Consider the following 72,089-nt stretch of genomic DNA (forward strand, 5'->3'; position numbering starts at 1 on the left):
AGCCAATGTGCAACGACATGAAGGCTAACCTGCTGCCAAGTTAGCTCGTCTAAGAAGCAGAGAGAGAGCAGAAGATGTTGACATTTTGGCAGCGGAGGAAAGCTTGCTGTTCCATCTGCATCTGAAAGGTCACTGTGGGTTTTGGAGCATCAACAGAGTGTTGATGTGTGTGTTAATGTGTGTGTGCCCGTGCTCCTGTGCTTGCCAAAAGCAATGTGTTTAATGTGTGTGTCCAGCTCATCAGTTCTGTGTGAAAAGAGCAGAGGAGAGGTATAAACAAAGATGTAGGGAGTGTTGGACACAGTACAAACAGCATAGTAGGGACAGCTTTCTTTTACTCTTTCAAACACATATTGCACACACACACACACACACACACACACACACACACATTGCTAAAATAATGTTAGATAGACATTACTGCTTTCAAGATGTTGATATTAACTATGGCAGAAGAGATGAGGAAAAGCTTAAGATTATCGGTGAGATTCGGTGAGATCGGTGAGATTCAGCAAGGTTCAGCTCGCTTGGCCCTATAGCCAAGTGAGTATCTTGCACAGTGGTGTTGTGATAATGGAGATCATCCCTCACCTCAGCACCCGGCCGGCTGAGTGTCCCTGAGCCAGACATCTAATCCCTACTGGCTCCAAGGTCACTCTCCTGCGGCTGGCCCCGACCTCTGACCTTAGAGCAGCAACTGGAAAGACAAATTTCTCTCACAGAGATCAATAAAGTATCACAAAAATATGATTAGGTCAGCGGAGCAGGCCAAATGCTGCACTATACTGCCAATGAAGCATTGCTATATCGTCAACAGAGCACTGACTGATTGTTTTGGGAGTTACTTCACAACTGTTTCACAACCATGCCATTTACTGATTTAAGTACCTTTTTCGAGTACCTGTACTTGAGTATTTTTTAAGAAATGTATGACTTTTGCTCCACTACATTTCAAAGGCAAATATTGCACTTTTGACTGTGCTACATTTCTATGAATGTTGTCATTACTCCTTACTTTCAAGCATAGCTTTTAAATCAACTGTTGTATTTTTTTTTCTTTACTAAAATGCAATTGGCCATACGGTGCATTGCTTACAGGCAAAAAAGCAATCACAGTACCCGCTCTCAGCTGGATTTGGTGTGAAAATTTAAATATGTCATCCAACTTGGTGAAACAAAGCACAAGCAAGACATCTGCTTTCAAAGTAAAATGCATCTGTTCCATTATGTGTGCAATGCACAAGCAACTAACCCAGCAGTGGTAAGTACGTTTGTGTAGCAAAGTGGTTCTACAAGCAAGTCAGTGTATTCATTAGGTGGTGTCAGAGAATTAAACAGTTCTTTAAATGCACTGTGAAAACAAGACAGCAATGCATTGATATTAAGAAGAAAATGTACTTGAGAAATTTCAAAAGCAAATATTCCAGGACTTGTGTAAAACTTGACTGAGCAAGTTTCACTTGTAGTGCAGTAATATTTGACCAGTATCTACCCTTTGACTCAAGTGATGAGGATGCGTACTTTGCCCTCCACTGTATGCCATTATGTCAGTATAACCACTGTTTGCAGATGATGATGCCCTTTTGGTCTCAGTGGACTGTGTGCAGTGCAGCTATTAGCTCATGAGTGTGGCACAGTCAAGAAGACATATGTGAGACAATGGAGACTCTCCTGGAAAAAGGAGACCTGTCCTGTTCAGGTGGGGAGTGAGCAACGACTCCAAGCAGATGTTTGAGAGAAAACGGGATTGTGAGACTGAACGTGATGTGTGGCATAATTCTGAAGAATGTATGTGTTAGTGAATCATATGATACATGAATTGAATTGTGTGTGTGTGTGGCCTCATGTCCCAGCTCTAACATTTCCATATCTCCAGCTGTACTGCACAGATCCTGCATGTGTGTGTATGCAAACACATGCTTCTGTGAGCATGTGTGTGTTTTTGTGTGTTTTGTGTGTGTATGTTTCAGTGCCTGTGAAGTGCCATCTGGGGAACTTGGGTCTTCAGATGGCGTGGTTGGAAAACATATGTGAGATAATAGGAATTCTTCTTCGATACACTTTACGTCTGACCTAGTCCATATATAAACCTGGATGAAAGGCTGGGGGGCTGCTGCTGCAACCTGCATGCCTGTCTGGCTTTACTTACCAGCAGAGCTCACTTGGCACCAATTTAAATTTTGCTACAGGCTCAGTCTTTGACTAAAATGTTTAAATTTGTTAGTTTTAGTCATTTAAAATAATTTAGTCATTTTTAGTTTTGTTTTATTTTAGTGTCTTTTTAATGTAACCTGTTTTAACAGTGCTCTTGCATACCAAATAGCTAAAAGCTGTGTCTCTAAAAACCATATATAACACCCCCAAAACTGCATCCAACCAGTTTTGTGAAATAATCACCCACAGCATGTCAGCAAACAACCTTCTTCAATATCCCTTTGTTTGACAACTAATCAGTGGTAAATTGTAGTAAAGGCAGCTGCTGTCCTAACTGGGATACACTGTAATTTTAGTTTTCTCTGATGACTGACAAGGTTATGATAATATTTATGGTGTGTAACCATTAGTTAAAAAGTGAGGGCAGTGGAATATAGTAAGACTTTTCTTTTCTTTTTGTTTTTACATGAAAATGACAGCAGGGTTTGTTTCACCTTTATTGTGTGTATATAAAACCTTTGGAACCCATGCAAACTGACTTTATTTCTATATTTATATTTAATGTTAAATAACAAGACAATCACCGTGAAAATTCACATAAAACTAACAAAACACTGAAAATAAATAGTGAGAAAAAAAAAAATCTCAAGAAAATGCAAAATATACCATAAAATTAGAAAAACAAATGACCAGAAAACTATGTGTAAAGCCATCTGAATAGTTGTGTTCAGATGGCACAGATTTACAAGCATTCAAACAAAATGTTTTTTGTGCTCCGTTTTGCTGTTTTGTTCCTTCCCTCCCTCCCTCTCTCTCTCTCTCTCTCTCTCTCTTTCTGGTTCTCTCTCCTCTGTCTGCCTGCTCCTCAGGTGTGGAGCAGCTGAAAGCAATTAGGTAAGCTGACTGAATAAAAGAGGACCTGCAGAGCCGTGAAAGGCAGTGGACACACACTCACCCGACAGCCTGCAACGCGCTTTTCTCATTTTTCTCCCCAACTGTTTTTTCCTGAAGCATGTTTTTGTTCATTAGGGTTTTGTTATTTTAGTTAGTTATTTTAGTTTTGGTTGGAGAATTTGGGTAGTCTAGTTATCATGTTTTGTCTCATCATCAGCATCATTTAAGAGTACACCACGGTAGCAGGATGAATAACTATCCTCAAAGCACTTGTCAACATTACCGTGTCACATCCTCACACCAATTCACACTGGTCCTGTACAAGAAGACAGCATGGCCATACTGTGACATGCAAACTGCCTGTGGTGTTCAAATTCAATATTACATAAAAATTTTAACCACTGTTACAGTCTCAAAGGCCCACAGTTTATAGAAAACAAAATTGCACCTGAACCCTCATACTGGGCATGAAAAAAAAATGCCAAAAAGCTCCAGAAGCCAAAAATGGAGGGAAAAAAATGGATTAAATGTTGGGAAGATATCAGACAGAGGGAAGCCCCTTCCAGGCTGGCCAGGAGTGCAGTGGTTTCTGAGCGGGCAACAATGAGCTTTAATTAAATAGAGTAAAATCATTAAATCAGAACAAATCAATGATAGGTGTCACTTTTTACTCTAAGTAACTAACTAGCTAACTAACTAACTAACCAGGGCACCATAACATATGATAAACATTTTAAATAACGAAAAATCTGAGATGTGATAAGTCTCCCTTATGCCAACAAATGAGTGAATTCAGGAGCCCGGACTTTACTAAAATCTAGGTTAAATCAATCAGTCTCAGCCCTTTTGATTAAACCTGATGTCAGTGCCCCTGCACTGCCATTTTGTCACAGCCAATTTGCATCCCTCTAGGTATGCAGTCAGTTATGCTCAGTGTAAAATGATCCAAGTGTAACCAACCCATTATTTAGAACAAATAAAGTTTTTTTTTTTTTTTTTACTTTTCCTTTCTTCTCTTCTCTCTGCTGTCTGGCTTTTATTTTTTATATTAAAAAAAAAGAGTAGCAACAGTCTGAAACTTTGTTCCTTGCCGTGGTGATTGGTGTCCTTTTGCTCAACTCTGTCTGGCCGTTTGTCAGTCAGTCTGTCTGTGCCTCTGTCTGTTGTCAATAGAATACGCAATACTAGATCAAAGGCATTCCCTGCAAATAACAGCCTGATCTTTTGACATGCAACTGGCATCTGTGTGTGTGTGTGTGCGCACACGCGCGCATGTGTGTGTCTGTATGTGCATATCAGTGTGTTGCATGTTAAACACCACCTATAATGTATGTGTCAAGATGGAATGTCAGCAGTGCTTGCCAAGCTCATTGATGGCATGATAATCAAAAACATATTTGCATGCGGCTGTTTATGCATGTATGCATGTAAGAATGGGAATGTGGGAGCATTTTGTTTGCTGGTGTGCGTGCCACTTTGATCATATGTTCAAGGTGCATGTGCAAATCTGAGTCGCCTGATGTCCAATTTCATGCGAGAGGTTCCCAGATTTGCATGTGAGCCGGGACGAGTGTATGTTTGTGCACCAGCGGTGGCCGAGGCGGGCGAAGGAGGGGTCTTGTGAGCAGAGGGGGGTGTTTTCACATGTTTGCATGTGAGTGTGTAAGAAGAGACGGGAATATACAGTACGTGTTAGTGAATTGGATGCTAAATGAGTAGGGGACGAGGCGGGATGGATGTGTGTGTGTGTGTGTGTGTGTGTGTGTGTGTGTGCCCTGTGTGTGAACTGCAGTACTAATGAAATGTGAAAGCCCTCCAAGTCACCTCTGCCCTCTATCCGTGTTGTTTTGAATCCCTTCTGCCTCTCTCTCTCTCTCACACACACACACATACACACGCACAATATCCATGCCCACTCTCCCTCTCATTCTCTTTTTCACTCACACACACAAACACACACACACACGCACACATATGCATGCATGCACACAGCTCGTGTTAACATGGAAGCGCTAGCGTGGAAAGCAGCGGGTCGTGGCCCCTCTCTGTCTTCTCTCTCCTGCGAGCCGAGGCTATCCCTGGGCATGTTGATAGTACAGCTGGCAGTCCAAGAGCCTCCAGACACACACACACACAAACACAATCACACACACATGCATGCAGACAGAGGCACGCTAGGCAGTAGGTCATGAAGCCGCTGGGGTGAAGGATAGACAGCTTTGACACCAGTAAGCCAGACACTCACACAGCCTCGCTGACACGCACTGAAGAGCATTACCAGGATAACAATGGCGTGTTTGACTGAGGATGTGTGTCTAGTTTGTCTGTGTGTGAGGTTCTCTCTGTGTGTGTGAATGGGTTTAGGGAACATTATCAGGAAACAATGGCATGTTTGAGTATGTGCACATGTGGGTTATGTGCATTTGGGTACCTCTCTCATTTTTTTCCTCCAGAAATGATCTCTCAAAAGTAAAGGGCACAGCAAAATGGTGCTAATTTAAAATCAACACGATGTTAGTGCCTCTTTACAGTAAGTCAGCACCCATCAGAGGTAATCTGACACTTTTCATAGTCTTGAATGCTTGCTCCAGACCTACATCAGCTGTATGAATCTTGTCAATTCAAAGTAAATCAAACCTTAACGCAGCACAAATCAAAATGACCAAAGATCCATTTAAATGAGGACCAGATAGACTTAACTGATAAAAAAAAAAAAAAAATGGAATAACCTTGTACTTATCTATCTGTCTATATGAACTGTCCCATTTTCATAAATGGACATGTATGTATACTATATATACAAATACATGTGAGTCGTCACCAGCTGCCACTGTCTTATTATGGGTGCACATATATGACCACTTAAGGACAATATGTTATTTTTCTATATGCACATATATATAAAACATAAATATGATCACATATCTAGGCTACACATACAGTATCTGACCATACCCAGAAGGTGTGTACATAGTATGTTTGGTTCATAAATAAATAAATGTTGAATATATATTACAGTATCTCTTTGGTATAGTGGCAAATGTTCATATATTAGATTTAGCAGACGAGAATTTCTGTTAAGCGTGTGTGTGTGTGTGTGTGTGTGTGTGTGTGTGTGTGCAAGAATAACTGATGCACTGCCAGACATAAGAGAGCCATTTACAGAGGAATGATGGAGATATTTAGATAGACGATGGGCGAAGTGTGAGTGATTGTGTGTGTGAAGGAGAGGGGGCAATAAACAGATGAGAGAGAGAGAGACAGAGAGCGTGAGGGAGACAGAGAGAGAGGGCGAGAGAGAGTCAAAGCTTGTCTTGAGCACACTTATAAATCGATCAGGATGAGAGGGTTTCCTGGCCCTCACCCGGACATTCCCGGGACATTCTGGGACATTCCCGGAAATTCCTGCGATAACAGCTGGGCTGGTGGTGAGATCCGGGGCCACAGGCCAACTGAGCCAATGGGCAGTGTGTGTGTGTGTGTGTGTTTCTGGATGAGTGTGCTCATGCAGGAAGGTATGGTGGAATAAATCTTTGGTTTTCAATAAAAGAGAATGAAATTTTACACACTCATATGGTTGGTTTTATCTCCCACATGTACATAATACAGAGATGTGCATGTAGACACATATCTAGACACACACACACACACACACACACACACAAACACACACACAGATGTCTGCAGCTGTGTTCCAGATGGGTCAGCAGTCCTCGAACTAGTGAATCATGCAATCTCTCTGACTTAAGTGTTATAGAGAGCCGGTAGCAAACAACACATTTTCCATATTACCACCTCCTCCCTACTGCTCTGCCACCTCCCACTCTCACTCTCTTTCTGTCTCACTGTCTCACTATCTCTCTCTCTCTCTCTCTCTCTCTCTCTGTGTGTGTGTGTGTGTGTGTGTGTTTTGCTCTGTGTCATTATGTCTGCTACTGCCTATGTGGCTATATTTTGTTCTTTTTTACTTTTATAATCTGTACACTTTGTGTGTGTGTGGAGTGGTGATGGTGGTGGTGTCTGTGTGTACGTGTGTGTGTGTGTGTGTGTGTGTGTGCACATGTGGGGGGGTTACTTCCATATGCGTGGAGGTTATAACAGTTAGCAACAGTCCAACTGGTCCACATTAGGCCTCTGAATAATTTCTGGGAACACTGAATACGCACATACCCACAAGTTTAGACTACACTATCTAGGGCACAGTGTGTATGTGTGTGTGTGTGTGTGTGTGTGTGTGTCTGTTTTTCTGCATGCGTGTGAGAAAGAAACAAAGCTTTTGCTCCTTGAGTTTGCAGGAACTGATTCACTCTAACCTCCCTTTTTTTGATACAACCATTTCCCTTTCCCTCTCCCACACAGGCCAGTAGGTGGAGCTGTAGCCTGGCATTTACTCATGTATCTTTTAAGAGCATAAATGGTTTTAAGGTGTGATAGTAATGTAATAGTTCACTGATCCATGAAGGGAAACTGTCCGCTCCACATTAAGATCAGAGGCCAGGATGAGTTAAAGAGCAGCATCCCTGGAGCTGGTAGGGATTCAGTGTCTTGCTCAAGGGCACTTCAGCAGTGAAGGTGCTTGCAAAACAGGTTTTTGAACCTGAGGCTTCCAACTGAAGGACGACTCATTGCTCATCACATCATCCTTACTTGATTTTGTTGTGTTGGACAAGGCTGATCACCTCTCCTCTCCTCCACCTTGTGCCTCCCTCTGCTCCTCTGCCAGGAAGCGAGGTTTTTGACTCCGTTTGTCCCAACACAAAAGCGATTGTTGTCATGGCGTACATCCTGTGGAGAACACACAGAGGATAAAGCTGTGTACCAGCTTCTGTATCCAGTGAGTCAGTTGTCCTGGAACCACACACAAAAAACACAAATGCACGCACATGCATCTATGGACACTGAGGAATCTATGTGCAGTATGTGTGCGTGTGCATAGGTTCACATAAAACACACACACACACACACACACACACACACACACACACATATACACACACACACACACACACAACCCTCTTCCCTACTACAAACCCATTACTGACAGCTCATCTCTGACACTTATTACCCCTTTATTGCATAACTGCTGTGGTTGCCATGCAAGCACCAACACATCAAACAGAACAATGTACAGAACAATGCTTGGTGTGTGTGTGTGTGTGTGTGTGTGTGTGTGTGTGTGTGTGTACTGGTGCCCTTTGGTGCATGCTTAGAAGCAGAGGGGAAGCAATAAATGAATACTCTGTCCCGGCAACAAGCTGTTTTCCTGTCAACATTGCTGTATCTGTGTGTGTGCGTGTGTGTGCGTGTGTGTGAGTGTGTGTGAGTGTGTGTGTGTAGCCAACCATTCTAGCCAACTATTTTTCCAGTCAGGAAATGGTGAAGTGTCATTCTCTCTTTGTCCCTCTCCGTCCCTCCCTCCACCCCTCCATCACCACCACCACTCCTGTCAATATACCTGAAATCTAAACACTAGCCATCCACCCTCCTCTCTCTCCATCTCTCTCTCTGTTTCTCTTTCCATTCCTCTGATGCCTTTGTAGGCCTGTCGCATGGAGTGATGGATGGACAGTGAGGGAGGAGGACAAGGAAACCTAATATGACGGGATTAGCAGAAGAAAGAAGGAGTATCACAGATTGGCAGGAGAGAGAGAAAGAGAGGGAGAAGGGATGGGTGAGAGACAGAGAGGGAGAGAGGGTGTGTGAGGAAATAGAGGAAAGGGAACAGAGAGAGAGGAAATGCAAGAGAAATAGAGAGACATGAAAAAGAAGAAGAAATAAGACATAGGGAGATTTATGAGACATCGTTTTAGGGTTAGGGAGTAAGAAATATTGCAGGATTAGTCAACTGACTACCAGACCGCTGAATGTAATCCTGAGAAATTGCTTGCACTGCTCATTAACATGCCAAACACTGGTGAAGTGCCTTTGCCTATACACAGGCAGGACGTTATAGTGAAACTCCAAAAGCAGCCCTCTCCTTCAGTGTGTATCATATTTAGAGTTTGAGAAGCGGCAAAAAAATGTCAACAAATTGACTCCTCCACAGCTTGTGCAGCAAGACCTGAGTCTTCCAAAGCAAAAGACCTATAGTTTGACATAAAGCCTGAACCTTTGATAGCAAAACAATTCACGCTAAGGCACAGCCAAGCCTCACTTGCAAGAGTTCTGTGGTGATGTCCCTCTTCCGTACTGAAATCCTCTTAGAAGTAACAGGTCAACATTAGGCAGAGCACGACTTGTTAATTTTTAACAGCTGGGATGGCCCAGTGGGTGCAAACATTTATAGTAAAACTTCATCTGTCATCCTGTCTGCCCTAAAATATTTAGTTGTAGAGGTGGCTTGGTCTGGGGTGTATTTTCAGCAGCACAGGCACTACTGAATGATCACAGGAATATTACAGGGATATTATAGGACTACTACAGACAGCAGTGTGTCTCTATGATCCTCTTGCTCTTCCGCGACTGCACATTTATACCTGTCACTTTCATCATGAAGCTGACCCTACTCTATAGAGTATATAGGCTAAAATATAGTGTAGAACTGACTATTTATAGTATATAGTTTAGAGAGTATTTAGTTCAGTTTTGATAGTTTGTAGATCCAAGATGACATTTGATCTATAATACTCTCAATATTCTAATATACTCTCAGCAAGACTGAGAGAAAAAGCACAAATATGTCTGATATTTCAACATCATGGACAACACCATGGATTTCTCAATACACAGCACAGTTAGGCAACTGTTATTTTTCAGAGTCATCGTTGGGGCGATAGATGCTAACTACTACAAATTTAATTTAGATGCCCTTTTCCACTAGTACCTACTCAGCTCGACTCGGCTCGACTCTACTCGGTTTAAGAGCTTTTCCATTAGGTGGTAGTACCTGCTAGCAGGTCCCATTTTAGCACCTACTCAGCCGGGGTTCCAAGCGAGCTGAGTCAAGCTGAGTCGAGCTGAAAATGTGACGTAAACGCCGTGCAGGCAACTGATTGGACAGGGAGTGACGAGAGCGACTCCTGCACGAAAACAAAACCCAACATTTAAAAAAAAAAAAAACGGCAACAGCGGCCGTGCGCATTGATCGTCAGTGAAGTTGTCAAAGTCGGAAAACGGCAAGCACACCGCTACCGTGGTCAAATAAAGACGTGGAGACTTTTCTGAGCTTGGTGGCGTCCCAAAGAATCCAGAGGGAGCTGGACGGTGCGCCGCCTTGCTATGACGACTCCACCCACGGCGAGGTGCTACTCAATTGTAATGGAAAACCACCTAAACCGTGTTGAGGCGAGTCGAGCCGAGCCGAGTAGATACTAATGGAAAAGGGCCATAACATTCAGTCAAACAACCTCTGTGCCCCTGCACTCTCTCTGCATCCCCCCTCTCTGGATGGAGAGGGGGGATAAATTTTGGTCATTTTGCTAACATGGCATCTCCCCTCATCCTCCCTAAAATTGTGCATTCACACATTACATTCCCTGTGTGTTGTATGGACATGGACACATCACCTGTGTGTCAACTGGCACAAAATTGTCATTCTCGGGTGAACTGTTCCTTTAAAATAGCACTGATCATATCTAAGGTATTTCTAAAAAAAAAAAAAAAAAAAAAAAAAGACAAACAAACACACTGAAGAGGAAAGTAAGATGATAGTGACAACAGTATTTAATTTCCTCTTTGTACCCGGGTCTAAAGCATTTATTTCACTGGCTGGTCCGTGGAATTTGGATCCAAACTGTCCGACAGCTAACCAAAAGAAAGCAGATTCCGTGACTTGGTGTGATTACTCCAGTTACTGATTAAAATCGGGTAATGCCTAATCTGTGGCTGATAACATTTTGAAAGCGACCTTCAAAATCCTGGTGCGTCACTGACGACACTTACAGAGATCCTAGCAAGGCGACTGCTCCCACGCCCTGGACAGAAAGATCTTTCATGTCCTCCTCTCTATTTCCTGGGACCTCAATTTCCTGTGGGCTGAAACCTGCAGGCCAGGGGTGCTGCTGGTCACCATGGCAATGACGTTAGCCCTCAGCCAAATTCATTCCCTGGTCAACAGGCGTAACACTGTCTCATACACACCCACACACACTCACACGCACACACACAGACACACACACACAAACACACACACACACAGCACACAACTGACTTCAGTCAAAAAACTTTTAGTCTTTACTTGCGTACTACACACTGACGTTTATCTAGAGGGAAGTCAGTCAGCGTGTCCTCAAACACAGCATACATACTGATACCTATATTTTACCTATTTTGTTGATGCTCTGAACCAGAGCAGCCATCAGTGAGCACAGCGTATGTTTCAGCTGCTCGATCACCAAATTGGAAGCAAGTAATTATACTGTGCAAAGGTCAGAGCAGTGGGAAATTTTTACAGTATTCCTGTGACCTCAGCATGAAGATGTTTGAGGACAGTGCTAGGAGAAGAAAAAAAATAGCCTAAGAAGGTGGATGGAGGAGATTTTTTTTAAAAATATATATAGTTTTATATATATATATAGCTCAGTTGCAGTGAGGAGGAAGGGGATGTGACTCAGTGAGGTGAGGGTGATGTGCGAAGGAACTGTCAACCTGTTATTATTGTTGAATAGTGAAACACTGGGTAGGCTTATTGAACAAAAAAACAATTGAAAATGATAGTGTTAGCTCCAACTCTTGTTCAAGCTCTTACTTGTAAATTAATAATGGCATTTGAAGGATGTAATAATTATAGATAGATGTAGGTTTAGTTTAGCTTAGCGTTCAATACATAGTGCAATATATAAATAACAAGATATATTTCTTCAAATCAATACATATCTCTTTGGTTACCAACTTTACAAGATTTATCTGTATACAGATATAAATATTCATGAAACACAGCACAGTAGTGGTATAACACAAAAGAATATGAAGAGCAGAAGTAGAATATACTAGATATTTTATATGTACAATATATATGTAGAACAAAATACATCTAGAAGAAGGACAGTGCTCTGCTACGGCTTATAAAAGAGAGGAACAAAATATCCTCAGTTTTATTGCTGCTCTCTGTTCAACCCAAGTAGGAAACAGGTACAGACAAGGAACAAAAACCAAAACTAAGCCCCTTCTACAGCCGCCGGTTTACGGCTGTAACAGATGCAAGTGTACTAGAATCCTCTAATCAGCACTGCCAGTAAAGCCATGAAACACAAAGTTGTCCCCCTCTGAGCGGATTGGAAAGAGAGAGAGCGAGAGGGAGACAGAAAGAGAGAGGAAAAGCGGCAGAAAGAGCATGCGTGTATGTGTGTGTGTGTGTGTGTGTGTGTGTGTGTGTGTGTGTGTGAGAGAGAGAGAGAGAGAGAGAGAGCTTCCTGAGTTTTCACTGACAAGTGCTGCCTGACGTGGTCTGACTGAGAAAGGAAAGTAGCAGAGTCCGCTTCTCAGAGAGGATGACAGTAATAAAATACACACACACGCAAGCACACATACAAGGGTCGAAGTTAAACGTGGGACCTCAGCTGAACAAGGAAAGGGAAAGGCAGGGAAAAAACAAGGAGGCCTTGTACTGCTCACTCCACAGTAAACAGAAACTTAAGGAAATCATTAACCAACCATTCTCTCATACCAGATTGGAGCTTATAGCATTGTGTGTGTGAAAACACACAAAAACACATGGGAAACACACAAATACTGTGGGGAAAGTTTTCAACCCATGCAAAGGAATAATTATAATAATATACCACACGATCATATGAGGAAGAAGAGGAACTTATTGTTTTATCCAGCGTCACTCTTAAGCATTAGGCTATTTTCAAGCACACATCAGTGTTGAGCGTAGGGGTGTGGCAGCTGAAATGTGACTGATGCTAGTTAGTATAACGACAATGATTTCTAAGGAAAACAACAGGGGAATGGGAGGGTTGGAGGTTATGGCGAATCAGCCTCTCCAAAGTGAGGAAGAGGAGGAGGAGGAGGAGGAGGAGGGAGGTATCTGTGGCATTCGTCCCTCCAGACCTGCTGGGCTGGTTTCTGCAGGGTCATTAAAATTCCTCCTCTCCTCTCCTCTGCTCTCCTCAATCCCAGTTTTCTGCCCCAGCGACATGTTGGCTCATGTCCACCTGCACTGCCTCACCCCTCCCACCCCTCTTCTCTGCTCCTTTCCTTTCTCCCCACTCCCCCCTTCTCTCACTCTCCCTCGCTGCTGTTATCTCTCTGCTGCAGAGCACACTGCTCTCGCTGCGCCTTTGAGTCAGGAAGACAAATTTCTCCAGAAGTTCTCACTCTGTGTCCTTCTCTGTCTGTATTTTTGTCTCTCTGCCTCTTTCACACTGTCACCCCTATCTGAAAAATGAAAGCTCCCTCTCTCATTTCTCTACTCTTAGATGCGATCACAATAAATTCTTATTAACATTACATATCTACACAGTCATACCTCATATTTGTCGTTTTCATTCCCCTCGTTTTTTGGGTTTTTTTTTTTGTTTGTGTTCCTTGCTTTTTGTTTCTCTCCTTGGTGTCTCCTCTCTCTCCAGCGAGGCGTGTAAAGCAACGCTCTCCGGAGCATCGCTTCTATTCAAATCTGAAATGATGAAGCAAACAAAATAAACGTCACACCTGCCCAAACTCCTTACCACTCATTTTACTATTCACTGCCAGCAACAACAACCATAACAGCCATGACCTGACTAAATTATATACTTGAAACCTGGAATCGAAAGGACTTCAAGCTGTGTGTCATCAGCATAATAGGGGAAAACAAAATCAGCTGCTACTACAAAAATAGTCATAGCGCTACTGAAGACTGCATGGCAAGTTGGCCACATAGCCCACATACCCATCTGCCACCTACATGTCAGCAGAAAAACATCAATAACAGCTGCATTTCACAAAGTGTCCTGACAACCTGGAATCACGATGATTACCATGCATCTGACAACTGTAAACCACACAACGTAATCTAGTGCCTCTGTTACTACAACAGCTCATACAGAAAGGCCCCTGTGCTAACCTGTAATCAAAAAGGTTGCCTTCTGCATCCCAAAACATAACTCTGTCTTATAAACAACAGCAAGCACAGTGTCCATACAGAAGGCGTGCTCTAACCATAGCAACATGCTTCCTACTGGCTGGCGTCATTCTCGAAGTATGAAGATTAACCTTTTTTGTAATCCAGATGTTCACGCTTATAGATTCATCATTTCTGAAATGTCTCCATTATTGCCAATTTCCCTGTCAAACCATCAGAACAACACTTTAGCTGTGTGGCTGTCGCTCCCTGTGTCGACAAAACAAGCTACACTATGTTCATGGTCTTGCAAGTAGAAAGGTCTATTGTTATTGATATCATCTGCTATTTGCAGATGATATCAATAACAACGGCAGTACTGGCTGACTGTACGCTGTCAAACAACTTCAGCTTCAACAACATCCACTAAAGAGACATCCTGCCCTGCTAATTTAATTATCAGTATGCCTGCCAGTTATTTGTGGAGGAGGGAATACTGCAGAGGCTTTGAAAGATGGAAGGCTGTGGGGAAAATCACTCAAGACCCCTGACCTATGCCACACACACACACACACACACACACACACACACACACACACACACACACACAGTCCTATGTTAATCTTCTAGTGGGCCCCCCAAGATTCAGAGCTTGTCTTTGATCAGCTCACATTGTCAAGGCACACTGGGTGACCCATGTGTGTGTGTGTGTGTGGGACAGAGAGAGAAAAGTTGGGTGGGGGTCCTACCTGAAGTGCCGGATATTGTTGCCTTACTTCCTGCCCTCTAAGCCCTGACCCGGGGAAAAGCGGCCAAAGAGTCTTTTGTTTGGCTGACCCTCAACCTCTCCTCTCCCCCGCCTGGCTCTTCTCCCCCTCTTTCTTTCTTCCCTTCCTTTTTTTCTCTCTCTCTCTCTCCTTGAACCTCAAACATACACCAATGCCAAGCTCTTGGAATTGATCATCAAAGAGACCACCAGGGCACACACACACACAAACACAGACACACACACACACACACAGATGCACATTCCTGTTATGTTGCCATAGCAGCAGCGTTTCCTGATACCAGGCTTTGAATTTGTGTGTGAGTAGGTCATTCTCACCTTTAGGGGTCCACTCAGACAGATTGGATGTGACACTGAGACAGTTCCTTCTAAAGGTTAATGTATGGTCAGAAGCCTGCAATCTCTTAGTTAAAGGTAACATGCGCGATACACAGTGACATGTTGGTTAAGAATGAGCTGAGTAAACTATGAACTCTGGTTGGTCATCAGCAGTGGGTGAAAAATGACTGATATGGAAGTAGACGTTCATTCATGACTTTTTTCTAACCCCTTGAACTTTGATTTCTCTCTAAATGTTCCCTTAAGTAGCTTAAAAGTTGGAAAAAAATATTCTCCATGTCACGCATATTCTGCATCTGATGGTTGCCGCATGCATTTGTATTGACGAACCGACCAGTGGGAGCCACAATGTTGAAGAGGTTAGTAAAACATTGCTGTATTAAGGCAATTTACATGAATGTGATAGTGGTGACAGTAACGTATTCTATAAGCAAATAGCCTGCTGTATATTTAAAGAGTCAATGACGAGGTGCCCTCTGTTATCTGATGGGCTGATACATGTGCAGACAACACGCATGCATGCACGTATATGTGCAAGCCCAGCCTCACACCTGCACGCAAACACATGTACACAGAAGATAGACTTGGCTGCCAACCAGCACAGTTATAACAGCATGCTCTCATCACAGCTCTGCTAGTTATTTCAGGTTACACACCAGTGTGTGAGACACAAATTAGCAGGTAACCTGACTGGTTAGATCACACCTGGAATGTGTGTGTGCCTGTGTGCATGTGTGTGTGTATTCCCCATATCTCTGAGAAGATAGGGACAGTTTGAATAGATGGAGGTTGAATAGATGTGAAAAATTCCTGGTGCCACTTTATACTGGAGGCAGGGGAAGGGAGCCTCATAATGGGCCAGCGCCACCGCAGAGTGTCCCCTACAGCACTTTGGACCATTAACATCCCATTCAACCGTTTTAGTCATCACACTGAAGAAAATACCCCTGGGCTCAGTTACATCACCTCAGTGCCTGCAATAACCTTATATTTTCAATTTTGCCTAGGGAGAGTTGTTTTAGCGCTGCACCCCACAAATGATATTGTCTCTTGTAAGTGGAAAGAGTTTTGTTACACATCAGTTTTTGCCAAGCATTTGCTAAAATATTTCTGTGTGTGTTGCATAATGTTATCGTCTCATCAAAAAACCATGTTCCTCTTCAATGTTTCCTGTTTTGTTTTTTTTTTCCACCTCCCTAATACTGTAAACGTCTATGTCTGTAAAGAGAAGAACATGTTTTGTGACGATTACATGAAACCATTTAGACTATTTTAGGCACACATACTTCTGGGTGTGTTTTACTACTATTGTTTTCATTTTTGCCCTTCTTTGCTGTAAATGATAGCTGAGCCTGTCGGTCGTAGAATGAATCATCAGTCTGAAACCAGACAGAAATGTCCAAATTGTAAAATAAAAAAATTTTTAAAAATTCATTGGGAGAGGGGCTCAATCAGCTTTTCCACAGTTTGCAATGACAGCTGTGAGGAAGGGAGTATTTTTTTTTCTTTTTGCGAGAGTGCTGATCTGTGATTGCTGGTCAAGTCACATGGTTGTACACACACATCAGGGCCGTCTGGGTACATGCGGGCTGCAGCTCACTCACTGGAGATGCTACCCGCTTCTCTTAATGCCTGTTAGCATTCGCAAGGCATTAGTTCTCGCCATGTGACAGTGTGTTGACAGAGGGGAGCAACACTGTGACAGGCCCAGCTCAAAACCACAGAATATGTGTTTGGCTTCAATTAAAGTGTGACGTAAACATGGGTTGGACGGGAGCCATCGAGCTAGGAACATGAGTGTAAAGCACAATCATGTTTATTTATTTATGCTAGTTATTAATTTGTTCAGTTGTTTATATATTTATTTATTTCTGCTAGTTATCAAGTTTTACTTATTGAAATAAATTCATTCATTCATTCACTCATGTTTGTTTACTGAATTTATTTATATTTTATTTATTGTTTGTTTGTTGGTTTGCTTTCTGGTAAGCTGTGTCTCTCTTTGTTTTTGTATGAATGTTGCTATAACTTATAAAAGGTTCAGTTGGTTTCAGCACAACCCTCCTAGATCTCTTATGTACACAGTCTATTTTTTACTGGGTGAAACTTCAGACCAGTTTCCCTGTGTGCTATTTTGTCTGTGGCTATTGCAGGGAAAAAAAGAGGAAAAAAAACAAGCCTTTAAAAATAATAACATGACTACCATTCATTTAGCATCATCAGTGTCAGGCTTTTCCTGCTGTTCATGTGGCTATTTCATGTGGGTCGTTCACTCCCTTCATTGCAGGGAGTCATCTGACTATCACATGAAAAAAAAAGGAAAAAAAAATCAGTCATAAAAAAGACCTTGGCGCAGCTCAAAGGTGGCAGGAGACACAAACAGAACCAGGTTTGGTGTGAAAGCATGGCAACAGTGCAACCTGTGTCACTGACTCACAAGATAAGGCAGCCAACACATCCACCTGCAAAGGGCGTTGGGAGTTAAACATATGTGGAACTTTAGTCATAAAAAGCAAACAGTGTCAGGTCACTCAGGGTACTGCCTGTCATCAAAAAGCAGGCGAGACCGCACATTCTGCATAGTTGCACTAAACCAAGAGATTTGCCCATTATGATTCACATGAAAGAGACAAAATCGCTGGCCATAATGACAATAGTTATGCAGCTAGGCTTTCATCGCTGTTTATGGCACCCACAGGCTCCGCGCCAATCCAACACCAATTAACTCAATAAAATATACTTCTATGTTTCCACGCCACGGAATTGTTTGTGTGTAAAACAGGCGTGTTGGGGCTGAGGACCTCTCACCAGTGTGACCTGATCTGCCTGTAATATTGTATTTTGCGCAGGCATATATCTTGAATATATTCTCAAAAGTAGCGCTGTGAAATTAGTAGGCTGATTGTATCCCTCTTGAGGGACTACCCCAGTTCTTTCTCTTAATTGTTGTTTCATGTGCTCAGATCACTCAGTGACTGTGGCAGGACAGCCTCCAACAAGCAAACTGGAGTTGGCAGGTATCTCTTTTATAGGGCGTCCTCAGAGACAAGTCAAAACTTGAACAATAGGACGTCGTTATGCACGTCGGCCGAGGAGGAATGCTGGGAAGCCGTCGGTATGCAACCAGGCAATTACCCCAGCATACGTCAGCTCTCCCATATCTCAAACACCAAGCCTATAATTTCCTTATTACTAACATTCACTGGGGGTGCTTTGACGCTATCATTGTTTGTCTGGAGGACGGTTCCACACACTTCTGTTAATTGCCGCCCTCGTGAGCCACGGACTGTGGTCTGTGCAGAGCGAGACGTACAAATGTGTGCTACTCCCATGACAGGTTTTACAAGGACACTGTACATTACGTAGCAGATAAAAGGTTTAAAACAAAGCATAATAATGCCACTGTGAGCACATTAGTGCCTACTGCGGTCACATAATAAGTCGCTGAATATTATAGTGATGCTAGAGGAAGAAAAAATACCTACCATAGGGATGATAAAATCAAAAACTCTGAGTGCCACGGGCTCACTGTGAGATCCTGCACAAGGAGATACACGTGTGTTTGAGGTGACTCCACTCACCCTCTCTCTCTGTCTCTCTCTCTCACACAGAGAGAGACAGAGAGAGAGAGGGTGGGATGTAAACAGGTTTGCATGTAAAAAGCTGCAGCAGGAATCAGCAGGAGGCCTGCCCTTTCGACCTTTGTCATTAACGGCCATGGGGATGGAGCATGTTAATAGACACACACATCCAGCATGACCAGCATGATTAACCCATGAATAAGGATTTTAACTATATGCTTCGCTTAAGTGATTCCCATAAAGGCAGGATGGGGGGTTCCAAAATGTTGTTTTGTTTATTATCCCAGTTGCTTCACTTACAAGAAGTTAGATGAAAGGTACAGACTATTCTGATTACAGGGTTTACTCCCACTCAGAACTCCCCTGGCTGAGGTTCCCTGGGACAAAACATGTATGAGGGGTGCGAAGTGTCCATGTAACCAGGGCTCTTGTTAGTAAATTAACATTGTGGGAAACCTCTGCTCTGAAACCTGTGACTTGAGGTGTCACAGTATCTGTTCAGAGACATGTTTGCCTGCAGTATGTAAAATGCATCAAAGGATAACTGGGAAACATCAAGCGTGTGGCTGGAGTTACGTAACAAAAAGGCAATCTGGGAATTGTTTGTCTCGATCCTCGCTGTTACAGAGCCCTATAATTAAAGAGTACCTAATAACACTCGTAAATGATAAACAAAGACGCAGCCTATTTATTTGCATGTGAGACCAACCAACCACAGCTCCTGCTCCTGCTAAAACTGGAAATCGCTGTTTCAGTAAAGACGCTACAAAGCTGCAAACAGCGAAACTGACGCCGGAAGGCAACTGCAACGCGGCAGGTTCCTAAAAACTCCACTTCTGGTAAAACGGTCCGCGGAGAGAAGCTGAGTCAACACACACACACACACACACACACACACACACACACACACACACACACACACACACACACACACACACACTCACACACACACTCATCATAAACCTCTCACTCCGTGATGGAAACATGACAGATCGGCGGACAAAGAGGAGACAAAGTCGGGGTTCCCAGACTGCATCATATCAAGGACAGTACACGCATAACTTCACCTATAGTCAAAAGACACGACGTGTAGTTTCATATTTGGTCAAACGAGGAAAATTCTGGAGTGTCAAAATGCATCGTGTCTCGTGTACTTTTAAGATGGGTTTCGCATGTTACTCATATTTACATGCCTGATTTTAGATTTACTTTCGACAACTTTTTTCAGATTTTCAGAGGCAATTTTATGAAGCATTTCTTGCAAAAGCCTTTTATCTACTCCCAGTTCCTGCGATACCCTCTCTCTCTTGCCATGCAGTCCCGAGGAATTTGTTCTTAATAATTGATCTGCCTAATTAAATTGGGTTGAATGAAGGAAAAACTGCACACTGCTTCCCCCGATCACCTCCAGACGACGCACCAACTCCTCTCTCTCTCTCTCTCTCTCTCTCTCTCTCTCTCTCTCTCTCTCTCTCTCTCTCTCTCTCTGTTCTTTTGATGCCAAGCCCCGCCCCTGACCAGGTTATGGGGCGGTGACTCGTTGGCAGTGGAGAGCCGGGAAGAGAGCAGGGCTTTGCTCACCACAGCTGCGCTTTACGTCGGTCTCTCTCCCCTCTGCCAGCTCTTTCTATCCGGTAGAAGGAAGGAGAAGGGGAGAGCGGACGACAATCACAACTTGCAGGCTGAGAGCGAAAGGGTTCAGCAGAGAGACGTAGCCAGCTCCCCCTGTCAGCCCCAGCACAGCGACCCCGGACTGCCTGTAGTCCAGACACGGATATAGGATCTATCTCCAGACTGGATAAGGCGCTCCACGGATGTACGCACTGGATTTTACCCCCCGAGGAGAGTCGAGAACGGGGGGAGAGGAGTGGATTTTATCGATCAGGTAGGGGTTTGTCCTCTCGGTGTCAGAGAAATGTACAAAGGGTGTTTGTCTTTCCTAGATGGGCTCTGGGAAAGCTGCGCTATTATAAATCAAGCAGCCTGCCTGCCTGCTGCAGTGTTCCCCTGACAGGCAAGACGCAGTGCTTTTTATTTTTAAGAAAGCGCTTTTTAACTCCACGGCCGGTCTATAAATGCTAGAATCAGTGGATTAAGTGGTTTGATGAAGGGGAACGCTGCTGGGTGGCTGTGGACACGTAGTTCAAATAAAACAGCTCCGGGTGCCCCGTTTGTCTTTTGTCGCTCCTCAGCCGCAGTGGATCCCTCTGTTTCAGTGTGTGTGTGTGTGTGTGTGTGTGTGTGTGTGTGTGTGTGTGTGTGTGTGTGTGTGTGTGTGTGTGTGTGTGTGTGTGTGTGTGTGTGCCATTCTCAGACTGTACGTGCAAAGTTGCCCGGGCAGCGATGTGTAAGCGGCACGTAGACGGCAGGGGCCGCGTATCGGGCTCCCATGATCAAAATATATAGTCCCGAGAGAGAGGGAGAGAGAGAGAGGGAGAGAGGGACGTTTTGTTACAGTTTGACAATGATTTTATCGCTTCTACTTGGAGACGCAGCTGTAATTGCAAGTCTGACGCTGGTAGGGGACTAAAGAATAAAAGGAAAAAAAGACACCGTCCCGTTTTATACCTATTCGTAATAAATTTTATCTGAACAAAGACTGAATCGAGGCAATTTGAGATGCACTGAAGCTAAGTTTGGGAATGGCAGGGGTAGATAATATATTTTCTATTTCAAATCTAATGTTTAAAAGGAAATACGAGCCTTGTATTTCTCCCCAAACGAAAAATCACTAGCAGTGATATTCCTGTAGGGACTGAGCGCGTCTGCGGCAGCCTACTGGATAGTAAGTACCTTGTAGTATTTTCTCCTCCAGTGTCTCAGTAATATTCCCATGGGGACTTATAGATCTGATGTGATATCTGTGTATGAGCCTATCCTTCTCGAATTTAGGTTGTTATTATAGGATTAGGCCTAGAGGGTGAAGCTTTTCCAGGAAAGGAAAGACGAGTTTTCACAGTTATTTTTAATAGCCTGCCGCTGACTAATTAGGCTACTAACCTATTAATCACCGCTTTATGCGCCAAGATGACTTCACATTGGAAACTAAGATTACAGGATTATGTTTCCTTTGATGACTCCTTCTCTCTCTCTCTGTTTGTGTTTCTCTCAGGACTGTTGGGTGTTAGGAGAGGAGGATCATGGATAAAACTTTGCGCATTCTACAGAAACCCACAGACGGTGTGCCGACCGGGATCTCCCTGGACGTGAGTTTAAACATGGACGAACGGGAAGATTTCACGGAACAGCAGATTGTGGGACTCCCGGACAAAATCCCTCTTGTGAAGCCGTATTTCAAAAAGAAACAGAGGAAATTGGACGCCAAATGCCTCCACCGCGCCCTGGAGGACCCTATCCTGACCACTTTACTGAGCACCGATGCGCTCGTCTCCGGGGACGGGGTGTTTGTCCCCCGGAGCCAACCGGGTCGGACACCGGGGAACTTGTGCGCGGCGGCCGTGGTCAAGCAGAGCTGTATCGGGCCGGTGTGCCTGAAAGACTCGGGAGCCGCTGACGACGCCGCAGCTGGAGCCAGGATACCGGGGCTGATTACGCGCGACGGAGACGCGGAGATGGCCGATACGACCGCGGAGCTAGAAGAGACGGAGCGCCGCGGGGAGCGACTCAAGATAACCGGGGTGGATTCTACCTCCGACAGCCGCTGTTTCCAGTTGAAATCTGGCCTCAGGGCGGCCGTGGCCACAGTGACAATAACACCCCCCACCAGGGACATATCTCCCATAGTAGCACCCCAGCCTCCTCTCCAAGAGGGGGCCATCAAAAGCAGTGACCTCTTCACCCCCGGGGCCAAATGCCTTCCTGTCAAAGACAGCAGCAGCTTCGGGCCCCCCCACCCCCTCCTCCTTCAGGCCCCTCAGCCTGACAAAGGAGTGATATTTCAGGATAAAAGCGAAGAGGCCTCCCTGGACCTGGTCTTTGAGCTGCTCACCCAGCTCCAGTATCACACGCACCAGGCGGACTCAGTGTCGATCTGTGTGGATTTCCTGCAGGGCCAGTGTGTTTATGGCAGTGACTGTGCCCACCACCACACCGTGCTACCCTACCACTGGCAGATCCGCAGGAGCTGCAGCCAGACCTGGCAGAGCATAGCGGACGACTCGCAGGAGCAGCTGGAGAGACTGTACTGCAACCCGGACAATGAGCAAGTCAGGCTCAAATTTCAGTAAGTAGCCTACTATAGTGTTTACTGTACCTGCAGACTGCAGCGGCCCTCTCTGGTTTCACCACAGGGCCCTGCTGTGGAGTGAGCCCTGACAGGTACTTCTGTTTTGGTGCTGCTGCCTCTGGGCTGGGCTCAGTTCACTTTCAGTTCAACCAATTCAAAATAGGAACTGAAACCCAAATTCACACGCTTGTGGAAGAGCATTGTTTCAGTCACTTCTTTATATACTGGATAGGCCCACATCAACCATGTTATAGCAGAGCAGTTTTCAAAGGTTCATGTTATGAAGAAAACCCACTTCCTGAATGAAAAGAGTTGACTGGACCTATGTCTAAATTTGTTGTGAGTTTGGGCGGGACGGTGTATCAATAGTATATTGATATTGTGATATGAGACTAGACATCCTCTGAGCTATCTTGGATATCATAATATTATAATATTGTGTAGGTGTTGTCTACATGGTTTATAGGCTACATTACAGCAGAAGGGAGAAATTTTCTGAATTTATTAGACTGTTCTAGCTGATTTATTATTTATATCTATCTGCTTGGTCATCCTATCCACATTGCCAATAACTTTAAAAAAATCTCTTGTTTGTAACACACCACCCTGCAATACTATCTCAATATCAAGGGATATGTTTAAATATATTGTGATATTTGATTTTGTCCATATTGTCTAGCCCTCCCCACAGCCACCGTATTAGAGCTGAACAGTTTCCAAGTGAATTGAGCTGGAAAGTAAATTGGACCTGTATGTGTAAATGTGTTGTTAGTACTTGTGACTAGGTAATTAGTGACTTGGTGAATGATATGTTGCTTCTGGTTTGGCGAGTTGTTAACAGTTGGGTTTGCCTGAGCTTCCTCTTTGGTTTCACCACCTGTGAGAAACTGAAAGCTCCAGCTTACAGCTGTTTGATGCATGTGTGCAGGAACTGAGGGAAATTGATGGTAATCAAGTGGGTGTGCTAGTGCTGCTTTCACGGTTCATGGTATGTTTGGTTTCTTGATGTATATGTGGAAGTGAGTTAGTCATTTTGTATGGTGTGTGGATGCATCTGTCTGTGCCTGTGTGTGTGTATGTGTCATGTAGCTTATGTACACTATATGTTCAGTGCATACCTGTGTGCTAGTGTGTCAGGGATTGTGTCATCCTGTTGATGAGTGTCGGTGTGTGTGTTTGTGTTTCAACCTCAGTAATAACAGGCTGGTCAGTCCTTAGCTTTGTTGCTTCTTCTTCCAACCTTCATGTCTGTCATCTGCAAGTCTAATTGGGTCTCTCTCTGCTCCTGAGACCAGCTCTCTGATTGGCTGGAGCTCAGTCCAAACCAGACTGCGCAGCACCGTTGGCGTAAAGCTGTGAACTTCCATGACCCTCTGCTGCCTGGTGCGGTCACTGACACGGACGCAGCCGACTGCCTCTCTCTCCCTCCCTCTCCTTTTCCCTCACTCATAAACATGCGCACTCACTTGCACTGACACACACACACACACACACACACACACTTTAGACTACTTGGCACACAGATGCTCACACGAATCTGTTGCATAGAGAAGCTCAGTGGCTTGCAGCACTCACACGCACGCCTTTTAGCAGACAGAGATAAACCTCTCTTTCAATCTCTCACTCACACACACCCTCATTCTCCCTCTGTTACACACACAGGCACACACACACACACACACACACACACACACACACACATATATACACACACATGCAAGAACTTGGCAAGTCCTAGTGAGGCAACATAAAAAGCATGTGCAGCTTCCTCCAAAGCTGTACCACATGCATGCATATTCACACGCAAACACACACGCACATGAACACACGATGACACAATTATACAATTATGCCATTATACCACCCTACTACACATCCTCCATGAGTTATTGAGGCCACTGGGTGGGCCTCTGTGTGTGTGTGTGTGTGTGTCATTGTCTGTCTTTCTATGTATGTGAGCATCACACATACAGACATGGAACATGTGTGTGTGTGTGTGTGTGTGTGTGTGTGCACAGGCGCCTGTATGTGTCTTTGTTTGCATGTCTGTGTGTGTTGTTGATTTAGGTTTTCAACTCAAATTCTATGCAAAGCGCAAATTGTTCCACAAACAGCATACACACCTGTCGTGTCAACCCAAATTATTTCAGAGGCCATTTGACTTTTTTATGCTGTCATATATTTGGATATGGCAACATCAGTCACATCACAGAAATTTCAGTAGAAACTAGAAAGCTAGATTTGATTGTGACAGTGTGTAATATAACACACTTGTTACTGTTTAGCCATTTGTTGGGCAGAATAGTCTTTAGTCCTTGAGATCATAAATATTTTTACGGCACCAGTGTGTGCATAGTCTGTAATGTGTTTGTTCATGTATACGATTTTAAATTGAATGCAAATGATCATAAATATTCCTCGCTGTTTTCTCACTCCATGTGACCCTTTCACAAGCGGAGCGGGACTCGTATTGTCTGAACATCATCCTCAGATCCTCTAGACGTCCTTTTGTTGAGATACATTACAAGCTATGTAATCACTTTATTCAGGTTTGCCTTCATTGCATTTTAAAAACTTTGTGTCCCAGTTGTGTCCCATGAACGTCTTTTAAATGTCATCCACGCAGGGTTTCATCTTAGTATGGGCCTATGATTGTCAAATAATGGCTGTCGGTTTTCCTGCCATTCTTCTTCATCACCCTTCTTAACAGTCCACTGGAAAGATTTCGACAGTTCTCCAACACCAACGGGACATGACACTGAATGTTTGGAACGCAGCTTAAATATTTTTGATATTTTCCTAACCCTGACCCCAAAACGAGTTTGACAACAATTTGAGAAGGGAACAGTCAAAACATAACATTGACGCAACACATTTTCACTCTAGTTGCCACTGTGTCCTCAAAAAAAAGTTCATAGGTTTCTAGCTTTAGGTATTTTGCTGTACAATCTATAGTAGGTAAATAGAAATGTATTTCTGGTAAATACAAGTATTTTCTTCTGTTGGTGCCCCTATCTAATCTAGTGTTTTTACACTGTGTGTGGCGACCTACAATGGTTGTCAGCTTGACTCTGGTGGGTTCCTATTTTGTAAATGTACTCAGATGTGTTTTCTTGAGTGAATAGCTATCATCCAGTAACACAAGATAAATGCAGTATTAGTTTGGGGTTTCAAAGACTGAGCAATCTGCAGGGTAATATTCACTGCTGAGAGAGAAAAGGAAGTGAGCTACACAGTTGTGTTGTGGTCATTTGGAGCTCTCAGCTCAGTAAATGGTTGCAGCTTTGTGTTATGCTGGGTGCTTTTCTATAGAGATGCTATCCAACCTGGAGGTTCGCACACACACACACACACACACACACACACAGGGCTAAGCCATTGCCGTGGTAACCATAGCCAAATGATAGCATCGTTAGTGATCTAAAGAGCAGCAAATGACTAAACAAGCCCTACTGTCGGTATGGCAACACAGGCCTGTTTTTCCTGCTGCTGCTGTGCTCTGTGTGTGTGTGTGTGTGTGTGTGTGTGCGTGTGTGTGTGTGTGTGTGTGTGTGTTATAGAAGAGCTGGACAAAAGAGAAAATGAGTGCTTTTGTGTGTCTGTATGTGATTATGTGCTGCCTGTATGTGTGTGTGTGTGTATGTGTGTGCTGAGCTGTTCCCATGTGTGTATGATCCATAGCACAGGTTAATCCCATCCATATGATAAGCAGGAATGGAAGTCTGGCTAATCCGCCTTAGTCATGAACTCAGCAATAAGGAGGAATGTTACAGTCATCGCTTCTAAAAGTTATATTGTGATAATCCACTGCCTTACAGCTGCTTGTTAAGGGACAGACTGATACCTGTGTGTGTGTGTGTGTGTATGTGTGTGTTTGTGTATTGTGTGTGTGAGAGAGACGATGAGGGAGAGAGAGAAGTTAAAAAAATGTATACATAAACTAGATGCTCTCATTTTTTTCTCTCTCTCTCTTCAGAAATGGAAAGTAACCAATTCCAGCTGTTATTGTACTTGGTGAATACCTGTTTCTGATTGGCTGGAGGGTGTGTGTTCAAACTTTGTGATGTACACTTTTTTTCTCTTTTTTTTTCTTTTTTTTTGCCCAGCAGAGCGGGGGGTTTTCCACATTCGTAGTGGTCATTTTGGCATACTGGTTAAGGTTAAGGTTAGGCACACGTTGGTTATGGCTAACATTAGGTAAAGCCTGGGGGGAAACGTCGCAATCAGCATTCAGAATTCAGATTTTTGCAATAAAGCTTGAACTAAACCCTGTAACCATAGCAACAAACTGAAACTCAAGCTAACTATGCTACTTTAGCTGTTAGCCAAACCCCCTTGCCCTGTTTTTAAATTGTCGTTTGCTTGAGAAATATTACACTCATCATTATTTTCCAGCAGTTCAGTGTAACATCACCACCGACCAGCACTCTTTTTTTTTTTTTTTTTTTTGTGTGTGTGTGTGTGTGTGTGTAGAATAGATATGTGCCGAACTTAACCCACGCTGTCAACAATGCCGTGATTCAGGCCAGCTAAATCAGCTAGTAGCATCGTCGTTTCTACGGTAAGTGACTTCCACAAAGACAAACGGGAACAAATTTTTATTTCAAAAGCACAAAAGAGGGTAGAATAATAAAATCAAATAGAATGCAATACGTTTGTACTATCTGTTTCTGTACTATCCGTGTCCGCAATGGGGTTATTCTGTACATATTTTCTACGTACGAGCTCCTTTTACTCGAGGTTAATATTATGGCACAAAATGGAAATGTTGGGCTTCATCTTCACCATAATTTGCGTTCGTGCTGTTGATTCGAAGCGCACAGTCGTATGTACGTGAGAAGTAGAGGAAAAAAGAGAGCGAGCCCGTGGTTGGCCAGGTGATAAAAAGCCTTCCTTGTCATTAACTGACATAAAGAGTCACTGAGTACCAAGGGCAGAGCGACCTGACACAAAGGTGTGTGTGTGTGTGTGTGTGTGTGTGTCTGGGTCTGTGTTTATATTGTGGATATTTTTGGGCTACTTTTGTGTTCGAATGTTTTGTCTATGCAATTTCATATGTGGTGTGTGAAAGAGAGGGAAAATGGTTGTGTCTATGGGGCCTTCCTTGCGTGTGTTGATTGTGTGTGAATAGATAGGGTGTCAGATAATGTGACTAAATGTGCCCTGCGTGTGTGTGTGTGTGTGTGTGCGTGCGTTGGATATAACGTGTCAGACAGCCCATGAAATGAATCAGTGGGGCGAGGTCTGGGTCGCCCTGCCTCCTATTACTCAGCGTCTGCCTTTAACCCTTCCCTCTCCTCTTCTCTTCTCATCCCTCCATCTCTCTCCTGCCTCTCTAATTGTTTATCTCTCTCTCTCTCTCCCCCCTCTCTCTCTCTGCTTCTCTCTCTCTCTCCCCTTTACTCCTCTCTCTTTCATTCTTTCTCCCTGTCTCATTCCTCAATTGTCCCTTGAGGCTCCAAAGAGGTGTACTGTATGGGATGTGGAAATGTTTGAGCTTGCGTGCGTTCTTTGCTTCTGTGTGTGTGTGTGTGTGTGTGTGTGTGTGTGTGTTTGTCCCTGGCATGGCCTGTGTGTGTTGGTGCCTGCAGGCTTTCCGTACGCCCCTGCATCAAAGCAATATCCTCTCTCTCTCTCTCTCCCTTTCCCTCTCTCCCTCTCTCTCTTTCTCTCTATCAGCTTGGATCTCCCCTTTCTACAATAGGTCACTAACAGCGTTATTTCCTTTCCTCTGCTAATGTCAAACTCATTTAATCTTCCAGACAGAGAGACAGAGAGAGAGAGAGAGAGAGGGAGAGAGAGAGAGAGAGATGTTAGTATCTATGTCACTACTTCAATAATAAGACATTTTCTTCATGAACAACCCAGGACATGCAGGAGTTTACTATGTACACTCTTTTCCCCCCTGTTGTATGTATGTATGTATGTATGTGTGTGTGTGTGTGTGTGTGGTAAAGAGAGAGAAAGCGAGACAGAAGAGAGAATGTTCATGTCTCTTTTGGGTCTGTATGTGCCTCTATTCTGTACACCCTGTTTTCTATGTGTGTGTATGTGTGTGTGTGTCTGTCTGTCTGTGTGTGTGTATGTGTCTGTGTGTGTTCTTGTTGTGTGTATCTGTGTGCGTGCGTTTCACTTCACAGTCTCATCAGCCTCTCCGAAGCTAAGAAACAAAACCAACCAAGTTATATTTAGATAGATATCTGGTCAATGAATAGTTAGCATGAGGAAGTGACACGTACCCATGACATCAAGGTGTTCGTGTGTATCTGTGTGTGTGTGTGTGTGTGTGTGTGTGTGTGTGTGTGTGTGTGTAAGTGAGTGTTTTTTATGTGTGTATGCGCGTGTGAATAAAAGAAGCCCTCGTCAGCAGATTTGGTTGACTGGCTGACTTATCTAGGCGTGACTGGATGAAGTTTGCCTGTGTGTACATGAATCTTTTGAAAGAATGTGTGTGTGTCTGTGTGTGTGTGTGTGTGTGTGTGTGAGAGAGAGAGAGAGAGAGAGAGTATGAGTGTGCGCATGTGTTTTTTTTCTAGTCTGTGACGTTCACAATAGCATGACTGATGCTGGTATGCGGGTCCTTGTGTGTGTAGCCGTGAGAAAGTTCTAAGGTGTGTGCATGTGTGTCTCTGTACGTGTGTGTGTGTGTGTGTGCATGTGCAGGGCAAGATAGGGGATTAAAAGCCATATTGACAGTGGAGGAGTTTTCGTAACCTTTATTTTTCCAGGGACGGGCTTTACTGTAGAGCAACACCCGTCTCCCGTCCAGCAACACCCTGGTGAAAAGTGCTGAGCTCGAGGGCTGGTTTCACTCACCTCTACCGTGCCGCCTTCCCTTTTTGGTCAGCGGTCAGCGGGTTTTTTCCATTTAAACATTTTCATGTGAAATAGATGCATCGAATTAGAATGGGTAAATGGAAACAGTGAATTTCGATAAAATTCCCTCATTATCACAAAAAACGGTTTCATGCTTCTTGCAGCAGAAACGCTTTTTATTTGATGCAGTAAAACGCAATGGAAACACATTTATTGAATGAAATAATGATTTAGAGCAAAGGCTTCTTCTCATGGGAGTGTTTCCCAACATCGTTCCGGTTCATGATCAGAAAGGCTATTTATTGTCTTCGGCCGAGCTGATATAAATTTTTGGTTATATTCTGAAAGCCTGCCTGAACTTCAGCTGGATAAGAACACAGAGCGCTCATGCAGTGCTGAGCTGCATTTGCATGCTCATTTCAAGTCGATACACACAAGCATTTATGCACACACTTGGTGCATAGCCGGGCCTTCTCAGCTCAGTCTTGAGACACATCCTTGTTGCCAGAGTGACCGTGTCTTGTGTCTCTGTCCGACTTTTGATTGGCTCCCACGCCGAAACCACAGTGCACTTAATTTAACCGGTGGAATTTTATTTTTAGAACAGAGCAAACTGGCTTGGGAGAGAAAAAAAGAGGGACAGAAAGACTTGAAGGCTTTGAAAATCACTGGCCTAACCTCATAGAAGACCTTTGCGTGTGTGTGTGTGTGTGTGTGTGTGTGTGTGTGTGTTCAGGAACAGAGAGTGCACTTCCACAGTCTGTGATTGGGGTCTGCATGACAGAGTAGGTGTTACAGGCCTGTAAAGTAACCTGCCTATAAATGTGACAAAGTTCACTTAACTTCCTCATAATAATAGCTGTGCGTGTGTGCATGAGTCATAAGTCACCGCTGACTTCACAGACACACACACACGCACGCACACACGAATGCACGCAGGCTCTTGTCATAACATATCGTGGCAGGCAGGCAGGCAGGCAGGAACTGTTCTGTACTGGGAGAGAGGAAGAACCATGCAGGTGTATCCAATGTACTTTCTTTTGTTCAGAGAGAAAATAGCGAGAGAAGAGACAGAACGTAGCCAAGAAACAGAGGGAACGGAACAGAGAGAGAGGACAGAACAAAACGGAGCAGCAGTAACCAAAACAAAACAAAAAAAAAAAAAAGACAAAGAAGATGAAAAAGGAAAGAACAAAGAAATAATAAAGTTAAAGAGGAGGAGAGGATGGCAGGAAACTGTTTTTAGTTGAGTTGTCATTCTTATTCCACTGAATCTGTCTGTTCTCCTGTACTATCTATCTGTCTATCTATCTATCTATCTATCTTTCTATCTATCTGTCTATCTATCTATCTCTCTGCCCAATCTCGATGGCGATCTTGTAATTCGATAATTGCTGTATCACTGTGACACTAGTTACATTTTTGATCCTGCACGTGCTCAGTTTTCCAACTACATTTTCATTTCCGCATACAGAAATAAATATGCAGTCATACTATGACTTAGCAGAAACACCAGCTATAAATAATAAGTATGTGTGTGTGTCTGTGTATATATGTATATATATATACAGTATGACCGTATGTGTATTTTGGAAGGCGAGATGACTGAGCACCACTTATTATCACCTTCCTAAGCAAAACCACTGTGTGTGTGTGTGTGTGTGTGTGTGTGTGTGTGTGTGTGTGTGTGTGTGTGTGTGTGTGAGTGAGACTTAGCAATACTTTCGGGGATACATGTCAGGCTTATGACCAGTTAACTGGGGCCGGCTTGTCCAAGTGGGGACAAAAGTAAAAGCCCGATGACTGTTGACAGTATCATTGCATTATAATGTGGAGTTTCACTTCACTCCATGCTATTGAACTTATAACTTGACAGTAGGGCTGAACAGTTAATTGATGGATTAATTGAAATTTTATGGAAATTCTAATATGGCAAAATGCATCGCAGGAGCTACAATTTTTTTGAAAGGAGAAATATGTGAAAAAACAGCATTATAAATGACTTAGTCTGGTGCTACAGAGACACCCTGGCCTACAAATTTTCCGGGAACATGTTTGTTTGGTACCGAACACTTTTACGGTGAAAATGAAAATTATAATGCAAAAATTATCATTCTTACAAAAATGGTGAATCATATCACAATCGCAATACATGTAAAATTACTCCTTCCCAGTTCTCTTGTGCCTGCAGGCTTTCCATACGCCTCTCCATCGAAGCAATATCTTCTCTCTCTCTCTCTCTCTCTCTCTCTTTCTCTCTCTCTCTCTCCCTCTACATGCTGTTGTTCATTTACAACTCAAGGTTGTTAGTGTTAGTGTTTGGGTTTTAGATGGCAGCTGTGAGAAAGGAATGTAATTCATGCAAGTTATTTAGTTCACCAAAAACATAAGACTCATACATATTTTCAGAACACAGCCCTCACCGTCCATACAAACACACTCGCTCCCAGACATACAGACACACACATCCTGACATCTGACCTTTGACATTACATCCAAATCGTTCCCCAGCAAAAATCAATGAGCCCATTAACACGTTTTTCAGACTGTGTGTGTATTTTTGTGTGTTGTGGGTGAGAGTGTTTCCCACAGTTTGCATGCCCTTGTGTGTAGTGCATCTGTGTGTGTGTGTGTGTGTGTGTGTGTCTCAGTGTGTTTGCGTGCCTCTCTGCCTGCTTGCTGTCCATGGCATAGCGTGCCAGCGTGTGTTGCCCATGTTTGAGTGAGTGGTATGTCTGACCTAGAAAGGACTTGCCAGAGGCCCTATGGAGGACTAATGTAGAGAGAGTTCACACACACACACACACACACACACACACACACACACACACACACATAATGAGGTTTTGACCCAGACTTGTCGAGACAGAGAGGGGTTAAGGGAGGTTGCTGTACCAAATAGCACAAAATAAGGCCAAAAATAATGTTACTTTCTTTATTTCCAGTATCTATTTGTTATTCTTCAGTTGGTACTAACATCTCATTGTGTGTATTTAGAGGACAGTACAAGTGTAGTGAGTAGGTAACCACATGAAAAACAGGAAAAACTAGTAATCTTACCCCAATGGGTGCGAGTGATTCAATAAAAAAACAATCCAGAACTCAGCTGGAAGTCCCTGAATGTCAAAAGTATCTTTGACCTTTGACCATTTTGTGGAGAAAGGAAAAAGACAGCTCCCTTTGGGGATCAACAGAGAAAGAAAAGAAAAAGGAAAGGTAGATCAGCTCCTTGATGACATCATGTGTTTCAGTCCTGTGGGGGTTTAGCCTCAGGAGAGCTGTTAATGAAATGGGCTTAAAGCCACAAACAGCTTTTTCCTGGCCTTTTGCTTGCTTAGGCTGATGCATTTCCTGTTGAAACAGGTTGTTGGGGGCGGGGTTTTATACACGGAGGCATCTTTCAAAACTGTAAACCAATTATTTAGGGAGTAGACGGCAGTTTTATGTGATGGGTGGATGAATTTAATGCTTTTATTGATTGAAATGTTTGTTCAGCATTACTTAGTATTGAGGATACACTGTTTACCAGGATGTAGAAATAATGGCATTTTGGCATCAAAAAAAATAGAAGAGAAATATGAATGTACTGAGCTCTTATTGTACTAAAGTCTGAGTCTGAGTCTGAGTCTGAAACTAAATTCTGGCATGGAAAATCAGCTAACAAGTTGAAAAAGTGCATTGGATTCTTAAGTCAAGTGGCATTGAATGCTTTGATGTGTGTAAATGTGTGTGTTTTTTGATTATATACTGTATGTCATGTGTTTTTTCATCTATGGATGTTTGCATGTGACATGTAAGCCAACTCAATATGAGTGAGCAGTCAGGGGCTCCGTCATTTTTTTCTCCAGGACTTTTTAATAGTCTGCATGGCTGCTGATGAAAATATAACCTGTGAGCTTTCAAAAACAGGACAGCCTCTTAAACTTTAACCACAAGGTCACACTGACTTAAGTAGATTGTGTGTGAGATATTCAGCTGGTGTGTGTGAGTTAAACTTACCATGTGCACTGTGTGTTTCAGGGGTCGAGTGTTTTCCCTAGACTTTGGGGCGATGCGAGTGTGTGACCTGGAGTTTGACCGCGTCCGGCGACTGACCACTCCTCCCAGCCCCTTAGGCCCGCCTCAAGCCAACGCAAACCCCGCCCCCAACTGTCACACCGTGTGGAAGTACTACTGCAGAGACAACTTCGGCTGGAGAGAATACTCCGAGGTGAGGCCCTGGGTCGCTGTGTTTCATGCATACCAGTGTGCATGGAGCCAGACGCATTAACTCTGCCCACACCAATCAATTGTCTAACCACCGTGATGGGATTGATGTACCAATGCACACACACACACAGACACACAGACAACACCTAAATAGCTTGTGACACAACTGTTCCCAGAAAAGCAGCAATTTATTCCACTGACTCAGTAAGGACTGGCTGTGCTCTATCCAACCTTTCTCATGTGTGTGTGAATATTTCTTTCATGATCACACTAGTTATCAACTTTCTGTTATCTGAACATTGTGCCACAGTTAGCTGACACTTCCCTCTCCAGTTTTTCCCTTCCCTTTCCTTCCTTGAATGCAGTGTTACAACACCGCCTTTGTAACAATTCTTTTACAAAGGGAGACGCAAAGTGCACAGTTGCTACAGTCTTTGTGGTCAAGAAAGTAACCTCAAATTTTCCCCCTCTTCTTCTTCTTCTTGTTCTTCCTCTTCTTCTTTGGCAGCCGGTGGTGAGGCTGATTGAGGAGGCGAGTGGGAGGGGTCTTAAGGAGGTGCGCTTCATCACGCTCCAGAACCAGTACATCCTCAACATCAGGGAAGGCTTCCAGCAGAATGCGGTGTTTGGTTTCAGACGTCAGATCAAGAAACGGCCCATGTTCATGTCCTCCGTGATGCTCACACCCCACCTGCAGTAAGTGGAGACGTTTGTCAAAAATACACACAATGTTTGTGCTTTAAAATGGAGAGACCTCTCTTTGCAGATGATCCCCTAAAGGAATACTCCAACATTTTGGGCAAAATACCCTTTTCCGACATACCCAGACTGAGGCAAGGTGTTCAATACCATTTTCACCTCTTGGCATTAAAAGAAAAAAAAAAAAAAAGAGTAAATTTAGGAGTTCTATACCTTCAGCGGTGCATGGATCACTGAGATAGACATAAGGACAAATGTCTTCAATGGTTACAGTTCCTCCATTTAACTTCTCCAAAAACTTGTCAAAGAGACTAGTTAAAAAAAAAAAAAAAAAATCAAGACAAGTTTTTCAAATACACATGATACACTGTGTAAATAAGACAGCTTCAGAGTTGCTGCAAGGTTTATTTTTCCACATTGACAGAGCTAGGCTAATGACCCCCATAGACTTCAAGTCATTATGCTAAGCTAAGATGAAATGCTACCCATAGGAACCGAACCGCTGGACGTACAGAGGTGCAAATGGTATCGAACATCTTGTCTCATTCGGAGTAAGTCAGAAATAGAGTATTTTGCCCAAAACATTTGAGTATTCATTTGCACATGCTAACACCTGGCATACAGTACATCAAGAGCCTGTAGGCAGCCAGCATTGTCTAATGCTGAAGATAGACCTTTTAGTAACGCACACTTGGTGTTGTTTGTTCTCTGCCAACCCTGATGTCATATGAAGGTTAAGCTGACCAGTGGTTTAATTTGGTCCTTAAACATGTCTTTAAAAGAATAAATGGTGTAAATGGTTTGAAAGCTGCAAAAAGGTATTATTTCTCATCATTGAATCAAGCATCCCCTTAAGTGCCATGTAGCATCCTAAAATACACTGATAAAGGTTTCTTCTTCTTCTTATTATTATTATTATTTGAATTTCCCCTTTCTGATAGACGTGATGAGCATGCTTTTTTGTCTGTCTGTATGTCTGCATCTGTGTCAGGAGATATCTGTCATCAGTCCAGTGCTAGAGGTTATCAGCTTGAATTACCTTTTCTCTCTTCCTTCCTCTTCCAATTTATGACACAATCATGATAGACGCTTTTTCAGTGCAAAGTTTCTCAGCCATTTGGCTTGTGACCCTCAAAACAAAGGATCACTGGCTGCACAGAGCGGTGAACAGTCCAACTAAAGGAGGATTATCCTTTTTAGCATGGGAAAAAGCAGAAAATCAAAAAAATAAAAACATAAAAATAAAATTGTGTAACAGAAACATGTTTTCCCACCCTATAAATTATCTCACAACCAAAGTATTGACTAAAATTATCTCGCAACCTGCTGGGAGGTCCCAGCCTCCATGTTGAGAAGCAGTGCCTCTCTGTTTTACCACACTCTGCTCTCAACCCTGTAACAGCACACTCAGTATACTGAACATGAAGCCACACTGACTTGTGCTATTAGGGTGAGCTCCCTGATTTTACACAGTGTGCTGGTCCACGTGCACGTAGGTATACACACATTGTGCTAGTCAGTATGTAACACACTGTCTCCCTGTGCCTCTGTGTGCTCTGTTCCCTGTTTGGAGACAGGCAGGCACACAAAGCTCAGTACACAATGCTAATGCTGTAGTTAGGGCAGACTTCTCAAACGCATCTGAACACCAAGTTCACCTTCAATCTGTTCTAAGTCTGCGACACATTAGCAGCCCGGGTTGAAATTGAAACCTATCTTAACGCTAATTTCACCTCTGATCTGTTGTAACTCGGTATAATCAGCCTGACTTACCGCGACACTGCAGCTCTCCTATCAGTGGCCCTGTGTAGAATGAAGCCGGACTGAGCTGCTCCAACAAGGCCCGAACCAGACAGACGGAAAATGAGATAATGAGGCAGACGAGGAGAGAGGAGACGGAGGATGACAGATACGCAGGGAAGGAGAGGAGAACAAACAGATGGAGAGAGAGAGGGGACAGTTTGAGAGGAAGAGAGACACATAGGGAGAGTCAGGCGAGGTGTGTGAGAAAGAGAGTAAAGGACACATGAGTTGATCCAGAATTGAATGACACACTGCCAGCTTGAGCCTCTACACTGCAGGAAAGTCATTTAAAATCATAGCTGTATCAAAACAATGGAGAAAACCTGCCACTGACGTGATATAATTTCACTTTTCTCCAGTCCAAATCACCCGTTTCCATGAACTTTAATGAATCCAGCTTTGATTTCTCTACACTAGTTGAGTATTTTTCACTGTTTCAAGACACTGAAACATGACTCTTAAGATATTCCTAAAACAAGTGAAAGTGGAATGGAAAACAAGTGGGCTTATCTCACCCCATTTGCATAGGTTTTCACTCGAGCGACCTCTTAAAACAGACAGGGTTTTTTAGCAGCACAGTCTGCTGTGGCTGCCCTGCCAGTGTCCCACATAGCGGGAACGCTGGAACGAACTGTTCCAACAAGGCGAGAACCTGACAGGCAGAGAAGACAAAATGGAGAAGAGGGGGGTGAAAGAGAGGAAATGAGATAGAGGAGAAGAGAGAGGGAGAGAGGACGAACGGAAAGAGAAAGAAAGAGGGAGAGAGCAAGAGAGAGAGAGAGGTCCAAATGGTTTCCAGATTCCAGACCGGGTGCAGAGCAGAGCGGAGTGGGTGAGCGAAGGAGGAGTGTGAAACGTGACTGCGGGGAGCTGGAATGTGGAACGAGGGATTTGTTCCTGGGACTTTTTCATCTGTTTGTTCAGTCCATCAATAGCCGCCTCTCTGCTGCTGCTCTCTCTCCCTCCTTAACCCGTCTTATAAACACTGCAACGTTGTATTTATTAAAATTCATCACAGAGTGAAACTGTAGGCATTACATAAACGCTTGCGATGACAAATATTCTGTCTCTCACACGTGTGTGGCAGTTGCAAGTGTGTATACCCATATGTGTGTGTGTGTGTGTGTGTGTGTGTGTGTGTGTGTGTGTGTGTATCAGGAACAATCTGTGCTAAGCTTAAAGGTTGAGGTCATTAGTTTGATTGGCATCCTCCTTCTCTTTCCTTCTGTCATCTCTCCCCTGATGATGATGATGTTATTTTCAGCCATCTCTTCATTTCACCGTCCTCCTTCCCCACCCTCACTCTCTTGTTATCTGTCCTAATCTTTCTCTGTCTCTCTCCCTTCCCTTTTCTGCTCCTCTTTCTCACTCACTCCTCACTCACTCCTCACTCTCTCTCTCCCTCTCCCTCTCCCTCTCTCTTCCTCCTTCTCTCTCTCCCCACCCCAACTCCATCATTCTCTTGTTATCTGTCCCTTTTCATTTCACACTTGTTTTCTTCAGCAGGCCGTCTGTGATCTCTTCAAAACACACGGGGAATAGAGACATCGATTGTGCGGAGAGCTCAAGACTGGAGAGACAAGATAACAGAGAGAGAGAGAGAGAGTGAAGGAGAGAGAGAGAGAAATGAGATGAGAAACTGTCACGCTGCCTCAGAGAATCATACTGATCACACAGTCTCTTGACAAGACATATACAGACGTGCTCACACACACATACACACACACAGACACACACACACACACAGACACATACAGACACACAGAGACACTTTCTTACGGCTGATAGGGCTAACAGCGTTTACACTCACAGAGCGATAACATGACAGCCAAACCACTGTTATTGACTCAAATGCCAGACAATAGTTTTTCTCTGCAACACTTCCATGACAGCTCCACAATTGGCATTTTAGTTCTCTCTCTCTCTCTCTCTCTCTCTCTCTCTTTCTCTCTCTCTCTCTCTGTCTCCATCTCTGCTTCTTTCTCTTTGTCACGTTTCTTTTCATCCCCTTTCTGCTCTCTCCATCTTCCCTTTCTTTCTCTCTCTCCCTCGCTCCTACCTCCCCGTCGTCTTGTTTTGTGTCTGGGTTTCATTTTCACGCGGCCCCTCTGTTTGTTTGGTCGATGACGGCCGAGGCTGCCGTGGAGCCGCTACGCTCCGTGGCGGCGGTGATGTCATTGTTGACAGTTGCTGGAATACGATTTTGGAAGCGGCTCTCGGTCCCTGCAATGGTTCATCGCATCGGACAGTGGTTTTGTTTTGCGTTCGGGATGCGGCTCTTATTGGAAACACACAGGCACCAACGCAGATGTGAGATAGCATAATGTGATGTATGGTGGATGCTTTGGTTCGCTGTTTTATAAACGGGGAACATTGTGAGTCCCTGGAGGCTGTTTGATGCTGACCTTCAGCAGGGAGGGAGATTGGCAAATGCAAAAAGCACTGTTGACAGAAACAAATATACAAGTAGAATATAACAAAATAAGTGCTTTCTTTCTTTTTTAGATTCCAAAGTTGTCATAAAACTGACAGTCCTTTTCAGGGAGATGTGTTTTGAAATATCACATTTTGTGTTGCTGGTGAAATCCCTGAAAACCTCGAATAGAAAAATACTGGTGACTAGTGGTGTGAATCATGTCATCTGACAGAGATTCAATTCAATTCAGCTTTCACTAGTTGGTGATTCAACATAAGGGAAATTTTTAGTTCAGATTCAGCTTGATTTTTGGTTCGTAAACTGCAAATCCAGTCGATCACTCCATTCAGTGCTTCTCGCCAAAATGTTATATCTCTTTATTAAGCATGTGCAATACTATCAGACCATCCTTTTTCATCTTTAAAGTGAAAATAATAAGACAAGAATCAACATATTATCAGTCAATATATTATTGACAAAAAAGTTGCAGTTCATAGTATTCTGTTAGGTCTAGAGATTAGATCAACACAGTGTTATATCTCTGTTATATCTCTGTTTCATTTGATGCATCCGTGCAACAAATGAATTGCTGCACCCTCACTGGTGACCATCATCTTTTAGTAAAAACTGCCCCTCAGTTTAAAGCCCAAGTATGATGGCCTTTGCAGTTGAAACTGCATTTTGCATTTTAGTTATCAACCCTATTTGTCATTGAAAGTGCTAAAATCACTTTAAAATACTTTCCTCTTACAGCTGATGGTGCTAACATCTTGTGTATGTGCAAGTGTTTGTGTGTATATATACACTGAAGTACATTGAAACAAATCATGAACATTATCTCTATACAGTTGTCTAATGTCTGGCTCCTCTCTCTCTCCAGGACTTTGGGAGGCCTCTCTTCATCACCTCTCCCCTCCTCCTCCTCCTCCTCCTCCTGCTCGTCTTCCTCATCGTCCATGGATCTGTCCGTGTCACACCCCCTCTCACCAACATCCACAAACCCACCCAGCCTTTTTCCGGAGACGTGGTTGCCCATGACAACGAGCCAGGACTTCCTGCAGGTGCCGGTCTCCCGTGACGACCGCAGCTACCGGACAGTGTACAGCCTGTTCCACAAGACCGTGTCGGAGACCAAGTTCCGGATCCTCAAGATCCTGCGCGTGCAGAACCCCTTTCTCTGGGAAAAGTACAAGAGGTCAGCCACAGAGCTAAGCTAAAGCATTTTTCTTAACGTTAAGGAGGCAGGCAGTCATCACTGGAGACATCAGTGGGACTCTGTTATAACCATCAGCTCATTAAAGTCTCATTACACAAAACACTTTTATCAAGATCAGAAGAGAGTGTTGCACAGGTGCAAAGTGTTGATACCCGGGTTCAGACCAAAATGTAGAAATTATGGTCGGGTTTGGGTCCAGTCCGGGTCAGTTATTTCAGGCGGTAAATGCAACCTAGAAAAGGAGGACAAGCAAAATCTTGGGTCGGGTTCAGACACAAAAAAAGAATGCCTGTCAGTTTCGGGTCAGGCTCGGTTACTATGCTCCCGTCTCACTTTTGCTGCATATGCAATGGTGTGTTGTGCAGTTGTGGATTATGCCAGGAACTGGTCGTACTAGACTGCTGTGACTTGGTTGACTTATTAATCTTAACCTGTTACCAGCTATAATGTCATGGTGGGAACAGATTGTTTTCCCAGCCAGGGAATAGTTGAAGAGATTAGACCACACTGAGAAACACCAGGCAGTATTCAGGTTATTTGATAATGTTTTCTCACAATGGTACTGTACAGTTGCACCATAATAAGATGCTGTGTGGTTTTGTTGTTACATTGTGTTAATGGAATGGTTCCCACATTCGGTTCCTCCTTTGTCCTCGGTTTTGCGTCTGTGGGACAAAATATGTTGTTTACCCTTTTCATCCAAATTTGAGCCACTGAGTTCAAGACTATTTTTGAATCGAGCCTCATTTGGATGATAGTAGTGGAGAGATATTATATTGCCTTGTTCTGAGATTTTGACAGTTGTGAAAGATGGGGAACAGCACCACATCTGCAGACTTTCCCTTCTTTGAAGGGAAAACAAAATGTTAACACTGAGCATGAGACGGACTAGTTAAGATGGACGCTTTTTCCAGTGTCCAAGACAGCAACAGTGGCATGTCTGCTTACAGACGTAAACAAGAATAACCAGCACAGGATCTGAGAAAAAGGTGTGAAAAGAGGAAGGAGAGAGAAAGAAGGGCGAAGGGTGGAAGCAGCTGTGCAAGGCTTCGTGAGAACAAGTCGGCAGTGGTGTGTGAACAGGACGGATGGAGAGGCGCTCGGTCGTGATGATGTTCCTGTCGTAAACGGTGGGCTAACCGCTTTGGTTAGACTAGGGGAGGTCCTATCAGCTGTGACAGTTGAACACTCCCACACTGGCTCGTACCACACGGTTTCACAATGACTGGCAGCCTGTGTGTGTGTCACAGGGACACGGGAAGTGTTGTCCCCACTGAATGTCAGTTGATTTCCTTTTCTCACACTATAGCTGAGGCAGAATGAGTAATGGCTGTGAGAGTGTTTGTGTATGTATACGTGCGTGTTTTTGTGTTTCCTATGCACAGGATATGTATGTGGGGAGTGACTGTTGCACAACACTATTTGCTTTTGTTGCATGATAAGTTTTCGAAGTCTGTGTGTGTTTGTGTGTGTGGGTGAGTGAGTGGGCAATGAGTTGACATGCTAGATTTTGAAGTTAGGTTAAGGCGCTTCTGTTATGCCGAAAGAGATCATCACATCTCTTAAAAATGGCATAAATGCAGACAGGCAATAGGGCTGAACAATTAATCGAAATATTATTGATATCACAGTATCTAAATCACAGGAGCTACAATTTTTTGATAAAGGTAAAATGTATGACAGCAACATTATAAATCAATTACTGTGGTGCTACAGAGACTCCCTACATCTGGATACAAACTGTATCCAGATGTAAGAGAATATGTTTGTTTGGTACAGAACCAGCAAACATCACACCATCATCATTTTAACAGCTTTTTCAGTGAAAAAAATATTATCACTCCTGGTTCAAGTGTGTGCCATACCACAATCACAGTATCTGTGAAATTATTTGCACCATAGCAATAAAGCCTAATGGAGAGTAGAGGATGTGTGTGTGTGTGTGTGTGTGTGTGTGTGTGTGTGTGTGTGTGTGTGTCTGTGGCGTCAGTCTGTGTCAGGTCACACGCTGTGGGGTCACGTGAGGTCACGCTGGGTCTACAGTCTATCCGGCTTGCAGCGCTTTCACCTCTATGTGGCTGCTTTATCGGCTCACACCAAGTGAGCTGTGTGTGCGTGCGTGTGTGTGTGTGTGTGTGTGTGTGTGTGTGTGTGTGTGTGTGTGTGTGTGTGTGTGTGTGTGTGCATGCGTGCGTGTGTGTATGTTGCTCAAGAAACAGCAGTTTAGGTCCAATGTTCTTATCCAGTCTTAGACCAAATAAGGTTGTGATCACAACTTTTGACTAGCAACAGAGGGATTTCTCCTAGCTGCTGACTAATTCATCACCTGAGAGATGATCTGTCTTTGTGCATCAGCCTGTTGGCTATCGCATTGTGAACCCGTCAAGAGTGAACAGCAAAGTGCTTTTTTGCATTTAAAATTTAGAAAAAAATAATAATTAAAAAGAAAACATGATAAATCTTTGCTCACACATACAGATTCTCCGTATCCTCTCTTTGTCTCTGACTGGATGCATTTCAATACAAACTGTACTTGTGTGGGCTGCTGCCACTGGATGTTTTAGTTTTATTGTTGTGGCTGCTAGAAGCTTTTTTGTGGATGCTTGTGTGCATGTGCTTGCATGTGTGACTAATATTCATTGTTAACACTTTTTTTTCAAGAAAGTGAAACAAATCAGCCAGTAAAATGAGATAATCCCACTTGTATCCAGTGCTAATCAAATTAGCATTGGAAACAAGAATTTTCTTGAATCAAATGTCATTTTCCTATTGCCTTATTTTGCCTTGTTTCAACATATTTATACTTGATACATAAAAATTCCTGAAACAGGTGAAACTGTATTGGAAACAAGAGGGATTATCTCATCCCACTGGTAGATTTGTCACTTGTTTGAAGAAAAACAACACTAGAAAAACGAGACTGAACAGAAGACTAAATGACTTGTTGAAATGGAGATTTTGCTTGCAGTGTAACCTTGAATTCAGCAAACTGAAGCTCACCTCCTGCTTTTCTTCTTCTCTGACAGGAAGAAGGAGTACATGTCACGGCGTCTGTCAGAGATGGACCGGCTTCTGAGCGAGCGCCACCTCTTCCATGGCACCTCGGCCGATGTGGTGGAGGGCATCTGCAAGCACAACTTTGACCCACGCGTCTGTGGCAAGCATGCCACCATGTTCGGTCAGGGCTCCTACTTCGCCCGCAAGGCCGTCTACTCCCACAACTTCTCCAAGCGCTCGCCCAAAGGAGTCCACTGCATGTTCCTGGCCAAGGTTCTTACTGGCAGGTGTGTATGGCTGCTTTATGTAGATAGCCAGTGAGATGCTTTTTGGTGGCTTTAATAAAGGAGGAGACTATCCAACTCTTTTGGGGTCTTATTTTTACAAAAACAAAATGAAAAAATCTTATCGGGCTGCAAGGTAATGCTAGTGCAAATTAACTTAAGTGTCATTTTCTTGATACGAGTTGTGTGCTTCATTCTGCGTTGTCTCAGTGGAAAAGCTTATCTAGGCCACCTTGTTGTGGTTCAGGTGTTAGCTGAAAGGAACATAGCTTTAGTACTTGGAGGAAAGATAAGAGTTTATTTATCCTCTGGGTTTATGTGCTTTAACCCTTTCTGACTTTCCCCTTCAAATTTCCCTTTAGTAGTTTCAAAATTAGCTATATGTAAGTTGTATTTCACACTTAAATTGAGTGAAAAATTCCAACCCAAGATGCCATTGTTGTATGGTTGCACCATTACATCAAATAGAAAATATATAAAATAATATAAAATAATATAAAATGTTTTGTACATCTTTTTATACACATTTCTCTGTAATTCAGCAGGGCATGTTTGGTATCTTTGGAAACCTTGGGATCTCCACTAGAATTGAAAATAAAGCTCTGTGGGTTTGAACAAAGCTCAGCCATGCAGCATGCATTTGTAAAGACAAACCCACCAAGAGCTGAGAGCTGAATAAGTTTTAAAGTGCCTCAATGTTTTGTTAGAGATAGTATATGATACAGGCCAATCTTGCTCCCTTCAGCACATATCTTCACTGAGATGACGTCTCTCTCTCTGACCTGTCTCTTACTCTTAGTGCTTTCAAATTAAATGTACAGTACACATCAATATTATTTGGATTATGCACATCCCCCAGGCTATTAGTCATAAACTGTAGGGTCAGTCATACTATATCATGCTAATTCTTTTCCTCCAGTGTGAATCCAGTCTACAGCCACACGTGTAAAACAGCTGATTTGGCCGAGACCATAGTACATCACTAGCTTTGTTTTGCTGCACCAGACATAACTCTGTGGTGTGCCCAGAGGACAGTGTGGTGGTTGAAACGCCAGCATTTGGAACCGCACCACACGTGCGCCCCTCCACTCTCAGCCCAAGCTGAATACTCGCCACAGCCCAGAACAAGACATTGCTTCCAGATCTGAGCAGGGACATATTCCAGTGTGGTTTCAGACATCTTGAGGTGCACTTGAATTTTTGAGGCTGTGCAGCTGTCCAAAAACAGTCCTTGACTGTTGAGAACACATATATCAAGCACAGCTCAAATATATTCAAATGTTATTTCTTGCAGGCCTGTTTGCTTTCCCTCCTGTGTCTCTATAACTTCTACTACCCTAAAGAAAGTGTGCCTGCTTAATTTTACTGCCTGCCTCTGTCTCATTATGGCACACTGGATATGTGGAACATGGACTCTTAAGCATTCACCCGCTGTCTGTGCATTTTGTAGTTGAAAAACATAGTATATTTTACTGTAATTTACATTATTTATGACTCCAGAGAAATATTTTTGTACAAAGATTGATGGATCATGGATTTTTAGAAGCTGACATCAATATATTAGCAAGAAAAACAAAGTCCTTTACGAGTTGGCTGATTTCATATCCTTACATTGCTTTAGTTGCATGCACTTATGTCGTACTTACATTTTATGAGGTTTTCTTAAACCCACAAAGGAGCGGCAGACCTGTGGTTTTCATTAAACCTAGGATTGTGTTGATTTAGATGGTAAATTAGGGGAACCATTCCTAAGCACTATATGTGGAACTGAACGACAATCCACCCAATAGCAGCATTTTTCTTGGTGAAAACGAGGGGATTAGAAGCGCTCGGTTAAATAAAACTTGAAATGGCAGAGCAGAGGTTTTCAGCGCAAGTTAGCCAGTCAAACTGCTTAGGTAATTGTGTTAAACTCACAACTGACCACGCCTCTCTCCTGTCTGTTCTGTGTTGCCAGGTTCACTGTAGGAAATCCTTCCATGCGACGCCCTCCACCCATCAGCCCCCGTGACCCCTCCAGTGACCTCTATGATTCTTGTGTCGACAACTGGGTGGACCCCCAGATCTATGTAATCTTCAACGACGACCAGAGCTACCCTTACTTTATCATTCAATACGAGGAGGTACCTAGCACCGTCTCCGTCTGAACGCTGCATCAGACCTGGGTCCATCAGTATTTGCGAAATACTTCTGTACTTCTGCATGTTTTGTTCTGCGTAGGTGGTAAATGGGTGGTGTTTGCCAGACAAAATGACAAAGAAGAACTTTAGACTACTGAAAGTCAGAATTTTGTGTACTTTTCCATGACAGATGTCATACCTGAGAATGTCCAAATAGTCTTGATTGAGTAAACTTCACCCATCTGGTATCTACACAGTTTGAAACAAAAGCTTAGAACTGTTTGCAAATCGATAAATGATCCAGGTGTGCAGTGGACCAGATCAAACCAGACCAGACTGGATTTAGCTGGTCGACAAAGGAGCAGAGCAGAAGACCACCTTACTTACTGTGTCATCCGGGACAAAAAGCCACCTATTACTGTGGTCATCAAAGACCAGACGAGATCAGATCAAACAGGTCAAAACCAGATTCAGCCGGCCAAAACTGGACTGGACCAGAGCAAAACCTGTTTGATCCAGTGTTATGAGGCTCCCGGCACTGAGGACATCTGAGACCACACTGACTGGAGTGGACAGGATTGTGCTGGGCCAAACTGGACTGAGTTGGTCCAGACTAGATCAGATGTACCGCATTTCATCATCTAACATGAAGAGGAACCCAGTGGTGAACGCTGCACCAGAGAGAACTTTGTATACATCAATCTAACTGACCTGGATCAGACCCGGGAAAACACAAAGCTACACCCCTTATCATTTTAACTTGGTATCTAGTTGAATGGCTGTCTGAACTTAGTTAAACATCAAGCTAAACTGTTCCCTTGCTCTGTAGTAGACAGTAGCGCCCTGCTAGTGCTGTGAATGAACCAACTGGAAGCAGTGACCAAACAGCCGGTGGCATCTGCACATTAATAGAGTTACCATGGTGACATCCAACCCCACCTTATTCTCTTGAATACAAAAGTCATAGTGAGCATATAACATGCCTCCCACCCATCGGTTCTCAAGTCTGTGTACTGCGTGTTTGAATCTTGGACTTGGACATCCATTTTGTGGCCTCTTCAAACAGACAGTGGACATGTGTTTCAGTGGTACTCAGTGCTATCCAAATGGACATGTATGTAAACAGGCAGCCATTTTGGGGCCCGAACAGAGATTTCACAAGGAGACAGTGCTGTTTTTGGTAGAACACTTTACCTTTGCGCCTATCGTTGTGGTTACTCGTGGGGTATTGAAGAGTGTACAGTTTCACTGAGACTTGATGCTGCAGCAGCAGCGTAGTGCTTTGTCAACAAAACCAAACTCCCTGAAACTCATCTCTCTTTTGGACCGCTCTCTCTCACTCTGAGAGACCGTAGACATGTTTTATTGAAACAAACTGTACATACGTACGTTCTCTTTGTTTATATTTGAACTGTGTGCCTTTTGTTCATAAAACTGTTTATTTATGTTAGTTTAATGTAACATTGATTAAATAAAGAATATAAAAGAGAAAATTACCCAATGTTCAACCGTGATTTATTCAAATCATGTAATTGAAAACACATGGTGTGGTAGTGGGTGTATTGGGTATATTGCTGGTGAAGGGTGAGATAATTTGACCTCCCTTATACAAAATATGTCTGTAGGAATCAGGCTGATTGGCACTACACTACAGTATACATGTCTTGGTGAAAGAGGTAACATTCTACTGTGCATAATGTGGACCGTGGAAAAAAATTCAAGGAGAATTTTGTTTATCTGATTACTTGTTCTTGCTCTGGAGTAAAGGTATTAAATCAGGAAAAGATTTCCCCTGTGCTCAGTCTTCCCTCTGTCTGTCTGCCCTCCACCCCTCCTTCTTCTTTCTGTGCATGTCTCTCTTCCTCTCTCTCTCTCTCTCTCTCTCTCTCTCTTTCTCCTGTGCCCCTGTGCCCCCCTGCCATTCCCCAGCCTATGATCTGAGCACCATGGCTAATGCGGCCCAGAACCTGTGGAGGGAGGCTGGCGGAGGTCGCTGTCTATCCCAGTCCAAAGGCAGCGGACAGGGGTGCACCAGCGGACCCCCGCCCTCCTCAGTGACGTCTCATTTTTCTGACAAACTGCTCCCCCCTGTCATATCTATTGCTTCATCTCAACTCCTGTCTTTCTCTGCCTAATCCTTTTATCTAGCCGTCTTCCTTTCTCTCTGTATCTCTGTATCTGTCTGATTTTTTTTCATACAGTTTCAGATAATATATTAAAATCATTTTTATCCTGTGTGGTTATGTATTTGCGTGTCATAGGAAAATAGGAAAATGAGAACCCTGCTGGTACCATTGGTGTGTTTATTATTACAAATACATTGCAAGGCCGTGCTTCTTTCAAACACACAGAACTTGATTTTACATTCAATAATTCCTACTGAACTACAGGGAAATGTGGATAAAATGATGCACTTCTAGATATTTTCTGTTTGATGTAATGGTGCAGCCAGAAAACAATGGCAAATTTAAATATGTAAAAATAATAATAATAATAATAATAACTTTGAAGGCTCTTAGGAGGATCTTAAAGGCCAGATCAAAACTCAAGGGTATAATTTACTCTGATTGACAGCTTATCTGAGAGCACTTCAGTTATCCCTATGTGGGGAAGCCCGTCCATCAGTTGTGTCAAATTAAGGACCACTAAGCATTATTATATGATATTATTACATTACATTATACTCCCATAACTTTCTGTTTTTTTCTGCAAGTATAATCCAGTCTTTCTCCCTTTCTGTCTCTGTAATGTGCGCTCAGTCGTTCTCTCCCCTCTATCTCGGGTCACTGTGTCATGTAAGGCTGTCATGCTGAGCCGTGCTTTTTGGCAGAGGGAGACGGGGAAGAGCAAGAGAGGGAGGGAGCGAGAGGCAGAGAGAGAGAGAGAGAAGGGAAAGGGGAGGGGGAGAGGGAGAAAGGAGGAGGGAGAGGGAAGAAGAGGAGGAGTTATTTTGCTCTCTTCGTGCCTCCTCGCTAAGCTGCGTGCCTGTCTGCTCTCTTCGTGTGCATGCAACATCGTGCAGGTTGCCCTCTATTTGCCCCCCGCCCCTCCTCCACCCCGCCCGCGCCTCGCTCTTTCTCTCAGTCGCGCTTGCTTTCATTTTTTTCCCCCTCCCTCACCTCTTCCACTTCAACTGTCTTACCTTTCTTTCTCCTTTCGCGGTTTCTCACCTTCTTTTACTCATCACCCCGTATAGAGCTTAAAATAATTTCCCCCTCTCATTTTATTGATTCAACCCCCCTCCTTTTCTTCCTCTTTCTCTCTCTCTCTCTCTCTCTCTCTCTCTCTCTCTCTCCACCTCAGTGAGTCATGCAGCGGGCACTGGCTTGGTCTGTTTGCCTGACTGCCCTCCAGGAATTGCTGCTGGCACACAGAAATGCTACTTCATAGACCTGCTGGCAGCAGGGGGCTATACGAAAAGAGGAGGGGAAGAAGAACCAAGAGGACATAGAAAGAGAGATGGATGAGAGATGAGAGAGATAAGTGAAGGGCCAAAGATGTAGAAAAGGAAGAGCGATGGAGGAGAGATGAGGCCAGAGAGAGAAAGATGGTGTGTGAAAAAGAGAAAGGCAGACAGAATCAGTGAAGTATAGCCATAATGGGAGCAACGACAGAACTTTGAATTATTCAAAGGAGTCAGGATTATTGTGTGTGACGTTTGATGCAGCCCTATTGTGTGTGTGTGTGTGTGTGTATGTGTGTGTTTAGTTCTGACATTGCTGCCTGCGTATCTGTAGTATGTATGAGAGGGAAGATCAGGTCTCTCAAAAATCAGAAGATCCAAAACATTTTGGGTGGATTCATAATTCATTTTGGTCCCAGTTTCATTCAGTCTCATATGCACACACACACACACACACACACACACACACACGCAAATGCAAATGCACAACGCACACACTGGTTTGAACACAGCTTATTAAATCATCAGATTAAATCACTGAGTGTGAGTAAAAAGTTGCTTCCTTTCTAAAGAACACACTCCCACACTGACTGGTACTTCACAGTTTTGCAGTGGCTGGAACTGTTGGTGTGTGGGCGTGTTTGTGTGTGTGTGTGTGTGTGTGTGTGTGTGTGTGTTTATGCACTGACTTGTTTTTCAGTTAAGAGTTGTAATAGACTGTAATAGAGTTATTTTAGGTTCTAACATATGAGGTTCTTATTAGGTAGCAAAGCATCAGTGACATTAATCTGCTGGTGCGCTCTGAGGAACCAAACCGGCTAATTATCTCTCAGCATGAAGTACAGTGAGAAATTCACATTGCGCTGATGTGTGTTGTTCAGCTGAACAGCTTAAGGGTTAACTTCCAAAATGCTGTGTTTCTAACAATATTACCTCAAGTGATTCATTCTGGATTTCTAAAAATTAATTTGGGATCCAATTTATAAAGTTGGCAATTTCATCAACCAAAGTGTTATGGTGTTTTTTATTGTATAATAGGCTGCACATTTTAATTTGGTGTGATCAATCATGTTTTATGAGTAGCTATCAAATGATTTCTGTATTACTTTGAAGCACTCAAAATGATGCAAGAACAATTGGGTTAGAATCTTTTTTTCTGTTTTATTCAACTCTGTTTTGCTGTCCTGTTTTGATAAAATGTGATTTTTCTTTTCTCGTCTCTTCTCTGCTTCGTCTCTCGTGCTCCTCTCTGCTCCACTCGGCCAAGTCCTCAATACAGGTTTCACGCTGTAGTCCCAAACTTCCGGCTTAAGCTTTTTCATATTGCTCCAACATCTCTGTCACACAGACACACACACACATGCATGCACGCTAGAGCTTGTATGCACATGTGAGTATGCTCCACACACAAACACACATGTATCTGGAAATGTCTAAGCTTTGGTCCATATTAACCCAATATCTCGCTCTGTTTCTCTCACACGCATACCTACCTCACACAATCGCACTGGCTCGCGCACACACACATGCATGCACACAAGTGTCCGTGCACACAGACACACACACACACACACACACACACACACACACACACACACACACACACACACACACACACACACACACTTCCTGCATTAAGCCCAGGTCCATATTGCTCCAACAATGCCCAGCTGCAACCAATGAACATTCCAGTTGCTGGGTTTTTTCTCCCTGCTTCTCCATCATTTCAAATTTCTGCCCTAAGCCTTTCAGAGAGCCAGCAGCCAAATATGGTCAGGCTTGTGTCATGAACTTTGCACGACCTTCTAAAGCGGCATAGAGCTCGTGACCTTTAAGACCCTGCCGGAGGCTAGGCTTTAGGCACCGTTTTGCACGACCATGGAAATAAGCGCGCTTGTGTGTGTGTGTGTGTGTGTGTGTGTGTGTATGTGTACGCATGGTGGCGTGCATGCATGTGTGCAAATGTGTGAGACAGACTGGGATTCCATGACCTCTGACTTGTTCATAAGCACCTCTGATCTTGCAGGTTTGCCGTTGCTCATTAGTCAAGTTACTGTTGCTGCGTTGTTTGTTGGCCTTTTCACCTATGGGGATTTTGTCAACCAAAGGGGAAGGCCCTCTTACATCCTACAAGCAGTTATGAACGGCATATATTGGTAAGAATCAGCCCTTTCCAAAATATTTTCCTAACTTCCTCCACATAACACCACAAGCAACTTGAGCTGAAGCAATAACACAAAGGTGGATGTATACATGTCCTAACTGGTCTTTATTAAAGTGAGTTAAAGTGATGCTACTGCAATTATGTGTACTTCAGCGAAGAGCATAATCATAATAATATTAGAGTATGGTGTTGACATGGGGTCTGCTTTACTCAAAATATTGTCTTTAAAGGAACAGTTCACCCAAAAATGAAAATTGTGTCATTACCTATAGCACTCACACAGGTGAAGTGTCTCAGTCCATACAACACAGGAGGAAAGTAGCTATAGTGTGAACTTGCAAGACTTCAGCATCCAGGGTGCGTGGTAGCATGAGCTGTTTTGCCATCAAAGGCTACAGTGAAGATTTATGCTAGGCTACATAATGGTGTAAATAAGGGTCTTTCCCACTCAGGATGTGAACATTTGGCTTTGAAAGACGTGACTCATGCTGCACAAACTGTATGGAGACATTTTCTTGTCATTATTTGTTCATTATGCAAATTTTTGCAACTTCACCCTGTGTGTCAGTTGGAATGCGTGTGAGTAGATAATGACAAAATTTCCATTTTGGGTGAACTGTTTGCTTTTTTAAACATGCCTGCAAGCGCAGCCAATGGTAGAAGAATTGATATCAAAGTGAAATGGGTGAGCATAACCAGTGATGGGAAGAAATGTAACTATTTGACTTACTTCATCAAATTAATGTAATTTATTACATCTAATTGTTTTTCTAGCAAATGTTCACAATAGTACTCAGCACTTACAGTCAAAGTTTTATTAAGAGTTCTTCAGTGTAACTTTAGTTAAAATCAGAATGACGTCTGTAGATCACAAACAACAAACTGCCACACCGTGGTTGGCCTGGTCACAGGCATGGCAGATGCACTGATTTGATTGGCAGATGAGAGGCGTAAATTCAAACAAGAGCACCAATCAAAAACAACCCTTGAATAGAGCCTGTCTTGACGCAGAGACAGCTCCATGTAAGCCGTTCTATCCCTGATGGTGTTGCACTCATATTTGTCCCAGTCACTTGTATTTACATATATGTATATTCTACATATAAGCTTTTTACCAAAAAGAATGTATTCAGATGTAACACCTTTCTGATCACCAACATTTTGATTAGCAACTGTAATTTAATTAAATTTTTTTTCCCTCAGCAACTGTAATCAATTCACTACATTCATTTTGTAATTTTATTACATATAACTAGTTACGAGTAACCAGTTACTCCCCACAGTGAGCATAACCTACATAAATGGCACTCGTGTTACTTTTAAGGTCTATATCTACATGTGTTTTTGCCAACTGAAACCCTGAAAATAGCACAGAATGCCAGCACTGTACAAAGATGACATCTGAGTAGGTAGAGGCGCAAGGGTAGTTTTTACATGCCAAAACTGCTCCCCACCACTCTGTTTGTATTGATTCTTCCCTCTAGTATGCTTCCCTTGCCCATTTTGGCACAAACATAAAATTACCAAATGGGTGCAGACCAAAAAAAAAAAAAAAAAAAAAAAAAAAACCTCTGCTTGTGACCAACAAAATTGCCACTCGGCCAGCACAAGGTCACTGCACTTGATCTGTGCCAGCACAAAATGAGGGCCCTCTGTCTCTATTTGTTTGTGTGTCCATCTCTCTTTCCCCTTCTCTCTCTCTCTCTCTCTCTCTCTCTCTGTCTCTCTCTTATCGCCATCTATCTTTCTAGCCGTGCTCCACCGGTCCCGCTGTCATCTCCTGTTTACCTAATTGGCGTTCAGAAGACTTGAGTCAGCCAGGGAGAAGGACATGAGACAGAGATGAGGAGGAGGAGGAGGAGGTTGAGGCTGGGAGACAGAAAAAGGGAGGGGAAAAGACTTCCAGGAACGGTTGTATTAGGAGCCTGAGTAGGCGGGAAGATTCAAATCAAATTGGACTAATCCCTTTGGAGTGCAGGTCTGCACCATCAGGGAGGTGGGATGGTGGAAGACATGCTGCAGGGGGGGCATCCACCAGTGCAAGAGCCCTACAGTGCCTACATGAAGCCTGCAGGCGTTCAAATCCGCTCGCACTACAGACACACAGAGAGACAGGATTAAGTGGGAATAACACACTAGCGGGGTGCACGCTCATCTGTGACTCTGAGGCTCATGTCAGCCTGCTCCCCTTAAATTGTGAATGAGCAAAAATAAGCATCTATTTTGTGTTTTTGTTATCTCATCATAATCTTAGTCATGCTGACTTCTGCATAATGTGTTCTCTGCTGTCAGCTCACTGTAAAATGGAAAGGATTAAACCTTTGTAATAGGCATAAAGTGAAGCCAGGAGCAATTCCAGCCAGCTCCCTGCACGCTGCATGCACCCCCATGGTTCTCTATGCTAGCCTAAGGCTTTCTCTACATCTGTCTTCATTATATCCTCCACAAATATTTAAGATATTAAAGTAATATTCCATGTCATTTCAAATGCAAAGCAGATCACTATTCTCTACAGACGACTGACATAAGTCAGCGGCATTTCAACCTATATCCAGCTCATAAAAGCTTTAACGTTTGTTCTAAACACCTGTAAGCTCTCCCAGCAACAATCCCCTCTGGTGCACAGAAAGTGGTGCATTTTATGTTTACAGAGGCAGCAGCAGTCTGGGGTTTGGAAAAAATGGAAAAACTGTTTGAACAGCAATGGTGGCAATCACTTCTCATGCTAACTACCAGGCTACAAAAACTCAAAATTCATCAGAAAGTAAGGAAAAAGAAACAGCTCCATCACTCAGAGGAAGTCCACTGTGCAAAATAGTTAAAAAAAAAAAAAAAGAAAAAAAAGAAAAAAAAAATCCTTTCCAAGGTGAATATAATTCAATGGTGAAAAGGGTAAAGGTGGATCGTTTACAAAAAGTTTTTTTTTTTAACTTGGCCTTTATTATCTTACTTTTTGCTGTGTGCTGGAAAACACTGGTACATGGTTGAAGACAACTGGAATCTTTTAAGATGTGTGGTTTGTGAAACTATTATCAGGAATAGGTGGCTAGAGTGTCTTTTGTTTAGCTCTTCTTTTCTATGTGCATCTGCATTAAAAGGGTTAAATCTTTAACGCAAGGCCCTTTTTACACCTGGGCACACTTTTTACAGGCAATTACACGTGTAGAAACATGCAAGCTATGTGCTACGATCCTTCCTCACTCTATAACAATGTACTTTTATTTACATGCGTAAGAACAAGATACATTTCACTGCCATCAATCTAACGATGTATAATTACTGTGGGCCCTCAAGGAGCAAAAGCAAGAAAGATGGGTTTCAATCAGAGACTTATTTAGGGGCCTTTAACACTGGCACACAAGGCTGCAAGAGGATGTCTATGAATATACATGTATGTGCACATGTATGTTTGTGCATCTCTATGAGTGTGCATGCGTATGCGCATCCTGTCTGTCTGCGTGTGTCTGTTTGAAGTTCAAAAGGTTAATTGTGCCATATGGAGCATGTGTGCATGCATGCGTATGTATGCCAGCATGCACGCAAACCCCGCTTGTGAGCGCCGAGTTCAAAAGGTCAGTCGTGCCAAAGTGATGTCGATCCTGCCTTAATAATTGAGGCTTAACAAGCACATGTTAAAACATCATGATCCCCTCACTCAGCTAGTAATGTCTCACTACTAGCTGAGTGAGCAGCATAAATAGCCTGTTTGTCCCAACTCAGCTATTCACCAGCTGGTTTACGTTCCCAACATGAACCAAAGCTTGTTTGAAAGGAAGTTGCTAGATTTATGTAATAGAATGGATAAACAAAGCTTGACCTCATGTTTCATTGTTACCTTTTTACGATGGCTGCCATGGAAATTTGGGATTGCTGTTATTTGGGCTGGGTAGTAACTGAATACTTGTAATGATGGGTTGTATAAAAAAAATTGCATTCTATCATGTCCTTTAAATACAATGTATTCTGATGATAGATATTTTCTAAAAAGGGGAGGATTACTACTGGGAGACCTTTCAAAGGGAAAGCAAGATGGTAATTTAAACAGTGGCAGGTGTCCTTTATATAAATGTGGAGCATTTGCATTATAGCCAAACCTCAATTTTATTCTTGTAGATTATGTCACTGTTACGTTTTTATAAGGTAACTAGAAACTCTAATGGAGTACATATTTAATCCATTAAAGTCTAATTTCCCCTTCAACGTCCCCTTATGTTGCTTCAAATTTAGATTTTCTGTTTTTCTGTTTCTGCTGGTTGCAACACTTCCCTGAAGCTGCATTATGATTATATTGAGTTAAATATCCAAATCCAAGATGCAACTGTTGTATGGCTGTCCCATTACATCAGATAGAAAACATGTAGATGTCTGGTGCATCAGTTTATACATATTTCCCTGTAATTCAGCAGGATATATTTGGTATCTTTGGAAACCTTGGGATCTCCACTAGAATTTAAAATAAAGTTCTGCAGGTTTAAACAAAACTTGACCAAGCAGCATTCATTTGTAATGACAAGCCCATTGATGGGACCACCACTGTTGAAGAGGTTTTAAAGTAATCTATTCAATCCTGGTGGTTATTAAAATGAACATCATATTTGTCGTTCCTGTATCTTGTTTGTTTGTTTTGTTGCTTATTTTCAGAGATGCAGATGTTCAGTGTTCAGCACAAGTGGCAAACTTCACCATTCTCTCCTCCACTGCATCAGAGCTCATTCCTATGGCAACATTATCACACGCTCAGCAGCCATATGGTGGCTCTCCTATGAAAAATGACCATTCAAATGATGATTTGAATGAAAATGTTCATCCTGTCCATTCAAATTGTGATCTGTGGAGCTGCGGCTGAGAGCGCGGTGCACAGTGTGTGGAGCAGCATGTGACGGAGCAGAGCGGCCCGGCCTCTCTGGGTGTTCAGTCAGCCTACATCTGGGGATTAGAGAGAGGGAGGAGGGCAGGAAGGGCTAGGGCCAACAGGGGCTCATTCCCAGTGTATACAGGTGGAATTAATGGGAAGCAACAGGAAAAGACTGAATGTGTGTGCACCTCCCTAAGGCCTCAAGGATTATAGTGCACACGCGCACACACACACACACACGCACACAAACTTTCACAGGCTCTCACTCAGTCTCACACAAGCCTTCACACAATTTCTCTCTCAAAGCCTCACACACAGGCAATGCCGTTCACACAAACGCTCCAAGTTTTGCATCTCTCACACCCGGAACATAATATTTCCTCTCCACCCCTCATTCACTGATACATACTTCCCTTGTGACAAACACCGTGTGTACACATCTAACAATTGAGCTACACAGTATCTGCTCCACCAGATGCCAAATGACAACTAGCTGTGAATCAGCTGACCTATCCTATTTTCATATCCCATATTGCAGTGTTCATAAAACTGTTGGCCAGAGACCCAAAATGTGTCAGGTGGCAACATGCGTGATAAATGAACTTGTCTGTCTAGTTCATCTGGGTCCACATCAGAGGCACAATTTGTTGGTTTCCCTGACTGAAACAATTTACACCAATCTTAAGGAGGAAATATCACTGCCTCATGAAAGAGATCCCACCTAATTTTACTCTCATGTAGTGTGAGAATCTTTTTAGCAGTCCACTTTTAGCCCAGGCAGTGAAATTAACCATTTGTGCACATGTGTAGACTAAAACGCAGCTAAATTTGGTTGTAAAGTGAAATTTTAGTAGACATCTATAGCAAACCCAATGAACAACAGCCACTAATCCAGTTCAACACAGTCAAAATGGTAGATGATTAGATGTCTGTAGATATCTATTCAGTAGTTCATCAATAGAAAAAACACTAGTGGGAAGGAACTCTACTCATATTCTGCTGCAGCTGAAAAGATGCTGCTTTGCTTCACAATTACCATTTTCCTTTCTTTCTTTCTTTCTTTCTTTCTTTCTTTCTTTCTTTCTTTCTTTCTTTCTTTCTGTCTTTCTTTCCTTCCTCATTTTATTCTCACCTCTATCTCATCTACTGCATTTCCATAAAGCATTAAAATTATTTTCAAGCGAATAATTAAATCCCACATAAATAATTAAATAAATTAATAAGCGAGTTAATTAATGTGTGTTTCCATAACATCTGTTCTAATGAATAAAACTCCTGTGGGTGCCAAATGATGATGCACCTTACTAGGTCATCATCATTTGACTGTTGCTGCCGGCAACCAGTTTGTTTGCTAGCTACATGGCTGAGCCTCGTTTTGCAACATGGACAGAATCAATCAGCATAGTTACACTTGCGGTTTGATATCGTTACATCATTTGCATATATGAGACAAAGGAATGTCTTGATTTCTTCATCTGTCCACCCGCACCTGTTGATGCTACTGCTGTTCACCATGACAGTAGCTCTGTCTGAGGTCAGAGGTCAAAGGGCAAGAGGTCATGGGATTATAATCTATGTATTTCTATCCTTTTTGTTTGTTTTTTCTTTTTTGTTTGTTTCAGACAGTGCATTTCCATTTCATATTATTACAGGTGAGTATAAACATTTAGTCGCTTTTTTTTTTTTTTTTTACATTTCCATCCAGTATCTTTTATTTGATGAGGGACAATACACATAAAATGGGTCTACGGAAATGCAGTCACTGTCTCTCCCAAATTGACGCTTAACCCCTCAGCCACACAATGAAAGGTCACAGCACAGGATGGATGGATGGAGAGAAGGAGAAGAAAGGGTTAGCACAAACTCCCTGAGCGTATCAGAGCCTCTCTGACCTCTTCATCCAGGCCAGTGTGTCGACAGAGGGGCAGCGCCGTTCCCTGTGACAAGAGGCGAGACATTAAAGAAGTGAAACGGTGTTGGCTGTAATGCAGAGGCTGATTCAGGAAGTACTTCTGGACAGAGGTCATAGTGAAGGGTTCCTCTGTAGACACACAGAAAGACAGAGAAGAACAGAAACAACAGGGGTGCTGCTGTGATATTTGCAAAGAATCCAAAAAAACATATGAAGGGTATAGGAAGAAAGAAAGAAAATTATAGAAATATGAAAGCACATATATCAAGCAAGACTGAGCCCATGCAGAAACAGATGGAAGTGCAAGTGCAAACATAAAGGAAATAAATTCATATATTAAGCAAGGCGTGGATAACAGAAATGAGCTCATATAAAGCAGGTGGAACTGAAGTAAAGGAAATAACCACATATATAAACAAATAAGATGCAAATATAAGAGATGATCTCATATAAGGCAGTGATTTGCCCTCACCCATTTCCTGTCCTAGGGAGTAGGCTGGAGGAAGAGAGCGGGCACCCTGTGGGAGGGGTGTGTGTGTGTGTGTGTGTGTGCTGAGAGTCTGTGAGGGTGTGCGAGGCGTGTGTACGTGCAGTGCGGTGTGTGAGCCTTGGTGGAGGTGGGGAGGAAAGAACAGGATGCACAGCCCTTGAGGAATGTGTACAGCCCAGTGGTACGTCTGCGTAACTCATCCCTCCCTCCCTCCCTCCCTCAATCTCTGCTCTCCCTCCTTCTTTCCCTCGATCTACCCTCTCTCTCCTGCTGTCTCTCTCTCTCTCTGTCTCTCTCTCTGTCACCCTCTCTCGTCCTACACGATGCAGTAAGCACACAGGCAGAGAGATGCAGACTGAGATAGTAAGGAAAATTAAAGGAGAGCGGGTGAGAAAAAATGGGGCGGTGGAGGTGGGGGGAGGTGGGGCCTTTGGGGGCATGGGACATTCAAAAAAAAGGTCAGAGAGATTGTCGTCAAAGGGGGAGAGATAGACAGGGCAGGCAGAACAGAGGATCCCGTCGTCATCGCTGCCGCCCCTGTTGGAGCCGATGGAAGCTGTGATTCCGCAGTTTGGAGCTGTACGTCACAGTTTCTGCTGCTGTAGCGTGAGTCACGCAGCCCGGGCTCTCCGGGGAGCACTGAGGATCAGCAACTCACGACTTCAAAGGTTGCAGTGCTGACCTTTACGTCACACGCCGTTGCCTCACTGCCTCCCCTGTATACCAAGTGATTCCTCGAAAAGTTGTCAGGAAAAAAAAAACTGAGAGAAAGTCCAGCCCCCTTGACTTGTGTTTGTGTTGCTGACACCTGTACTTTTAGCTCTTACATCACTTCAGGCTCTTAAATGTCCCGGAAGATCTGATCTTTTTTTTTTTTGTGAACGTGTAGCCCTCGGCATGTTCTCTTCTCACTCATTTCATCCACATTCTTTTCCCATGTAAAAACTCCTTGAGTCTCCTCTGTTTGGTTCGCTCACACGCCCTCCTCCTCTCTCGTTTCTCTTCCGTTCATCCCCTCCCCTTCCCCACAATAAAACAGCTGCTCTCCATTCGTCCTGATTATCCTGAAGACCAAAGCAGAACAGACCGAGGCTGTAACAGAACAGCACAGACTGCACTTTATTTACTGTGCTGCATGCTGCTTAGCTCTGGCTGGCTAACTAGCCACAGCAGGCCTGCATTCCAGCCTTCTGCAGTCAGCCTGCAAAGTCAGTGCCACACTTTGCAAACTAGCTAAAATGACTCACTCTCCTTACATTCAGCCAGTGTTGTAATGCTTGTTGAGGTGAATATACATCTGATTACTCACTCTGGACAGATACCATAGTGATTACTGTCTTTATGGCATGGCCTCCACAAATGTTTGAATCTGATAGGGGCTTCCATTAAAACTGTATCAGGACACTTCAAACATGTAGCTCCTGTCTAATCCATCACGTCGATGCCCACTAATACATTCAGGTAATATAAAGTGATATATTCCAGAATCTGACATAAATGATACACCCTCTTAAACGTATGCAGAATTTAAAAGAATACGTTGCACATAATGCATAATTTTTGTATCAAGCACTCATTGTGTGCTGTTTCAACCTCCAACAAAGAAAGCTTTACTCGCAAGCGGTCATTGTCAACTGGTATTCCAAAAACACCAGCAATCTCTGATCCAGTGGAAATAACTGGGCCCGTAATTGCATGATTTTATGACAAAAAAATCACAATTATCATACTGTATAGTAATATGACCGCTGTCAAGCAAACTTTGTCACTGATCTGACGCTTTTGTTTGCAAATTGAGGACGTGTCTCCCATTTTCGAGGAAGACGATTACAAAGTAATGGGAAAACCTTACACTTCCCATAACACAAATTACAGGAAGATTAGAATTCTTGTGGTCTTGAGATAAAAAAATGGCAAATCACAAAATGCCACTGACTGAAACAGTGCTATATGGAAAGGGGGGATCTGAGGACATTTGCGAGGGCAGTTCCTCCTCTGATTTGATGGGCGAATCATCAAATCAGAGCACCTTCCCCTGTAAAAGTGGACATCTGGTCACGCAAAGCAATATAAAACCTACACTAGTTAGCACATCATTGCCATTAGCCACCAAACCCTGCTGTATTTTAAAACCTGCAACCTGATCTCACAGAAAAACATTATGTGGTGGTGCCATGGAATGGGTTAAAATAATGTCACAGAATCAATGCCAATGCCAAGTCAGTAAGGAAAATTACGTGCATCCACCACAGATTAAAATGATGTACTACCACCATGCCAAGACATGTGCATGTACTCAAACTTCAAGCGAACATAGCAAGCCAGCATGAGTGTGAAATGAACACCGGTCTCACCTCGAACGGGATTATAAGGATAGTCCATGAATATGTAGGCAGTGTGGGGGAGTGGTGTGTTGCATAGTCCATGATTGACAGGGTAGTAGGGGAGTGTGTATCACAAAGTGCAGTCCCATTTATGTGAACGAGGACGTGTCTGCAGCCTTTGTTCTTCCAGCAGTCCATGATGGTATAACATTCACTTTTAGAGAAACAGAATTGTATTCATCTAGATTGTTTTTTGTCTACACCACTGCCCAATGATCTACTCCCCCCTAGTTGGACAACAGAAAAAGGACGTACATGTGGTTAATCTTTTATTCTGCATGACGCTAACAAAAACGTCATTGAGGGACTCTCGCCAAGGCTTTACAATCTTGCCCAAATGGTCCCCCATCCTCTAAATATTCTGCATTACGACTGCAGACAGGTTATTTTCTTTGCCAAATGCTATAGAAGAGAACAAAATCACATTTTAACACATTTTCTGTTTCTCAGATTCCAAGACCATTCCTCCCCCGTTCCTTTCCCAAGGACTTGATGTTCAGAAGAGTGGTAAATAAAACCTTTGCAGGAAGTAATTTTACACTGAAGAAGAGGTAGAAGGTAGACTGTAACAATAGATGAGCAGTAAAGCAGAAACTGTCTCTTGAGAAGTCACTGGCTTGTGTCCAGGTGTCCCTGAGAATGATTCTCCCTGTTCTGTCAATAAAGCTGCTTTGGATGCAAGTGTCAGCTCAATGTTTAACATGTAAATGCAGTGCAAGACGACTTCTTCCATGGCATATCAGTGTGTTAGCTTGAGCTGCTCAGCAAACAGACTGGCATTCAGTTGTCAGCCTGGATCTGTCATTTGTCTCTAGTGTATTGGGTCCATGTTTGTTGTTTTCCTTCCTTTTGTAACCTTGGCAACAAGCCCTGGGGGCGTCATGGTCCCCAATCATCTGATATTGTTTTGGCAGTCACGATGTCCCGCCTGATTGAACCATACATGTGTGCACGCACAGACACAAATATATGCAGTACACACACACACACACACACACACACACACACACGTACAGACTCACACATACAAACACACAGAAACACTATTTTGGTTTGATGAGGTGCGGCTAGACATTGGTGGGCTCTGAGCTGGACTCTAGTGTCTGGTACTCTGGTAAATATCCTACACACACCCTAAACGGGGGGGAGAAAGAGAGAGAGAGAGAGAGAGGAGGGTGGGGGTAGACCTGTAGAAACAGACCCTTGAAATCACTAGGAGGGCAGTTTGGCTGTTCTGTTCTGCCCAATTACTTAGTCTCAGACTGTTTGAGCTCACCAGCCATATGATATGATATGATGATATATATATATATATATATATATATATATATATATATATATGATATGATATATATATATATATATATATATATATATATATATATATATATGTGTGTGTGTGTGTGTGTGTGTGTGTGTGTGTGTGGGGATATATATGAAGGCAGTGTGGGGGAGTATACACACACACACACACACACACACACACACACACACACACATATATATATATATATATATATATATATATATATATATATATATATATATATATATATATATATATATGTATGTATGTATGTATGTATGTATATGTGTGTATATATATATATCTATATCTATATATCTATATAGATATAGATATATAGATATATATATCTATATATCTATATAGATATATTGATATAGATATATATATAGATATAGATATATATGTATGTATGTATGTATGTCCACCTGTTATACCTCCTGAAACATTATGAGTTAAGATATGTCAGCTTGCATTTCCAGCTCCATTCTGTTGTTTTTCATCGCTGTGGATACCGGGTTTAAAACAGGTGACATCATGTGCCAACAAACCCATTTTTAGAAAAGACAGTAGCACTAATTTCTCCACCAATAGAAGATCCGCTGACCTCGATGCAGTGCGGCCACAAGACTGTTTTGTAGAAGGGTGCGGCTCTCACTTTGTCTCGACTGAAAAACCTCCATATCACTGTTGCCCTGAATGCGGCATGCAACAAGGCCACCTACATTCTCTGGGGGTTGTTGAAAGGCATTCTGAAGTTGAAGCATGAGAAAGCATGAGGCTAAATGTGTATAGCCCACCAAGAAAAAAAAAAAAAGAAAAAAAAAGTAAATTACAAAACTTGATTTGAGAATAACTCCTGGAATACTTCGGCCGTCATGAACTGATTTTATATAGGGGGGGTTTTCCCTTTTCTTACTTAAACATTTGTATTTCATACAATGCAGCAGTTCTTTCTTTAACAGTAGAATCTGCCGACAGTAAAAATCATTGCAGCATGGACTGCATTGAAAACAGAGTTTGATGACATTTGTGCTCATTATTGCACTGAAGACTGCACGTAATGTATAGGATTGTATTACATTAGATTGGCCATTTACTTCTCCGTCTCTAATATGATTCCTTTGTTCCTTTGTTTCAAATTCTTTCAGGCTGTGCATCCGTTCTGACATCTGGAGCAACCCCACAAAACACACATGCCCGAAAAACCAAACACACACACACACACACACACACACACACAACAGGCAGGCAGGCAACACAGCAGACTTTCTTAGTTCGTACTTTTCTTTTCTGTTTCATTTTTATTAGGTTCAGCCTTGTGGCGATCATTAACAACTAAAACCTGCACATTTGGGGTATGTGGATGGCGTAGTGTCCTTCTGAGGCGTTCTTAGCCAGACACGAAACCACTCTCAGCTCAGCTCCGCCGCTGACCTCTGACCTCCCAAGAGAAAATCTGAGAGATCAACAAATTATCACAGTATCACTCTTAGCGAAATGTGGGACACCAGAGCTGAGATCAAACCTGGAGCTGATGTCACACTCAGTTAACTGGTTCATCTGAGAACACGCGGCCCACGGAGAAGTCTGAAGCCGCTTTCTTTTTCCTCTCTCCACAGATGGATCGGCACGGTCAGCCTACATTTGCAGCTCGACATGTGAGAACAGGTGGGAGCCCCCGTGGGTGTCGTTCAGTCGGGGTGGTGAGATGAAAAGCAGAGGACGACGTCGTTCTCTGTCCTCCCTCTGTTCCGTTTTCTGCTCCTGCGTTGGTGTGAGTCCGCTCTTAGCTCCAAGGGTGAGCAGAAAGAGAAACGGCAGCAGGTTGTCAAGGCAACAACGGAACCAGGGTCACATTCAACCACACACACGCACACATGCAGGTGATGTGTGCAGTTTTGTGTAGATGTTTGTGTGTGTGTGTGTGTGTGTGTGTGTTAACGTCACTGGAGCTCTGTGGCGTGAGCAAATGTTTGTAGGCTGAGGCTGAGGAACCTTTCACGACTTGAGCAGCTGAGTGGGAATCTAAAGTTGGCATAATGTCATGAGCTTTTTTAGTATTTTAAGTCTCGCAGCAAGGGCCCTACTTTACATACACTTATGAAACAACATATTATTATCTCATTATCTCATTAGAGATAATGTCACCCTCTGAAAGATGTGGCTCTCTGAAAGATGTGGCTCTCTGATGCTTGCTTTCTCTTTATTTCCTCTCTCTCTCTCTCTCTCTCTCTCTCCCTCTCCCTCTCTCTCACTCTCTCTTTCTCTCTCACTCTCTCTCTCTCTCATATGTGTCATTCATGTGTCGTTCTCCCTGGGAGCCCTGAGAAAGTTTTAATGCCTGGGCGTGCCCTGCGCTTCACATGCAAATGTGGGAAAAGTAATGACGGGGCGAAATCAAGAGAGAAATTCAAAACAAATGCCTAATTAGTAGCTGGGGATTCAAATGGAGCCAACAACACCACAGCCAACAGCAAACAATTTTGAGAGGGGGAGTAAAAGACAAAATGGAAAAAGGGAGCGATAAAAATGTCAGCTTTTAAAGATGTGTTAATGTGCACTCTCTGGTGTGGAGAAAGTATTCATGAGTGGCTTGGGATTGTGTGTATGTGAGAGAGAGAGGATGTGTTACAGTGCATGTCAGTGCATTTGTGTATGCTTATGTGCACGTACCCAAATGTGTGTGTCTGTGTGGACTATGTATATGAGATGTCAGCTTTTTTCTATGCGTGTCTGGCTGTACGTGTTAATTAACTTTTCCTCCGGTCTGCAGCAAGCACACCGAAGGGTAAATGGATCTGGGACAACTCAAATGCAAACACCTTGCCCAGCCATGCAAAAGATCAGGCTGACACTGTCAAGTTCAGCTTTCACTTGTGCATATTGTGATCAAAGGGGTATAATCTGATCCTGGACCATAGCCTTAGCTGAACTAAAGATTTAAAACTACATTTGCCAGATGTGAACAAGGAAAGAATGGGATAGCTGAGGACAGGAAGGCAAAGCTGGAGAGAACAGAGGAAATAAAGATCTTTGTGAACAAGACCCTATTTTCTTTTAAGGGATATGTCTTTTTCCTTCCCTACTTTTTTCCCCACTGTATTATAGTAGGAACAGAAATGCTACGCCTGATCATCATCAGCCTCACCAGAGTCAACAACAGACGAAACAATATGAGTAGAGAAATTAAAATGGATAACTTTGTATACAAGCAGGCAGCCATATCACTGTACGCCCTCCAAGATCCCAATCTTAATAAACTTGCCCCTGGTCTCTGCCAAGTCTAATTTGTTCACTCTGCTTGTGTTTCTGTACAGAGTGATTTTGATTAGAAACACACCCCTCCAAAGGGCCGGACCAACTCCTTATCTCACAGCGAGGAAGTGAGGAAGGAACCATCAACACTGACACACAGGGTGGGCCGTTTGCGACGGGAGTCGGCTGTGTTTTGATAATGTTTTGGTTTATTCAGTTTTCCATTAGCTGTATGAGCAGGGAGCGGTCCCGACTTGAGGAGACTTGTGTCGCTGTTGAGTACAACGACAGGGACCCAAAACAGGGCGGAGAGAGGGATCTATCATGGTTTCATCCTAAAAAAAGGACCAAACAGCCAATTTCTCCACTCTAGACTGATCAGATATTTCATATATGGTGTATATATGAAAAACAAACAACTATGTGTGTAGCTATGTGTATAGAAATGTGTCTGTGTATGTATATGGATAACATGTAAGAACAGAATGTACTGCAGGTTCTTGAAAACCAAAACCAAAAAATTAAGTCATATCTTTCTGAAAATGTAATGTAATGTAAAAAAATGTAATTGATTTTTGTTCATATTGGTGATGTTTGGCTCAGGACCATCACCACCTAGAGGTCATAGTTTATTCAACTCACTCACGCATTGTTCATGCATATACTGTATGTATGTCTGTAAGTATGTAAGTACACATGTATGAATTTGTGTAGCCTATGTGTGCATGTACTGTATATATGCATGCACATATGTGTTTGTAAGTATACATGTATGTATCAGTGTGTGTATGCAAGTATGTCTGTATCTATTTATGCAAGTATACAGTGGTGGAAAAAAGTTTTCGGACACCCTTAAAATTTTACACAATCTCACAATCTCAAATATTATCATGAAATATTTGTGGAAAAATCTTTTTTGTGTTTCAAAAGGTGTGGCTGTATTAGACAGATACAAACAAATACAAATTATATTTTTTGGTTTATTGTTTACAAGAAAAACTGACAAAACTAAATTCTTGACAGTTCTTTATCTTTATCTTTATCTTTATCTTCAGGCATTTTTCCTGCGTTAGGTCCCTTGTTTTAGCCATTTCTGTGTCTGAAGAACTTTCAAATGTGCTGGCTTTATATAGACACGAAGCTTGGCAACAAAAATTGTGTCTTTTAATAAAAAGAACGACCTTCATCACTGGTATCAAAATGACCCAATACTCAAAATTTCTTATGTATTTTTATGGAACCAATCAATTTTAAGTTTTTAATGGCTTTTTTAGGATTTGTTTAGTATTTTGGCTGTGACTGTACTAAAATAAATTGCACTTGAAGACCTAAGAGTGATTTGTTAATGCAATATTTCTCAAATGCATGGGGTGTCTGAAAACTTTTTTTCCACCACTGTACTTGCATGTTACAGGGGGAAGGTGAGGAACAGTGTGTAGGCCCAGAGGAAAGGAGTCGATAGAGTGAATAAAAGAAGTTGAGGAGAGAAGACAAATGACAGCATAAATGACAGAAGATCAGGAGGAAAGTTGGGGAAGTGAGAGGTGAAGGAGGGAAAGAGGAAAGCAGGACATCAAACTCTAGAGAGGAGGAGGAGTGCTGCTCCTGTCTTCTCTACTACTCCTTCTCCCCTCAACAGGGGTGGTCCTCCTGCTAGATAACCCCAGCCAGACAGCCAGATAGAGATCAGATTGAGATGACAGACTGGAGTGCTGCCCGGACACACACACACACACACACACACACACACACACACACACATACACACGCACACACACACAATATGGAGGGAAATTAAAAAGAGTTTCTTCCGCTGAAGTATCTGTTGTTTCTCAGTCTTTCACAGGAAGAGCAAAAACAGGAGGCTGGAGTTTCTTTGTTCTGCCAAGTCACACATCAGCATCCCAGCACAGTCACAGGCTCCGATCACACAGCAGCTGAAACTGAGCCAAATCTGATTTTTTTTTTTTTTTTCAAAGATGTGATCTTTTTGCCTTGCCTGTTCACATTCAAGTTCTGCAGGTGACCATTTATTTCTTGAATAGTTTGCTGTGGTGGCAGTGCTGTGGTGGTGGTCTGTCAGCTGTTCAGGCTGAGGGCAGGAGGGCAAAAGAAGGCTTTTATTGAAGCATCTTCCTATATATCTATTCAATTTGCCTCCTGTCTCCGTGTTATTGCTGCTGCCACCCTCCATATTTCGTTTTGTCCACCACTGCTGACAATGAGTGAGTAATCATGCTCTGAAAGTCCACACAGTGTCACATCAGCAGGAATCGGATACAAATCTGATTTAGGATCACATATGAGTCGACCAAAACAGAACTGAAAACATCAGAGTGACTGTCTTTTTTTCTGTTCATACTGACAGAAAAAATCTGGTGTGTGTCATATTTTAGGAGAAAATCAGATCTAGGTCACTGTTTACTGTCTGTTTTTACTGTCTATTTTTACTGTCTGTCTGAACGTAGCCATAATGTCCTGAATCTTTTCTACAGCATGAACATAAACATGCTGTTATGCTGCTCTCCCAAAACTTCCTCTTGGCTGTTCTCACTCTATCTTTTGCCCCTGCATGCACCAGTCTGAAATGAAGCCTAGTGTGTAAAGGCTGATAATGGCTAATGATGGCGAACGTCATATCAGCCTAACATGGTGTTTCAGTGACAACCATCAGCTTTGGCAGAGAACTGCATTTGCCATACCTCAGCTTCACAGTAAATCATACATTTTCACATCATTATCGTGTACGAAAGGAAGTTGACGTCTAGGAATCAAGAGGAATGAAATCTTACATGACCGCCTACAGCAGTTTCTCCTGATTGTTGTTGTATTAAAGGCCCTGCCCTTATTTTCACCTCTTTGGGTGAAATCAAAATATATTGAAGATATGTTTTGATTTCATTACGAGCAAATAACAAAAAATTCATTATGAGCAAATAACAAATTGCTACTGACTACACTGCTTTGTAGCCTGGAGGATGTTAGTCCTGTCTCTGACCATACCAATACTTAAAATCTCATTCATTTCAGGCTATTTACACAAGAAAACAATTCACAGACTATTTGTAAAGAGTCAACACAACAACCCAAATATCATCTACCAAACATGACTGAAGTAGATAGTAGCTGAAGCTAGTAGGTTACTGGTTCGCAGCTTGTGATCTCATTGCCTGTTACATCACGAAAGCCCGCCCCCAGGATTGGCAACAAAATGAAATCTGTTTTTGTCTAGTGAGTCCTAAGCACTAACAACTAATCCACACTAGAAGCAAGTGAGTGATTACCCCGATTACCCCACATCACCTTGTGAAGCATCCTGACACAATCCAACGGCATCATAGTTACAAAAACAGGAAGCAGCCGTCTTACAGAGTGGCATTTCCAATCTTTATTCCTGACAAAACTGAGTGAACACTTGTTTAACTGTGTAATGTGGCTTGACCTGCTTGAATTTAAATGTTTGAAATTCCCAGCCATGCCTGTGTTTTTTGTTTTTTTGGTTCGGGCCCTTGTAACTAGTGCTGGAAACATCATAGAGGTGGGGAATTCTCTGCTTTCAAGATAAGCTTCTCGTCATTCATCTCTCCTCTGCCCGGCTTAGACAACATGGAAGTTCAATGCAGTTTCCAGCAAAAAACAGAGCTTTCGAGGCGTGGTACACCCACAACATGTTGCTGAAATAGAGACAACTCAAGTAGCAGCACTCACTTCACTTGTTGCAAGTTTGGACATCTTCACTGAAACTGCTGGCTGCTATTTATACACTTGCTCACGTCACGTTTTGTTAGGAATAGGTGTAAAACTGTGTTAGGACCATTTGGCTAGAGTGTCACCACGGGACAGTTTCTCCTGTGAGTTAATGCTCAGGAAACTCTTCTGGGAAAGTGAAGGCAAAGTCTGGAAATCCACAAGAAAGTTGCCTAGTGTGTCTCTAGTTTAAGTTGTGTATTTCTCTTAAGGATAATTCATCACACTGACCCAATTATATCCTGTCATCGCTCCCAGAAGTGGGTATATAAGTGGAAATAAGACTTTTGGTAGCACAAGATATTATATGCTGGGACATTACCGTCCCACCGGGATTCATGAATTGAGGCTCCTGAAAACATGCAGCTTGGAGAGGACTTTACAAGTAGGGGATGAGAATATAGGTGCACTGTAACCATATTTCCCACTTGACCATGCCTGGCTGTGAGTATTTCTCTAGGTGTGTGTGTATGTGTGTGTGTGTGTGTGTGTGTGTGTGTAGCATGAGACTTATTCTATCCCAGAGGTCATTGTCTCTGGGTCCAGACGGCTCCGACTCAGGTTCTCAGTGTGGCTTCACTAATCTGCCGTAATTATGTCTCACAGCCAGCTCACTCGCTCACTGACACACACACACACACACACACACACACACACACATACACACACAGGCTCCCTCTCCCTTCTCTCGCTTTCTTTCTCTTCTTCCTCTCCTCTCCTTCCCTCTCTCTCTCTTTCTCAAGAGTCGTGCCTGCCTGGGGGCTGGCACTGTGTCTATGTGAGTGTGTGTCTGTGTGTGTGTGTGTGTGTGTGCATGACACAGTATCACCCGTGTAAGAGGGCTGCGATGCTGCCAAGACACGGCTTCAGGGTCTCCCTTCACAGCTTCATCGGAAAAAAAAGAGACATAAATGCCTTCGTGATGCACCATATAGCGAGAGGGGTTTCCAACGCAAATCTCTTCCCCAGCACGCATCACACACACATCTCTGCCATCCTGCCTGTGTGACGCACATCTTCCTTGTGTGCTTCATCAGCCGTCATGCCTGGGGGTGGGCAGTGACGCAGAAACCGTGCAGCAGACATCCTAAATCCAGACTATCTGACCGGGTTCATGGGAGTTCATTTTAAGGGGAAGTCAACCTTGTATCAAATTTCTAACATTTTATGTCCTTAGCACTGGTAATATCAAAACAAGTTTACTCAATTTCCCCTCAGGGATCAATAAAATATTTCTGATACTGATTCTGATTCTGACTGCCCACTGCTAAGAATAAGATGTGGTATAACTCAAATATTGATGAACCCCCACAAGTATGTGCTATTTGATCATGTCACACCAGGTTTTTTCCCCCAATTATTTCATATTATGACACCCAGAATATATGTACAATGTATTATTTCACATTATTCAGTTTTTTTTTTGGTTTTTTTTTGTTTTTTTGTTTTTTTAAAGAAAAAATAAATAACATACACGACTTGCTTCAAATGTTGTGTTCCCTGGGATATTATTATTACAAACATTTGCTCTGCTCCTCTGACAGTGAATCAAAGACTTAAAGGAACACACCAATGTTTTGGGCAAAATACCCCTTTTCCAACTTACCAAGACTGAGACAAGATGTTCAATGCCATTTTCACCTCTGCACGTCCAGTGATTAGGTTCCTAGAGGTAGCATTTCATGTTAGCTTAGCATAAAGTCTTAAAGTCTATGGGAGTCATTAGTCTAGCTCGGACTAAGTGAAACTATAAACCGCACAGCAACCTGAAGCTGTCTTATTTACACAGTGTATCATGTGTATTTGAAATACACATCTCGGAATACACACGATACACTGTGTAAATAAGACTAAGGACTAAAGCAAAAGCCAATGACTTCCATAGACTTCACGTCTTTATGCTAAGCTAACACAAAATGCTGTCCATAGTATCTGGACCACTGCATGTGCAGAGATGAAAAAGGTTGATTGAATGACTGATTATTTGTATTTCATTAATCCCCCAGGAAATTTGGTTGGATTATTCCTTTAACACTCTCTCCAACCCTAACGCTGACTTTTATGAAACACTGAATATTTATTTAAGGTCTTTCCACCTGAGTACATCAAACCATTTATAAATAAATAAATAAATAAGCGGCAAGTAGCAGCTCAAGAAGATCCATTTTCATTGTAACAAGAGGCACTGTGCATGTTGACATTTAATTGAATTCTCTGATTGTCATTTAAGTTTGCAGGTTCGTATACAGAGGTCATGTGGTGTCAGTATAATAATGAAAGCAAATGTGTTATTTATATGGCAGAGCCGGAGCATTTAGATAACAAAATAGAGAGAAAAGTGTTTTGGAAGAAAAGATGGAGCTTTGTTTATGTGCACAAATGTAGAATTAATAACAGGCTATTACATTAAGCTGTCCCGCAGTACACATCCCTTTGACTTTTCAGAGAGCATAAGTATAATGAAGGGTTGCAATTCTTAATTCTGGATGGCACTCATTTATATTGCAATGATGAAGATGTGAACTCTATTTAACCCCGTGACAGCGTTCATTTATTCAGGAGGCAGGCTAGCCTTACAGGACAAACCTGTTCCTTTTCAAAGGAGCACTATGGAGCAGTTGGGCTATCTATACGTGTGTGTGTGTGTGTGTGTGTGTGCGTGCGTGCGTGCGTGCGTGCGTGCGTGCGTGTGTGAGCGTACCCCACTGAGCTCATTAAACTGTTAATATCGCTGTCTTCCCCCTTACAAAACCTCAAACCTCACAAGAAAGTGCATGCTGGCTTGGTTAAACACGCACACACTGAAGCACACACACACACCAAAACCCTGTAAAGCTTTTCTGACTGAATGCGTGCCGGGCTGCTTGCTTAAACACTCACACACAAACACACAGACGTGCACACACACACGGCCGCTGCACAGCACTCTTATTTAAACTGATGTGAGTGCTGTCACGACATCCGACTAGACCTATTTGTTCCACAGAAGCCTTGGCGTGAGAGAGCAGGGTCACCCCACTGGCTCTCATGCAAATCCATTCCACGCACACCCACGCGCGTGTACACACACACACACACACACACA

The 72,089-nt window shown here is 43.0% G+C and overlaps 1 protein-coding gene across 2 annotated transcripts; it reads left to right on the forward strand.

The window, feature by feature from the left end:
* Positions 1 to 20,308: 20,308 nt before the first annotated feature.
* tiparp (TCDD-inducible poly(ADP-ribose) polymerase) lies at positions 20,309 to 46,968 on the forward strand. 2 transcript variants are annotated; one of them, XM_030067034.1, is made up of 7 exons: positions 20,309 to 20,624; positions 21,852 to 22,922; positions 33,762 to 33,951; positions 34,459 to 34,646; positions 39,749 to 40,063; positions 43,111 to 43,368; positions 45,323 to 46,968. In XM_030067034.1, exons 2-7 carry the CDS (start codon positions 21,880 to 21,882, stop codon positions 45,510 to 45,512), a joined length of 2,184 nt encoding a protein of 727 aa, XP_029922894.1. In that variant the 5' UTR covers positions 20,309 to 20,624; positions 21,852 to 21,879; the 3' UTR covers positions 45,513 to 46,968. The 2 variants fall into 2 exon arrangements, with proteins under 2 accessions (XP_029922894.1, XP_029922896.1); XM_030067036.1 differs by lacking the exon at positions 20,309 to 20,624 and adding an exon at positions 21,055 to 21,524.
* The last annotated feature ends 25,121 nt before the right edge of the window (positions 46,969 to 72,089 follow it).

The sequence above is a fragment of the Myripristis murdjan genome, chromosome 13 (genome assembly GCF_902150065.1).
Source record: "Myripristis murdjan chromosome 13, fMyrMur1.1, whole genome shotgun sequence".
Classification (NCBI taxonomy): domain Eukaryota; kingdom Metazoa; phylum Chordata; class Actinopteri; order Holocentriformes; family Holocentridae; genus Myripristis; species Myripristis murdjan.

Excerpts from the sequence above, each read along its gene's own strand:
- tiparp (XM_030067034.1), top strand. The coding sequence starts at position 21,880 with ATGGATAAAACTTTGCGCATTCTACAGAAACCCACAGACGGTGTGCCG. Across the intron at positions 33,952-34,458 it reads GCTGGAGAGAATACTCCGAG|CCGGTGGTGAGGCTGATTGA; the intron begins GTGAGGCCCTGG and ends CTTCTTTGGCAG. Across the intron at positions 40,064-43,110 it reads CTCTGGGAAAAGTACAAGAG|GAAGAAGGAGTACATGTCAC; the intron begins GTCAGCCACAGA and ends CTTCTCTGACAG.